The sequence below is a fragment of the Crocodylus siamensis genome, chromosome 6, assembly GCF_052110815.1.
Source record: "Crocodylus siamensis isolate JL-2025a chromosome 6, ASM5211081v1, whole genome shotgun sequence".
NCBI lineage: Eukaryota > Metazoa > Chordata > Crocodylia > Crocodylidae > Crocodylus > Crocodylus siamensis.
The window spans coordinates 48,402,623-48,473,584 of NC_143400.1; the positions used below are offsets into that span (position 1 = coordinate 48,402,623).

At 46.5% G+C, this 70,962-nt stretch overlaps 5 protein-coding genes across 5 annotated transcripts; 2 read left to right on the plus strand and 3 right to left on the minus strand.

Moving 5' to 3' along the window:
• Positions 1-5,717: 5,717 nt before the first annotated feature.
• LOC149862737 (olfactory receptor 6F1-like) lies at positions 5,718-6,686 on the minus strand. The gene has a single exon (XM_090054082.1). The coding sequence runs from the start codon at positions 6,684-6,686 to the stop codon at positions 5,718-5,720; it is 969 nt and encodes a 322-aa protein (XP_089910208.1).
• A 9,507-nt stretch (positions 6,687-16,193) lies between these two features.
• Positions 16,194-20,019, minus strand: LOC149862738 (olfactory receptor 6A2-like). Its single transcript, XM_090053242.1, has 2 exons — positions 19,108-20,019; positions 16,194-16,214 (listed from the first exon to the last, which is right to left on the minus strand). The coding sequence occupies exons 1-2, from the start codon at positions 20,017-20,019 to the stop codon at positions 16,194-16,196; spliced, it is 933 nt and encodes a 310-aa protein (XP_089909368.1).
• An 18,340-nt stretch (positions 20,020-38,359) lies between these two features.
• Positions 38,360-39,361, plus strand: LOC149862739 (olfactory receptor OR9H1-like). Its single transcript, XM_090055385.1, has one exon. The coding sequence runs from the start codon at positions 38,360-38,362 to the stop codon at positions 39,359-39,361; it is 1,002 nt and encodes a 333-aa protein (XP_089911511.1).
• Positions 39,362-49,372: 10,011 nt separating this feature from the next.
• LOC149862740 (olfactory receptor 5J3-like) lies at positions 49,373-50,308 on the plus strand. The gene has a single exon (XM_090054083.1). The coding sequence runs from the start codon at positions 49,373-49,375 to the stop codon at positions 50,306-50,308; it is 936 nt and encodes a 311-aa protein (XP_089910209.1).
• A 5,885-nt stretch (positions 50,309-56,193) lies between these two features.
• On the minus strand, positions 56,194-57,144 carry LOC149862741 (olfactory receptor OR9H1-like). Its single transcript, XM_090054379.1, has one exon. It carries the CDS (start codon positions 57,142-57,144, stop codon positions 56,194-56,196), a length of 951 nt encoding a protein of 316 aa, XP_089910505.1.
• Between the last annotated feature and the right edge of the window lie 13,818 nt (positions 57,145-70,962).

Here is a 70,962-nt window from a genome sequence, read left to right on the forward strand (position 1 = left end):
GTATTCCTTCTCTGCATGCCTTCATTAGTAGGCCTGTTAAATTGGGGGCTACTTGGTTTTACTGTTTGAGGGTAAAGAGTGCAAACTTAGATTATTTTAGCCACGCAGCCCTATGTGTCCACAGGTCCTCTGATGCTAACCTGTGGAGTTCATAGACGCATACAGGTTGCAAAAGGGGAAGTTGAGCAAAGATTACCAAGGGGTTAGCAATCTGCAGTTCCAGCATGGAAAGGGAATGTGTGAGGAACAGGAGAGACTCCAAACAGGCATTGCAGTTGGTCATCAAATCCTCAAAGTGCTTGTGTACCCAACACAGCTGGAAGCCTGTCACCCATGAGTTCTAGAAGAGCAGAAATTTGGGAGCCTGGTGTTTTAGTAGGTCAGGGTCTAAAAGGCCAAGGGGTTGCATAAGCAATCCAAAGAGGAGTGATGGACCTACGGTGGCAACCCCCAGTGGCACTGAGGAGCAGAGGATTCCCAGCAGCAGAGTGGGACTGACTTCTGGCAGCAGCAAGGAGCGGCGGAACGGCAGCAGCCCCTGGCAACAGCAGCGGCAATCCTCAATGGCAGCATGGCAGTGACACCCCGCAGCCCCCTTCCCATGCAGCGCAGGTGGAGGAGAAAGAGCTGCCAGAGCTGCAGTGAACTTTGCAGGCCTCCCTACCCAGCACTTGCTACCTTGGCTGGTGCAGGTGGTAGAGCCCCCAGAGCAGAACACGGTGGCAGTGAGGAGCAGCAGGGTCCTTGGGGTGGGCTGCTTGTGTCTGATCTGGGTGTGAGCACCCCTGGATGGCAGCCCTGGGCGAATTTCCTTTCTTCCCTAGGCTGATTTAGCAGTAATTGCGAGCAGCACCAGGTTAACAGATAGGCAAGCTAAGCACGTGCCTAGGGCCCTAAGTGAAGAAGGGGCCCAGTTGTACTTGTTTTACGTATTATAATTTATTGTGTGGAAAAAAAGTAGGGCCCCATGAGTGAGTTTGCCTGGAGCCCACTAAAGGGTTAATCTGGTCCCGATTGTGAGAGAGACTTTACTGCTTGGGGTTTCAGTTAATATTTAACTCAAGGTTTTCTTTAGAGTTGTGTATATCTCCTTTCCCCATTCATACACCCTGTTAAGGTTGCATGTTTGCGTGTGAGTGGAGAACACCCTGTTACAATTTATTTCTCAGGTGTCTAGGTGGGGGCTGGTGTCTGTAAAGAAAGTTTGTGTGAACCCCTCAATGTGAACCTGGTCTTTCCTACTGCCATCCAGTGCCTGGCAGAAGGGTTGCACATGCTTTATTTAAGGACATGTTTATTTAATATCATTGACCATATTTAATATGGTCAAAACTGCTTCAGATTTTAATTCAGCAACATTGTTGTTATTGCTGTTGCTATTGCTACCTGTTGCTGTGGTTCAGTAGTAGAGTTCATGTCTACCACATAGGAAATCTGAGTTCAATTTCCAGATGTGGATATAATTACACCCATTGAGGTACTGAATGTCTTGAGCTCAGTCTGGCCTATGGATTCTTTCTCAATGGTCTGAAGAGGGAATGAAAGGATTGGGCAGCCACCACTTTTCCATACTCCATACACGTCAAGGCCTGCGTGACTTCTCAGGTGTATACCATCATGCAGAAGGATCAATAGTTGCCTGCTCTTGTTGTCTTGATTGAAATCTTTTGTGCAGCTGGATGTTTAAGAACATATTTAAGGCAAGAGTCACTTTCACTACACATTCATGCACCCATACGGCATGTACATGGTGTTTACAGAGGCTAGTGGTAATGGACTTCACCTAGGAAGTGGCAGACCCAAGGTTATATTGTTGTAACTCCAGGCACCTACCTGGCTGCTGCTTCTCCCTTAGCTTCAGCTGCAGCAGTGGCTGGTGACTGGTCTCCCCACCTTCCTCCAGCTTCTCATTCCTGCCCTCTGCCCCAGGGGTGGTGTGGGACAGCATGGTGGGACACAGCCCATGGCATCACAGGAGCCTGCAACCAGGAGCACCTTTACAGCACAGTGCAGTGGAGGTGCTCCGAGCTGGGAAGGTGAATTTTGGGCCTGGATGCCCACATGCACGCAAGGTGGGAGGGGAATGAGGACATAAGTCCTGTGCACACATTGCCAGTGGTCCATGCAGCTGGTGGGAGGGAGTTGTGGCTTGCACTGGTGTGGCACACAACTGCTACATGCACAACTTGGACATGGGGCGTGGGGGCACAGTGCTAGAGCAGTTGCAAGCTGAGGGTCAAGGCAGAGGGAGCAGGCATGAACAAAACTGAGGATGCAGACTGGGAAAAGATCCAGGCACAAACAAGGCAGGGAAAACAGAGCCAAGGGATATCAGACTAGGAATCAGGAGCACAGGGTCTAATCAGAGGGGAACATGTCTTGATTCAAGTCCACAGAGCACTGCAAGGACTACTGCTTGCATACCCAGCTAAGGGTACTTGGGTAGTCGGTAGCTGGCAGCCAGTCCCATCCAGGCTATCGAGGCCAGCTGGGGCTCCTCTGGGCAGTAATGTGTTATGCAACCCCACTGGTATGGCCTATGCAGTGTGCAGGTTCTGGCCACTTAGAAGTTGGACAGCTCTGTACATAATAACACAGAAAACATGATAGTGCAAAAAGAAACATGAATGCTAGATCACCAAATGGCAAGTTGCCAGTAACCTACCACATACCCCTGGGTTGCATATGAGTGTTCAGACCCTTATGGCAACTCACTAAGAAACAACTGATAAGTTTAAAGGCACCACAGATTTCTTACCCTCTTAGATTAACGTGCTGAGGTTGCGGGACTGTCGTTCTGTACCACAAAAGCAGAGGGTGGCAGGGAATCAATCATGTTTGGTGACTCAGCCTCTTCCAGTAAACCCTCACAATCAAAATGTGGGACTGCAGGAGGCTCAGTGGGTAGGATAGGATATCCAGCCTGAGCTTCCTCAGACTCTTGAATATAGATGGGTTGTCACTGGTCCATATGTCATTTCCATAAGGTGCCATCAGAGGCTTGTGCCATAAATGAAATGGGCACCATGGATTCAGTGAGTTCTCCAGGCACCCATTTCACTCTATTAGTGTAATTATGAGACCAGACCAAGTTCCCTACTTGTGTGTTTGTGGGGTTGGCAAGTAAACAGTCCATATAGTTTAAATTAGAACCCTTTCTCTATTGTCTTTTCCTTTCAGTGGCCTCTTGGATAAAGGTGATGTGACAACTTGTCAACATTGTTGAGACCCCCCCCTATTCCATAGCATAGGCTCTTAGGATCATAGGAAAATTGATTTGTAATGGAAGGGAGGCATCAAAATATACAAGAACATCAGTTGATGCCAGCAATTTCTTTGCTTTCTTATATGCATGCTTACATGCTTTAGTTCAGTGCCATTTCTGTTTTGCTTACAATAGTTGCTTGCAGGTAACAAAACTGTTGTCAGAATAGGCAGGAATTTTACCATAATAATTAATAACCCCAAGAAGGAATGTAACTATAAAGCATTTTCTTGTAGTGCTTGAAGGTACTTTCTCTGGTCATTTCCTTAAATGTATGGTATCCATGACATGACCAAGGTATTCAGTGGAGGGTCTGAAAAACTCCCATTAGTCCTGCACACTTGTAGTTACGGTCTTTTAGATGTTGCAGGATAGTGTCCAACTTTCAAAAGTCATCCTCTCAATCTTTTCCTGTAACCAGGATCTCATCCAAATATGTTCTTTTTAGATCTTTTAAGACTTCAGCCATAGCTTTCTGAAAGAAGGCAGGAGAAGATATAATACCAAAGGATATTTGATTATAGCAGTATAATCCTTTTTGGGTGTTTATTGTCAGAGATTTGTGAGCTGTTGGATCCACTTTGCTTTGGAAGTATGCATTACCAAATTCAATATCCTGAAACACTGTTTTCTGTTAAGAGTGGTCAACAAATCTGAAGCACGGGATACTGGACAGCACAAAATTTGTTTCAGTGTTACTTTGAAGTTGTCATAAATTTGAACTGAGGCATCCTTCCTGAACCTATAGGCTATTGGGCTAAAACAGAGAAGGGCTGTCCTCCTCTATCTAGCACAGTGACTCCCAGCCTTTATTTGCTGCAACTCGAAATCCAGGTCGTGACCCCCACCCCTGCTGCTGACTCTCATGCCCGGTGGTGCCAGCAGAGCCTGGGCAGGGCTGGGATCGCGGGGGGCAATGGTGACAAGAGCTGTGCAGATTGTGCGCCAGGAGAACCCTGCAGGTGGGAGGGGTGGACCCCCCCATGACCCTGATATGGGTCATGCCCTAAGGTTGGGAACCACTGATTTAGCACCTACTAGTCGTGGCTTTTTTTGTCTTTTTCCATTTTTTTTGCCTGGCTACAATTTATGAACTTTCACAATTTTTGCACGTTTACCCTCACGTGGAATAGGATCACACTGTGATCACAATGGGGTTTGTGGCATTTGGACAGGGAAAGTGGAATAGGATCTAGCTCTCGTGGCATTTTTTTAAAGGCATCTCTGGTAGATGCTTGGTACAATTTTCAAAAGCATCTAAGCAAGTTTGGTACTTAACGCCCATTAAAAATCAATTGTTGCTTTTCTCTCTCTCTGATAATTTAGCCATAGTGCTTGTCACCACTGACAATAACACCTGGGCTCCTGGATTAATTTAAGCCCATTTGAAACTTTTTCCGTAAGACATCTGAAAGTCAGTGAGAGTTGTGCTTCGCTTCCACTTCCCGGTCACTTATGCACAGTGTTAAGTAGTCCCATTGAATTAAATGCAGGTACACACATACTTAAGTACACTTTTAGTGGTTTGCTGATCAGTGCCTTAATTGCAAATCTGATTTACAGAATTTAAGGCCAAAGGGACCTGTGATCATGAATTCTGATCTCCCGTATAACGCAAGTATGAACATTTCATCAACTCATTGTTCTGCTCGGGTCATTGTTACTGGTAAGGGAGACGGAGAATTTTTAAAATTTAATTTTAGAGATTTCTCTTGTGTTTTATTGGGATAGGACTTCTTGTTATTCTCTTTACATTGTTATCAACTAATGGGGATTATCATTTGTATTAAGTACTAGTGACCTTGCGTCTGTATTAGGACTATTTCTGCCATTGTTTTGAAATACCCTGTGGCCATGATATGAAGCAAGACCTATAAGCTCCTGAAATGGCCATGGATATATTGTAATGAGATGAAAACTTTGCCTTGAAAGTTTAATTACACAAATAAGTAGACTTTTTAAATGAAATACCATTTAACAAACATTATGGGATAGATTATATGACACTGAAGTGGAAAGACCATCAGGGTTATGCATTTAAATAAGAAAAAGATCTAAGGTAACTCATTGGGGAAAGATTCATAGTGCAGTGTAAAAATTGGGATGGCCGTTTGTATAGGTGGACCCCATTTGAATAGCTTAAATTACATAAGCTTCAGTTACTCATTTGGATTATGGTGTAGCCATATGAATAGACTGACAGACCTGAGCTGTGCTTGCAGTTTTCTTTTGAAGGTAACTGGTTACTCACCTAAATAAAATCAGACATATGTAAGTGCATACTGGATTTTGACCAAGATGTGGTTCTATTTCTTGGATAGGGTGACAGGAAGGAAAGGAAGGAAGAAAACTGGAGGAAGGAAGGACAATGATAGGTAAATAGACAGACAGACTGAGGTATCAACCACACCCTAGCTGATGAACCCACAGAACCCACTTCCTATCCCCATCCCTACCAACAAACCATAATGAAAGTGGTTATGCTCTTTAGAAACACTTTGCTGTTACTCACTGTCTGTCTTAGTGCCTCCTTCACCTCCTTGTTCCTTAGGCTGTAGATCAGGGGGTTGAGGAGTGGAGTGACCACAGCACAGAAGACTGACACCACTTTTTCCAGCTCTGTGGTGAAGGAAGACATGGGCCGGACATACATGATGATACCTGTCCCATAGTAAACCACCACTATGATAAGGTGAGAGGCGCAGGTGGAGAAGGCCTTGCGGCGCCCGGTTTCAGAGGGGATGCTCAGGATAGTAGTAATGATGTGGGCATAGGAGACCATGGTGAGGAGGCAGGTGCTGAGGATGACAAATGAAGCCAACACTGAGATGAGGGTGGCACTGAGGGAAGTATCACTACAAGACACCCGTAACAAGGGGCCTGCGTCACAGAAGAAATGATGGATCTTGGGGCCACAGAATGAGAGCTGGGCAATGAGCATGATGGGAAGCAAGGGGGCAAGGAAGCCACCCACCCAGGCTGCCCCCACCAGCTGAGTGCAGACCCGCACATTCATGAGGGCTGGGTAGCGCAGAGGATGACAGATGGCTAGATAGCGGTCGTAGGCCATGGTGGTCAGCAAGAAACACTCGGTGGAGCCCAGGGCAAAGAAAAGATACAGCTGGGCCACACAGCCGGCCACAGTGATGGTGCTTCTGCCACACAAGAAGTTCTCCAGCATTTTGGGCACGGTGGAAGAGGTGTACCATATCTCTAGAAAGGAAAAGCTGCCCAGGAAATAGTACATGGGTCGGTGCAGGTGATGGGAGGTCTTGACCACTGAGATGATGACCAGGTTGGCAACCAGTGTCAGGAGGTAGGTAGCCAGGATCAATGCAAACAATAAAGTCTGGAACTGTGGTGTGCCAGGGAAGCCCAGGATGACAAAATACTTCACTATGCTGTGATTGGTGTTTTCCATGCCCTCAGCCTCTTGGAGATCTGGAGGTGATGAGATACAAATGCAACAGAGAGAAGAAGAAATTCCTGAGGATAAAAGAAATGGGCAAGAGTAAGAGTGATGATGGGGGAGTGGGGGAAAGGATTGGAAAAAACAGGGAAGGAAATAGAGGAGGATGGTGATGGGGAAACAAAGAGGGGTAGTAAACAGCAACAGCAGAACTGAAATTAGGAAAAGGAGATAGAGAAGGAAAAAGAAATCAAATTACATTAAGTATTATGAAACTTAATAGTAAGGAAATTGATTCATTGGCATATGAAACTTGTCATCAATTATGAACAAGTCTACAATTTAGGTCTAGACAAGACTGTTGAATCCTGTAGCGTGACATTTTAAATGGCACCGGGCACAGAAGTTCACCCAGTTGTTCCTGTACCAAACTCAATAGCGTGCACTTAAAGTAGAACACAACAGGCCCGGATTTGAAGAAGGAAAGAGAAATAAAATGAAGAAATATAAGAGCACCTGAACTTCTTTTCCAGGATGAAATGTTGTGGTTTTGTTGCCATGTTTAGCAGCCCTAGTGAAGGACCAAAGCCCAGTGTTGCTGGATATCACACTAACACCAAACCAGCATGCCAGTCTCTGCCTACGGAGCTGACAGTCCAAGCCAGTGGTTTCCAAGGCGTGTACTACAGAACAGTGGGGTTCCACAAGAGGTCATAAGGGGTTTGGCAAAGAGATTGGGGTAAAGTTACAGTGGGCCAAGATGTGTTGCACCCCTACTGCCACGCTGGGTTGCCTGGCTCCATGTCAGTCATTAAGGTAGGGGAAAGGGTTTCATAGTGGAAGAAGTGGTATGAAAGGGTTCTGTGTCTTTATGAAGTTTGAAAACCATTGGTCTAAGACAGAGGCCAATAGATGGAGGGAATTAAAGAAAAGGATGGTACTTTGCAGTGCAATGGTACACACTGATCAGTATAAGCAGCAGTCTCATCACACCAGCGACCTGGCTAGTGTCAATTTTTTAAGGTATCGCAACAAAGAAGACTTGTAAAGAGTTATTGGCAGGAGGATAATGAGGTTTTCTTGGAGCTCCTCCCTAATGTGAGAGGCAGCATGAAAGAAAGCTCATTTGGAAAGGTTCTCATTGGAAAAAGAAGAAGAGAGACATTAATCAGAAAGAAAGCTGTTTTACAGTGCTAAAGACCATTAAATATTTACCTTCATGGAGTGTTGCTTATCCAGAGAACGGAGATGGCATATCAAATGTTCACTTGAAAAAAGTATTATTGAACCAAACTGATAGAGTGTTCCTGTTTAAATATATGCAAGTGGTATTATTCTGAAGATAATTATTACTTATAGCAGGAAATGCACCAACAGCTAGATAGCATAAATATGTTTTTCTTTCTTTCTTTGCTAGTTTTAAGATATTCATCACTCTGGTCACTACTATGACCTAAAACCTGCTATGTTTTCTCTGAGTATAACTGAGAGCTAGATATGTTGTAACTTCACACTGTAGAGATCCTGTGTTTGAGCCTACTGTTTCAACTGATGTTCAGAACACGTTAGGGATATAACTCCAAAGGCTCAGAAAGATCTCTGGGGAAACATTCACAACCCAATCAATTATATAAACATAGCGTTCTTTTTTTCTGCTCATATAATAGTTCTAGCTCTCTATCCATGGGGTGTTGTCACAATTAATTTGTTAAAGTTTATGCAAAAGTTTGAAACTGAAAAGTGCAGAGCTGCTATTGCTTGGCTGCTTGTGTTGTCAGTGGAGCATTCCAGATAAAACACAGGCCACAAGGTCTACCATAGTTTCTGTTATTAGCTTGAATGTCCTGGCTTCCTTGGTGACCACATGCCTGCTTCCCCATCTGTAAAATGGGAAAGATGATGCTTAGGGTGACACTTTTCCTTCCCTGGATATCTAAGTGGCCATTTACAGGGCATTTTTGGCACTTTCTTGCCTAAAGGAATTCTATTCCTGGGCGCATACCCTAGGTACATGGGTGACTGTACAACTACGTGGTTGCACACACTGAACATGTACAGAAGGGGTCACACCATGTATGTGGCCCTTATGGCCACATAGCAACCTTAGATGCCTTAATATAGAGTTAGTCAAAACTTTTGACTACCTGACTTGTACCAAGGAACAGGAAAAGGCTGTGCATGTGCACGTGTGTGTATTTCTCTTTCCTCCCCATAGCTTAATGACTAGTGCTGATACCAGGAGGCCCTCCAATTTAGACTCCCTTTGGCGGCATCCAGGCAAGCAGGGATGTTTGCTTCCCCAGGGACAAGTAGCAGTGGCATACCTTGTGCAGCTGCTCCTTGTCCCTGGGGAATGCCTGTGCCACACGTGGTCTGGCATGTAGCAGGTTACCTCGGGTGGGGTAGGGGAGGCTGGGGCCAGCAATTGTGCTGGCCCCAGCAGCCTGTCCTAGAGGCCTCCCCCAGCTGCAGCCATGGCAGGAAGCCTGGCCAGCAGCAAGACTCCAGTTTTGGGCGGTGTGGGGTTTTTGCCCCTGGGATCTCCTGGGGTCAGCCCCGCCCCCCTGCTGCACTGCAGGGAATGTCTGCATGTGCAGTGTGGTGCCACATGCCTGTGCTCATCTGGATGCAGCCAGTGGGTTTGAACACAGGTGCCCCAAACTTCACAGTGCCCAAACCAGCATCCCATATAGCAGCCATTGAGCACTTCCCTCTCCAGTGCTCCTTTTTGAAGTTGAGTCACTAATACAGCTATTGGAAAAAATTGATGGAGGATAGTGCAGGGAGGAAGTTTCTGCCACACTGAGAGGCAAGAGCCCAGGCTAGAACATAGGTCCCTCACTACCAACCACTTTGGTATGTAGACACAAACCACCTCACTGGAAAAAAAAAGCAACCTCCCCCCAGCTTCTCCCTCCCTGCCTGGTCTCACATACCTCCCATACACCCTCTTGTGGCTGCCAAGGGGCCAGTTTCAAAAGGAGCACCAGAAAAGATCCTAGGTAACATCTGACCTGTGGTGTGATGATTAGTGCTGTGCTAGGCTATGAGAGAAGCTGAGATTCAAGCTCCCCCTGGATAAAACGGGCAGTGCTCTGTCTTCCAAGGGGAGTGCCTTATCACTGAGCCAGTTAGGGGAAAAGAGGCGAGGTGTTCCTCTTTCACACTCACATTTTGTTGCCAGTCTGTGTGACTACATAGCCGTCCATGTGTGCAGGGCTATGCATCTTGGAACAGAATTTCTCTAGGCACGTAACTACCAAAAAATGCCCCACAGATGACCAAAGGCTGGATGCTGAGATTGCTAGGAAAGAAGAAAAATGTTAATTTTGCTTTCTTTGTAAAGCACTTGGAGAACTGATGAGGAAAAGTGCTAATACCAAGAAGGGTGGGTTTACCATATAACAATCACTTGGGAGCAGCAGAGGATTGGGGTAGCTGGGCTGGACAGTGGGCTCTAGGAAATAGTGGAAGTTGTTTGTTGTGGACCAAATGGAGCCTTTACTGTCGTTATGTGACACAGGCAACCCCTGTGGTCCTCTTAGCCTGTCTGCAGGGGCTGTTGAATGCCAACTAAACTTGCATCTTCATGAAGTATAATTCATGCAGACTTGCAGGGCAAGAGCGAATGTTTGCCCATTTGTATTGGGTCCACAGGACGTCTCTGAGCATACCGAGGCATCTCTTAAAGCCTGTCTTTCTGAGCACCCCTGATTCACTTGGGACTTCCCATGCTAAAACGCCAAGTTTGAGTAGGAACATTTTATTTAAACTGAGTTCAGAGAAAGGAGTGGTTTTCACAGTTTGATGCAATAGACATTTCCAAACTTGAATTTGCCAAATTTTTGGACTGTTTGCCAAAAAAACCAAAACCCCTCAGACCTGAATATTTGTTTTGGCTGCAAAAAGTGCTCAGAAATATGGTGGGAATTCAGAACATTTTTTTTTTGGTGGGGTGGGAGGGGCGTTATGTGTCCCTATGAAACGCCCCCCCCCTGAAATTAAAAAAAAAAAAAAGAACCCAATGAACTAAAAATCTAATTTTCAGTCAAAAAATGATACTAAATTTTCAACTGGTGCTGTCTGCTATATTGGCAGTTAGTAAAATGGACCGTGGCTAGGTCGAAGAGGAGAATTGTGGTGGCTCCAGGGCATCTTCTTCTGTGGAGGCTCAGTTCTTCTGGAAGGACTTAGTCCATATAGACGAGCAATAATCCTACTGCTCAGTGTTCAGTATCATTAGGTAGCCTTGAAGACCTCTATTAAGGGTACAATTATCCCTTAATTGCTAACGAGACTCTCATTGTGGGTGTTTGACTCTGTCTCCACAATGGCCATATATTGTTCTGGATGGACCACTGCTAGGAGTACATTTTCCCTATTGCATTCAACCACTGCCTGCCTTGTCACTGCCAGCATAATAAATCAACAGGCTGAATTTTGATCTCCATTGCACTGGTGTAAGTCAGGAACAAATCTCTTGCTTTTGTTCTTTTTTAACTTGGTAGATCTGCCAGCTCTGGGTTCCACTGTGCTGGCTCTGTGTAAATATATGGGAACCTGAATGTGTGAGTTACTCTGCACTGACACTGGTGTGAGGGCCAGCCAGGTACCATCTGGCAAATGGGGTTTGTATATTTATAGATTCATAGATGTTAGGGTCAGAAGGGACCTCAATAGATCATCGAATCTGACCCCCTGCATAGGCAGGAAAGTGCTGGGTTCAGATGACCTCAGCCATATGCCTATCTAACCTCCTCTTGAAAACCCCAGGGTAGGGGAGAGCACCACCTCCCTTGGTGGTCAATTCCAGACCTTGGCCAGTCTAACTGTGAAGAAGTTCCTCCTAATGCCCAGTCTAAATCTGCTCTCTGCTAGCTTATGGCCATTACTTCTTGTGACCCCCAGGGGCATCTTGGTGAGTAGAGCCTCACCAATTCCCTTCTGTGCCCCCATGATGAATTTATAGGCAGCCACAAGGTCACTTGCGGAGGCTGAAGAGGTCCAGGTGCCCTAGTCTCTCCTCATAGGGCTTGGCCTGCAAGCCCGTAACGATACGAGTGACCCTTCTCTGGACCAGGTTATCCACATCCCTCTTAAAGCGCGGTGCCCAAAACTGCATGCAGTACTCCAACTGTGGTCTGACCAGTGCCCAGTAGAGGGGAAGTATCACCTCCTTGGTTCTGTTTGTCATGCATCTGCTGATGCACGATAAAGTGCTGTTAGCTTTGCTGATGATTTTTTGTCACACTGATGACTCATGTTCATCTTGGAGTCCATTAGGACTCTGAGATCCCTTTCCACTTCCGTGCTACTGAGCAGGTCATTTCCTAGGCAGTAGGTGTGCTGGACATTTTTCCTCCTTAGGTGCAGCACTTTGCATTTCTCTTTGTTAAATTGCATCCTATTATTTTCTGCCTGTTTGTCCAACCTGTCCAGGTCTGCCTATAGTTGTTCCCTGCCCTCTGGTGCGTTCATTTCTCCCCACAGTTTTGTATCATCTGCAAACTCGGACAGAGTACACTTCACTCCCTCATCCAAGTCACTGCAGAAGAAGACGTTGAAAAATATTGGTCCAAGGACCAAGCCCTGCGGGACCCCACTGCCCACTCCCTTACAGATTGATACCGACCCATCCACCACCACTCTCTGGGTACGACCCTCTAGCCAATTTGCCACCCACCAGACTGTGTAATTATCCAAGTCACAGCCTCTTAATTTGGTCACCAGTATGGGGTGGGATACTGTATCGAAGGCCTACCTGGAGTCTAAGTAAACGATGTCTACCCCTATTCCTGTGTCCATGTGTTTTGTAACCTGGTCATTAAAAGAGACTAGATTAGTCAGGCATGATTTACCCACTATGAACCCATGCTGGTTTCCCCTCAGCATAATTTTTCCTGCTGGGCTCTCACATATATGAGCCTTAATAATCTTTTCAAAGACTTTACCAAGGATGGAGGTGAGTCTGACTGGCCTGTAGTTGCCTGGATCCTCCTTCCTTCTCTTCTTGAAAATAGGAACTACATTGGCCCTTTTCCAGTCCTCTGGGACCTGTCCCATGCAGCACAAGTGCTCAAATATTCTTGCCAGTGGCTGTGCAATGACATCAGCCAGTGCCTTCAGTACCCTTGGATGGATCTCATCTGGGCTTGCCGACTTAAATGCATCCACTCCTTCCAAGTGACTCTGCACCATCTTGGGGTCAATGCTTGGTGGTCTGGCACCCTGCTGTTGTCTCTCTACAATCCCATTGTGAGACTTGTCTTGCCTCTTGTTTAGGAAGACTGAGGCAAAGAACTCATTGATGAGTTCAGCCTTGTTCCCCCTCCCCACCCCCCATCTGTCACCAATTGCTTTTGCCCATTCAGTAGTGGTCCTATACCGCCCTGGGCCTTCCTTTTACTCCCTATATAGCTGAAATCCTGGGGAAGATCCTAGAAAAGTTTATTAAGGAGGCCATCCTTGAGGGACTGGCCCAGGCTAACTTTCTAAGGGACAGCCAGCACGGGTTTGTTGCGGGTAGGTCTTGTTTGACCAATCTCATTTCCTTCTATGACCAGGTGACCTATCACCTGGACAAGGGAGAAGAGATTGATGTCATATATCTTGACTTCAAAAAAGCTTTTGATCTGGTATCCCATGATCACCTCTTGGCCAAACTGCCCAGTTGTGGCCTTGGCTCCACCACGATCCGCTGGCTGGGAAATTGGCTTTGTGGTCGGACCCAGAGGATTGTGATTGATGGCAGTCACTCATCATGGTGCCCTGTGACCAGTGGGGTCCCTCAAGGCTCTGTCCTGGGACCCATACTGTTCAACATCTTCATTAACGATGTGGACATTGGAGTCAGGAGTGGACTGGCCAAGTTCGCTGATGACACCAAACTTTGAGGCAAAGCATCCACACCAGAAGATAGGCGGGTGATCCAGACTGACCTGGACAAGCTCAGCAAATGGGCGGACAAGAACCTGATGGTGTTTAACACCAAAAAATGCAAGGTTCTCCACCTTGGGAGGAAAAACCTGCAGCACCCGTATAGGCTCGGCAGTGCTACGTTGGTTAGCACTACAGAAGAAAGAGACTTGGGGGTCATCATTGACCACAAGATGAACACGAGCCTGCAATGCGATGCTGCGGCTAGTAAAGCGACCAAAATGCTGGCGTGCATCCATAGATGCTTCTCGAGCAAATCCCGGAACATCATTCTCCCCTTGTACTCGGCCTTGGTGAGGCCGCAGCTGGAGTACTGCGTCCAGTTTTGGGCTCCACAATTCAAAAAGGATGTGGAGAAGCTTGAGAGAATCCAGAGGAGAGCCACGCGCATGATCAGAGGTCAGGAAAACAGATCTTACGATGACAGGCTGAGAGCCATGGGACTCTTTAGCCTGGAAAAGCGCAGGCTCAGGGGTGATCTGATGGCCACCTATAAGTTTATCAGGGGTGACCACCAGGATCTGGGGGAACGTCTGTTCACCAGAGCGCCCCAAGGGATGACGAGGTCGAATGGTCACAAACTCTTGCAAGACCGTTTCAGGCTGGACATAAGGAAGAATTTCTTTACTGTCTGAGCCCCGAAGGTCTGGAACAGTCTGCCAGCGGAGGTGGTTCAAGCACCTACAATGAACACCTTCAAGAGTAAATTGGATGCTTATCTTGCTGGGATCCTATGACCCCAGCTGACTTCCTGCCCTTTGGGCAGGGGGCTGGACTCGATGATCTCCCGAGGTCCCTTCCAGCCCTAATGTCTATGAAATCTATGAAAACAATTTTTTGTTATCCTTAACTTGGGATGCCATCCTCAGCTCCATGGTAGCTTTGGCCTTTGTAACTGCCTCCCTACAACTGCAAGCTGAGGAGATATACTCCTCTTTAGTAATCTCTCCCTGTTTCCACTGCTTATATGCCCCCCTTTTTGCCCTTAGGCTTCTCTGGATTTCTCTGGTCAGCCAAGGAAGCCTCTTGGCCCCTTTCCCTCTTTTCTCCTACATTGGGATCATCTCTCTCTGTGCCCAAACAATCACTTCCTTAAGATCAAGTCCGACCCCCTGCCCTGGGCAGGAATGAATACTGGGCTAATATGACACCCACTCAGTTAAGCTCATATGACCCCAGCAAGGTAGTTATCAAGCCTCCTTTTGAAGACCCCCAGGGTAGGAGCCAGCACCACTTCCCTTGGAAGCAGGTTCCAGATCCTAGCCGCCCTGACCATGAAGTAGTGCCTCCTGATATCTAGTCTGAATCTACTCTGTCAACTTGTGGCCATTATTCCTTGTTACTCTGGGAGGTGCTCGGGGGAACAGGGTCTCACCTAATCCCCTCTGGTCCCTCCGGTAAGTTTGGGAGAAAAGTCAGTTGAATAATTACAGGCCATTTAGTGTGATCTCAATTTTATGCAAGGCTTTGCAACCTTTTTTTTTTAAGGAAAGGGTGATTAGATACATTGGAAGCAAGTGGAAAATGGGATGAAATACATTTTGGGATCACCAAAGACAGATCAGTCCACCTTGATGACAAAATAAGGGTGGTCTGGTTTCTTGACCAGATTACATTACAGTAGTTTAGTTAGGAGGCCAGTAGCAAATAAACGCAATAATATTGGATTGTGAGCTCTATTTTAATAAGAATAGTTAAACTTTGAATTAGTTAGTAACATGGCAATCGTGGGCATTTCTGGACCATTTTTCACCCAAGCCTCTCCAAGGACTTTGGAGATATTCCTGATGCTTGGTGGCAAGGATTATCTTCATGCTAGAGATGGGGAGCTTATGGCAAGAGCAAGGGAAAAGGGGAAGGACTCATGCCCCCCCCTTTTGATACAAACAAAAGGGGACAAATTCCACACAACATGGCCATCCCCCCACACAGTGCAGGTTTGCAGAGCTAGTGGGATAGCTGAGCTGTTAGATTTATCCCAGTCTTTCAATCTGAGTTTATTCTGGCTACAGAGAGATGTTGGCCAAAACATTCAGGAGATTTAAACAGAAGATGACCACAAGTTGTCGTGAAGGTAGAACTATTGGGCTATATGAAGGTTGCTAGTGAAGCTCCTCAAAGAATGGTCGGAAGCAATCTTATATTTTCATGAGTAACTTTGACAGAAAAAGGAGGAGTCGTATAAAGTTTGAAGATGACATAAAGTTATTAATACAGAGAAAGTTTTGAATGTTATACAGAAAGATATGGGTCATCCTGAGCACTCAAGTAGAGACCAACCACAAGAATTTCTGATGCAAGCTGTGACTCACCTTTTGGAAAAAAACAGAACAGTAACAAAGTAACCAGACCTGACTTAATTTGTTGATTAGCAATTGACTGTGAGCCATTAATAAGAGGCGGCCATGAAAAAGGCAAATGCAATCTTAGGGTGTATCAAGTAAGATTTTTCCAGTAGAGATTAGGAAGCATAAATGCCATTGGATGAAGCAGAGATGAGACTACATGTAAATTCTGATCATCTCGTATTTGGGAAAATAACAAGTCACATTGGAGAAGGTGCTCTAAGGGCTGCTAAGACAATTAGAAGCATGAAGACCCTATCTTATGATTTGTTCATTTCAGTGAAACAAATATTGAGAGAGGATAAGAACACTAATTTAGGAAAACAGTAGGTTGGTAAAGACCAGGGAGACAGAAGAGCTTTTTGAGGCATATCCTTATTTCAGCCCATCTCTAGACATGTCCCAGTGTTTAGAATTTCTTTTGGAGGCAGGCACCTATTTTCATAGCCACGGAAGAATCCTACGCACTGCTACAGGTTTGGGACCCACTGGCTAAGTAGCAGCTCTGCAGAAAAGGACCTTGGGTTACCATGGACAATAAGCTGAATATGAGCCAGCAGTGTGCCCCTGTTGCCAAGAAGGCTAACGGTATATTATACTGGGCTGCATTGGTAGGAGTGTTGCCAGCAGATCGAGGCAAGTGATTGTTCCGCTCCATTTGGCACTGGTGATGCCAGATCTGGAGTACTGTGTCCAGTTTTGGGTCCCCCACAATAGAAAGGATGTGGACAAGTTAGAGAGAGTCCAGTGGAGGGCAGTGAAAATGGTTAGAGGGTTGGGGCACAAGGATAGGCTGAGGTAACTGGGCTTGGTTAGTCTACAGAAGGGAAGGCTGAGAGGAGATTTAATAGCATCCTTCAACTCCCTGCAGGGGGGATCCAAAGAGGATGGAGCTGGACTGCTTTCAGCGGTGGCAAATGACAGAGCAAAGAGCAATAGTCTCAAGTTGCAACAAGGGAAGTTTAGGTTGGATATTAGGAAAAACTCTCATTAGGAGGGTGGTGAAGCACTGGAACAGGTTACCCAGAGATGTGGTGGGATCTCCACCTTTGGAGGTTTTAAAGACCCAGCTAGATAAAGCCTTGGAGTGGATGATCTAGTTGGGGCTGGTCCTGCTTTGAGCAGGGAGTTAGACTAGATGATCCCCTGAGGTCCCTTCCAACCCTCATTTTCTTTGATTCTGATTTTTGATTAACAGTCCTCAGTTGAGCTACTGGGACATTTCTGGCAGAATACCACCAGTTATGGTGCCCATTCATCAGGCCACTTTCTGAGGAATAATTTCACAGTTGTACTAAGACTGTGTATATCTGGGGGGATTCACTATGACTGAAAATATAGGTGAGCAACAAACAGATTTCTATCTGGCAGGAAATTCTGATACATATTTTAACATTTATTTATATCCTCAACTGGGGCAACAAGTAAATAGTATTTTTCTTTCTTGGCAGAAAGAATTCCAATAAATTTCACTGCCAAAATGGTGGGACATTATGGTTTGGATCAATCTGACACCAAGTTGTGCCTTTCCTTATCTGCCACAATGCATCCTGGGAATTGTACTTCGACTACCTTATTATCTCCCAAGTGGATTCAATGCAGTGATGTAAAAGCCAGGCTGCACCCCACATGTTGTCAGAAGGCACAGTTCAGCATGCCTGTGTGAAGCGGCTAGTATTGGATTTGGCCAGTTCAGGGGACAGTGATTCAAATCACTGTCACAAATTGATTCAGCTGAATCTGATTCAGAGATCTGGTCGCTGTCAAATTGGCTGAATCTTTGAACTGGCCCCATCCCCTGCCCACTGTCCCAACCCTGTCAATGGCTGCCTCACCTGGCCCCAGCTCTTTAATAAAAATAAAAAGCCCCCACTCACTGGCTGCTGCCAGGCAGCAGAACAATCCTGGCTTCCCCCCACTGGTCACTGCCCCACGCTGTGTAGGGGCTCTGTCATGAGCCCCCATCCTCCATCCGCTCTCCCAGCCTGAGCTTCCGGCTCTTTAAATAGTCCTGCGCTCACCAGCTGCTGGCAGGTGGGAGGGTGATCTGCGCTGCCTGGGGGCTCTGCCACAAGCCCCCTAAAAGCCCCAAGGCTGCTGCAGCAGCCAGTGAGTGGGGGCTTTTTTTTTAAAAAGAGCTGGGAGCTGAGGGGGGCTGGGAGAGCAGGCAGGGGACAGGGTCCGGCAGGGGTCCCCCCATGGTCCCTTCCCTCCTCCTCTAGCCTCCTCTCCCTTGCTCCCACATCCTATTTACCAGCATGAAGTCCGGGTTCAGCTCCCTGCGGCTGTGGGCAAGTGTACTGCCCAAATCTCCGAAGCTCTCCGAATTGATTTGGAGAGCTTTGAATTGATTCAGACGTTTTAATTGGTCTCCTGATTCAATTCGGATTTGGAGATTCAGCCGCCAAATCTCCTCTGAGTCGAACTGGCGTTCAAAGCTTCGCACAGCCCTACAGTTCAGCCAAGAACTTTCTAAAAAAGCCAGCCTGGAACTCCCAAGTATAAATATTGCCAGTGCATTACCTGGTTGGATTCACTTTGATCTGAAAGTACAAGTCAAGCCCTGGAAATTTATTGTGACTTTTGGAACTCATTGCTACAACATACGCCTGAATTTAAAATGGGAGTTGGGTGCCTAACTCCCTTAGGCCCTTTATGAAAATAACAGCCTGTGGTCCAAGGTGTTATAGCTTTAAGTAGAGTGGCTCACTTCTGTCTGAGGCCACCAAAATTTTTATTTTTATTTGTGGATTCATTACTACCTGAAACAGTAGCATAAGTAGGGCGGTGTCAGTAGGTCACTTGCCCCATGTACTGTGAGGGGTGCCAGAATCCCACCTGTGGGGAGTTTTTCTCATGGCAGGGGAAGCCTTGCTCTTTTCTTGCCTGTCCACAGAGTGCAAGTAGCATAGTGCCACACCAAACAGTGTATTTGGGGAGTGGGGCTGAAGTGGGTCAAGCAGAGTGGTGCCCATCACCCAAGCTGCCCCCTGCATCTACTGTGGTCAGCATACCCTCACACCCTCTCTCACCCCAGCCCCGAGCACTCAATGAGTTTGCAATGCCTCTGACCTGAGATATGGAGTTACATAATGGAAATAATTGAACAGTTCCAGCTGAAATATCTAGGAGAAGACCTTTTTCCAGTGTACTGATTTTCTCAGAGCATATTTGAACTCCTTGTTCCTCAGGCAATAGATGACTGGGTTGATGAGAGGAGTCAGAACTGTGTAGACAACAGACACCAGCTTGTTGGAGTCAAAAGAACTGATGGCCCGTGGCCTGGCATAGATGAATAGGGAGGCAGCATAGAACATGGTGACCACCAGTAGGTGAGAGGCACAGGTGGAGAAGGCCTTGTAACGCCCATTAGCTGAAGGGATGCGCAGTACAGTGGAGATGATGCAAACATAGGAAGCTACAGTGATAGAAAGTGGCACAAGGAGGATGAGCAAAGCCAGAAGGAAGTCCATGAGCTCTGCCAGTGACATGTCTGTGCAGGCCAGATTGAGCAGTGGTGAGACATCACAGAAGAAGTGGTTGATGATGTTGGGTCCACAGTAGGTTAGGCGTGAGATGAAGAACACTTTCCACATGGAGATGAAGAAGCCGCTCAGCCAGGACCCAGCTGCCAGGCGGACACAGGAACTGCACCTCATTATCACTGGATAGCGCAGTGGGTTGCAAATGGCCACATAGCGGTCATAGGCCATGGCAGCCAGGAGCACACATTCAGTGCAGGCCAGTGCCAGGAAGAAGTAGAGCTGGGCCATACATCCCATGAAGGAGATGATCCTTCTCCGTGTCACAAAGCTCAGAAGCATCTTGGGCACTGTGACTGAGACATACCAGATCTCCAGGAAGGAGAGGTTGCCCAAGAAGACGTACATGGGTTTCTGGAGCTGGTTGTTGGTCCAGATCAGCACAATGATTATGGCATTTTCTGTCACTGTCAGCATATAGACTAGCAGGAACATCAGGAAAAGAAGGACTTGCAATTCCAAGATGCCGGGGAAACCCACTAGAATGAATTCAGTCACATGTGTCTGGTTATCCCGGTGCATTCTGGCTATCTTGACACTGCTGTTATTCAATCTGAAGAAGAGGCAGCGGTATTGGTAGGCTGAGCACATGTCACCATAGCAGTCGCAGCCTGGGCATAAATCCTGGGATTTGCAAAGACACATATGTCACTAGAGCTGGTTGAAATGAAATAATAGATATTATTAAATGTTGATATTATTAATGATGGGCTAGATTTGCAGAGGTATTTAATTTTCTCCAGATATAGATGTATACTTAAGGTGGCATTTCTCTTCATTTTTGGATGCTTAGGTGACCAGATTGGGTCATCTACATGGTCCTCTAAGTCTCCAAAATATGTTATGCAGGCAGTCATTTCTGTGCACCTATGTAGCCATTTATGTGCATAAGGCTATGTGTGAAGGAATAAAATGCCAACTCATGTGGAGGTGGCTTTTTGGGGGTCTTAGGTAACCATGTAGATGGCCAATCTAGAAAAGTACAGAATGTCAGTAAGGGGGAAGGTACATAGTTGTCTAATCCTCATTGATTTCAGTAGTAATTTCAGATGGACGCCTCTATACTTTGGGTGCCAAATACATTTACAACGTTGAAAGCTTAAATGCATATATAAACAAAAACATTTTACATAAGGCTGAAAGCGTTCTTAAGAAAAAAGCCAATGTTATTGATATATTTTTTCTGTTTTTCATGATTTTTGAAATCAAGATGGTTTTCAAACTTTTTGCTTGCTAAGACCCAGAGTCTTGGAAAACAAACAAAGGCCAAAAAATCTAGAAGTGTGTTAAGAACTATTTTGATAAGTATTTTACTGAAAATATATTGTGAGTCATCTCACAGATGAATTAGAAAACTGTTTCAAGCTTTGAGAAATGAAAGTAAGGACGATCCCTTTAAGCATTTTTGCCAGTTTCCAAAACGGCTGTTGCTGGATATCTGAGCTCTTCAAAGCCAGTTAGGGGAGCTGGATAGCCATTTTCCAATAAATTGAGGCATTTGGAATTAGACCTACTTGAGAATCTTTAAGGGAGCCTGATCTACAGAAAGTGCTAAGAACTAACCTCTTGAAAAAGATGCTCCATAGAGGTGTCTCTAGGTCAAAAATCAGTCTTTGTTTTCCAAAAGAATCTGGCCACAGTGCTTGAAAGCCCATTGACATCATTTAGCTGCATTAATTCAAATGGGACCTAGCTATTCAAGAGGACCATATTCAAGGGCACAAAGCTGACAGGTGCCCAGTTGCTACTGAAAGAAAAGGAATTGGTGCCCAACATCCTAAAGCCCTTTTAGGGAATTCATCGGAAAGGCTGCTAGCCTCAGCATGGCTTTCTTGAGGGCTTCCACTAAATTGATGATTCCTAGTGTTAAAAAAGGATTGCAAGACCAGATCTATCTGTGTCTCCCTGAAGTCCAGTTTTCTGATTTTGCCAAGTGCTTTATAATGAAACTAAGAGACAGAAGGAGGGAGGGGGGCAGGCAATCTACTGAACAAAAGCCAGTCACCTGAATGAATTCTGTAGTATCAGATTAAAGTTCTTTTCATTTAATTTATTCTTTTCATTAACATCCTTTCCCTTTGAAGACAGGGATAAAAAAATGACATGGAGATATGTATGAGCAAGAATAGGAAGGAGTGGAATATTTATTTATGCAATGTAAATTGGCATAGCTCTATAATTCTTACGTATGTCAGTGGATACCAGTTGAGACTGCATGATTTGTATGATCAGTTGTCAGACAAATGAAAATGGATGATAACCAGCAATTACTCCTTTTCTCTTTGTTTATAAAAGAAAGAGAGAAATAAGCATATAAACAAAGGGAAGTGAGTAGCAAAAGAGAAAGGAAGGAAGTTAAATAGGTAGGTAGGTAAACAGGATGGATGGATGCATGGATGGATGAACAAAAACAAGCAAAAAAATCTATTGTAAATGTGTATTGTCATGAATATTAAAAGATGTATTGAAAATAATATTACATACCTGAGCGAGGCAGATGAAGATGAACAACATAGCTTTTTCCTGATGCAAACCATTGATCAGGAAAAAATATCAAGAAGAAAACCCTTTCCAAGGAAGTAAAAGCCAAAATGAAAGAAAGTTATACAATGAAAATGCTGTAGGATAAGAGTAAACACAATGATTCTGTAATTATCCCAGAGAACTGGGGTTGCGAAGGCTGGGAGAGCTGTGTCCCCACAGTACTGCATGTGAAGGACAAGGCTAGTTCTCCTTGCTGACTGATTAATACTGGGCACTTTCAGCTCCTCCTCATCTTCCTGTGGTCCTAGAGGGCGAAGTCCTAGTCCTATTCAAATCAATGACTGAATTCTCACTGAGTTCAACAGGGTCCAGATTTCATCACTCCAGAGTTTTTTACTTTAGTACTGACAAATTTCCAGTGTCATACTTCCCATAGGACCTGTGCCAGGAGCCAACACACTTCAAACACAGCAGGCAGTGACAGCAAAGTTGACAGCTCTGCTCCTTGGACTCCTGTGGCTCCCTAGTGCATCACCTGCCCGGCCACGGCTCTTAATGGAGGAAGAAGCAGGGAAAAGTGCAGCAGGAAGAAGTGTCACAAATCCATGCTCTGGTGGGTGGTAAATGGTCCTGTTGCTCTGACTTGGGAAAGCTCTGTCTGCTATAACGGCCTCTGTTCTGCTCGTAACCCATTATTCTGTGATGGAGAGGATATGGCTATGAAATGAAAACTTTTTTTCATGTTGCTGCATCTGGGACTTCCAAAGGAGTGTAGGCATCCACCTGTATCTTCAGGATCTGTGGGTGTCTGATGCCATTCAGCATCTTTGATTGCTCCCTCTCCCCTCCCCAGTCCTGTAACCGACACTCACCCGTTCAGATGTGCATTTTCGGTCTTTGACCTTATACTTAGATGACCTTATATTTTGCCTGCTCTTGGAAAAGTGGCTTCAGCTACACTTGCTCTCAGTCTGGTGGACTGCCTGCACAGAGCTGTGCTTTGTATCTGAAAGCAGTGCTGCCAGGCACAGCCAGCTTTCAGCCTCAGGGTGGCATAATCTGGAAAAGGAGGAGGATTTCAGACATGCACCCCTCTTGTCAGCATCTTGTATTGGCTGGCTTTGGCGGTCCCCTATCTAGTGTCCTAAGCATGTGAATCCTGATCCTAGGTGTCTAACTTTTCCCCTTTTATGTACTAGGAAGATAGGCACCTGAGCTGGGTTAGTGGTTTGGACTCCTAGAAACAGATGCTTGCAGTTCAGATGTGTGAATGCTCAGTGTCACCATGCCTAGGCCTATTTGTGGTCTGGTCTGAATGGATTCACTGCCCCAGAAACATTAGTGGTTTTGTTCTAACAGGTATCAAAATATTATTAGTCCTATTTTATAGATTTAGGTTTGGATTTTAAAGGGGAGACTGGGAGATACAGGCCCCAAATCCATTGAGACTGAGTGGGATATTGGAACCTAACACAATCAGACTTCTTTGAAAGTCCCAGTCTAGGTAACTTGATCCAATCACAAGGAATTTCTTTTAAAAAAATCAGGATCTGAAAGCAGTTCTCTAATCCAGAGCCTTAGGGAAATGGGCAGACAAATAGAAGAAGTGCTTCCAATCCCAACCCAGATTGAAGCACTTCAAATGCAAAACACCTCAGTAGTGCACCACCGTACAGGTCCAGCTATGGTACTTCAAAATATGCTGGAGCCAATGCTTCTGTGGTGCTAGATTGCCAGGAGCTGCTGAGTAATCGCCCCACTATCCTCTGTGGCCTTTGGACCATGGGGCTTTGAAGAGCAGGTGAGTGGCAACAGCAGAGCTTCGTCGGGAAGTTGACCCCCTGGACTCCCTGTCTTGAAAGGTCTGGTCAGTTTAATGTGCATCACTTCCACAGTGGCAGCAGAGAGTGGAACCATGCTATCTCTTTGCCCTCCTCACTCTTGTAGAGCAGCACCACAAGGTCCTGGCTCTTCTTGCTCACTTGCAGTGAAGAGTTTTGGAGAGTCAAGACTTTACATTGCATAGCTTCCTCTTCCAGCTCATCTGCAGGCTGGGGTGCTGCCGTGGCAGTTGTGTGTGAAGGTTGCCTCTTCAAGCTGTAGTCTGTGCTACATGCTCTATACATTTGAGAACTACTTACCAGAGGAGGGTAGAATAAAGGATACTATGAAAGGTGTCCCTCTTTGAGGCCACCTCCAGACTGTGTGTCATTGCTTCTGGGCCAGAGACAGAAGCAGTGACTGGTAGAAGTGGGTAGTCCTGTGGTCTTGGGACAATGAGCAACGCCAGCTGAAATTCAGGATGAGTAGGCCCATCTTTGGGGGCATGGGTTCTGCAATGGCCACATTGATTCATTGGGAGGTTATAGCTGTATTTGCTTGGATGGGGTTTATGAACTGCACTGGGGTTGTGTGCACAATACCATAGAGTACTTAAACATAAAAGGCTACTTCTATTGTGTTGCAGCATAGGCAATGTGTAGGAGGGGTACAGGCCTGAGATTGGCTGCCACCAGCTTCTGCAGGCGATTACAGCTCCCCCTCTGCTGTCAACATGGCCAGCAGTGGCTGCGGGTGATCTCCGCTCACCACGGCCATGCCCCACTGCTACCTGTGGGTGGTTGCCGTGCCCCTCCAGCCTCTGGAGGCATGTGTCATTTGTGGTGTTATGGACCACAGAAGATAGCTCCCCTACATGACCATGAGGTGGTTGGGAAGGTCCATGACACCAGGGTCCTTGGGAATTCCAACTTTGTACTTATGTTGATAGGGAGACTGCTTGTGTTGGGCACCCCTAGCATGGAGCTCCTCCTGTTTCTTGGTGACCCAGACTCCCCACTCCTCCCATTGCTCACAAGGGCTATACCAGACATGTGAATGCCAGGAAAGGGCTCTTCAGTTACTGGTTGGGCAGCTGCGGGATGGCTGTGGACTTCTTTGGGCTCCTCAAGTACAAAGAAAGGCATGTGGGGTATGCAGGGCCTGCCTTGGAGTCTCATTTTGACCTGTCTGCAAGTGTGACCTTCGTGGAGGCATTTCAAACATTAAAACCTATCTGAGGCTCTCTTAGACCAGAGTGCTATACAAATAGGGTGGCAGCATATGGGAATTTCAACCTGTGCCAGAGGAAGGGGTGGGGTTGGGGTAAAGAGGAGGAGTGTTCCTTGAAAGTGGCCCACAAGGGGCCTAGCCCTACTGTCATGGGCTCATTGAATCCCCTGGAAGATGTGCAAGTCCTTGGGTTTGAGTGACAGGGCAGCATGCTACCTCAGTGAGTGGTGGGCATAAGGGGATCTTGTCCCACTCAGCATTGCTTTCCCCAAGGTGAAGTGTCTGAGACCCTGAGTTAAAGGGCTATGTCACATAGTGCATGTATATCCAGCGATTAATTTAGGGGTTGGGGAACATTATTTTGTATATGCAGGTATTCCCCCAAATTGAATTTACTATTGTCACCTTTGGTCTCTATGAGCAGCTAGCAAAAAAAATGAGCATTACTTGTTATTTGTGTGTTTGTATGAAACATGGTTTTTGGTATGAATGTATCTTTGTATGTTTGTAGTCTCAAGAAACTGCAAGAGGGTTTATGGCCAAATCAGATGACAGAAATACTTCTTACTAGACAGTGGTTGTTTGCCTAACAGGAAAGCTTGGGCCAACATATCTGTCAGGCAGGAAAGAAGAGAATCCATTTGGAAAGGAAAATATATCCGTTCTGCCCAGACAATGATCATATGCACTTGTCATCCTTCACTACGAGGGTGGTGAAGCAGTGGAACAGGTTATCTAGAGAGGTAGTGGCATCTCCATTCTTGGAGTTTTTTAAGGCCTGGCTTGACAAAGCGATGGCTAGGATGATCTGGGTTGGGATGGTCCAGCTTTGAGCAGGGGTTGGACTAGATGTGACCTCTTGAAGTTCCTTCCAACTGTAATCTTGCATGATTCTATGAAAGGGAGAAGGCATCATATGCCTATCAAAGAGGTCACCTCTATTTGTTAAGCACTGTCTGGAGGAGGTAATCATTTACATGGATCACCTGGCAGAGGGATATCAAAGATGAGGCCCGTGGTCCAGATATGGCCCAGGGAGCCGTAACATTTAGCCTGCGGGGCTCCTGGAGGAGTGAGGAATCTGAGGGCAGGGTGAGTGGAGGTGGGACCTGTTGCTGAATTCCCGTGTTCAGAGCCCCATTGGGGACGCATGTTGTTGTCAAATGGGTGAGCAACCTGGTCCATTTGTCCCACCTCTGGTTGCCCAGCTATTGGAGGTTGAGGCCCTTGCTACCAGATTTACAGCAACAAGATGAATTTTAGTATTCTACCTTCTAGAAGATCAGTCTGAGTACCGGGCAGCAGAGTCAACTTTACTTTCCTGCCAAGCTCTTTCATTTTGTAAAAATAATTAGTCAATAATAGTTTCATAGTTGGTAGAGTCAGAAGGCACCTGAGAAGATCATCAAGTCCGACCCCCTGCGACGTGCAGGAAAGAACGCTGGGGTCAAACCACCCCGGCTAGGTGTTTATCCAGCCTCCTTTTGAAGACCCGCAGGGTAGGAGAGAGCACCACTACCCTTGGAAGTTGGTTCCAGATCCCAGCTGCCCTGACTGTGAAGTAGTGCTTCCTGATGTCTAGTCTGAAACTACTCTCAATCAGCTTGTGGCTGTTATTCCTAGTTACTCCTAGTAATGCCTGGGGGAACAGGGACTCTCCTGTTCCCTGGCAGTCTGCCCTGGTAAGTTTATAGATGGCCACCAGGTCCCCTCTCAGTCTTCTCTTGTGGAGGCTGAACAGGTTCAGGTCCCATAGCCTCTCCTCATAGGGTTTGCCTGCTCCCCCTGATCATGCGAGTGGCCCTCCTTTGGGCTCTCTCAATGCTGTCCACATCACTCCTGAAGTGCAGCACCCAAAACTGGATGCAGTACTCCAACTGCGGCCTGACCAGTGTTGCATAGAAGGGGAGAATCACTTCCCTGGACCTGCTCGTGATGCATCTGTGGATGCATGACAAGGTGCAGTTAGCCTTCCTGACCGTGTCCCCGCACTGGCAGCCAATGTTCATTTTGGAATCAATAACTACTCCAAGATCCCTTTCTGCCTCTGCATTGACGAGAAGGGAGTTCCCGAGCCTGCAGGTATGCTGCTGGTTCTTCCTCCCCAGATGCAACACCCTGTACTTGTCAGTATTGAATCCCATCCTATTCTCATCCACCCACCCCTGTAACCTGTCCAGATCTAGTTGTAGCCTGTCCCTCGCTTCTATCATGCCCACCTCTCCCCACATCTTAGTGTCATCTGTGAATTTGAACAAGGTGTTTTTCACCCCCTCATCTAAGTTGGTGATGAAGATGTTGAACAGTATGGGCCTGAGGACTGAGCCCTGGGGGACTCCACTGCCTACATCCCTCCAAGCCAAAAATGACCTGTCCACCACCACTCTCTGGGTGTGGCCCCTCAGGCAATTTGCGACCCAACTGGCCGTGTAGGCATCAACGCCACAGTTGCCTAATTTTTTAATGAGAATAGGGTGAGAGACAGTGTCAAAGGCCTTCCTAAAATCCAGAAAGACTATGTCCACCACAACACCTGAATCCAAGGATTTTGTGACCTGGTCGTAAAAGGCAACCAGGTTGGTCAGACAGGACCTGCCCCAATGAACCCATGCTGGTTGCCCCTGAGCATAATCTCCCCTGGTGGTCCCTCGCAGAAGTGCTCCTGGATAATTTTCTCAAAGAGCTTCCCCAGGACCAAGGTCAGACTAACGGACCTACTGTTACCTGGGTCCTTCTTGCTCCCTTTTTTGAAAAAGGGGACCATATTGGCCCTTTTTCAGTCCTCTGGTACCTGGCCAGAGCACCACAAGTGCTTGTAAAGCTGTGCCAGGGGTCCCATAATGACCCCTGCCAATTCCCTCAGCACCCTTGGGTGGAGATCATTTAGACTGCTAATTTTAATCACATCCAGCATCTCCAGAAGTTCCCTGACTAGGTCCTCCCTGACCCTATGCCTGGTGGTGCCTCTCCTGGGTCCGTCCACAATCCCGATGGAATGTCCTGGTCCTGGCTCAGAAATATGGAGGCAAAGAATTTGTTAAAGAGGTCAGCTTTATTGTCTGGTGCAACCACCAGATTGCCAAGCATGTCCTGCAGGGGCCCCACATTACCCAGTGCCTTCTTTTTACTCCTTATGTATTTAAAAAAGGACTTCTTGTATTTGAGCCTGGTCGCTAGTCCCAGTTCTGTCTCCACCTTGGCCTTCCTAACAGCCCCCTACAGTCTCGAGCAATGGAGGTATAATCTTCTTTGGTGATGGCCCCTCCCTTCCATTGGGTATACGCCTCCTTTTTAGCTTTCAGGCATTCCTGAATGCTTTTCGTGAGCCATGGGGACTTTTCAGCACCCTTGCTCGCTTTGATTCGCATTGGGACTGTCACCCTTTGGGCTTGGAGGATCGTCTCCTTAAGGAATGACCACTCGTCTTGGACTCCCAACTCCCCTACCCTCCGGGACATCAGTGGCTCTCTGACTAATCTCCTTAACTCATTGAAATCGGCCCTCCTGAAGTCAAGGGCTACTGCCTTGTTGCGGGCCTTTGACACCCTGTGCTGGATGGTGAATTCCAGTAGGTGATGATCGCTATCACCCACGTAGTCAAGAACCTGCAGTCCCCTCACCTGTGACCAGTACCAGGTCCAGAAAGCCATTTCCCCTGGTGGGACTGTGCACCTCCTTGGCTAGGAACCTACGTGAATAATCAAGTACTATATTTTCTGTCACCTAACATACATCTTTTCCCAAAAAAATCAGCCCCCACCCAATTGGGGTATGTGTATTAAGTGGGGTAACTGATTTTCTGTCTGGGGTAGAAGCTTTACTATTCTGGTGATTGAATGAGTTAATTGATTTAATGGCTCCTTCATTCTAGAGATGTCAGTGACCATCTTTCCTTTTTATTGATCTAGAGATGTTCCACTAATTAAGTTAACATTTCTTGTAGCAATTTTGCTGTCTGCTTGCTGTTCCTGGTCTTTGTCTTGCTATTTCACAACTTTTGAAGAGAGCTAAAGAGTCTCTAAATCATATTCACCCATGGAGACAAGACTTCAAGAGCAGCTAAGGTTTCAACTTTAGTTCAGCAGGAGGGGGAGTCAGCTGAAGATTAGGCTTCAACTCTGCTATATGCAGCCACAACTTTGCAAAAATCTATTTCCTTCATTTTGTGCTTCACAAACAAGGTGTGTATTATTTTCTGGGGGTTGTATGCAAGAAAATACAGTAACTAAAGTCATTCAAATTCAAGGGCCACATCTAATAAAAAATAAAGTCATTACACATTAGACCAGTGGTTCCCAACCTTTCTTTTCTGTACCCCACTACTGGGAGTGGAGTGTGGCAGCCCAGGGGCGGGGGGGTTCCTGGCACACAACGTGGCTCTTTTCTGTGCAGTGCTGCCGGCATTGCCTCTGTGACCCTTGTTTGAGTCTCTGCCTGGGGTTGGAAACTACTTCATTAGATACTACAGCACCTTTATTTTGGAAGCTTGCCATCATGACTAGCCTATGGTTAGGGCATTTGATGAGAGCAGGGGAGTCCTGGTCCTTGATTCAGAGACTTTTTATGCATTTCATATTAAGCAGTGACTGAACAAAAAATGGACTGGGATCAGGACTGCCTACCCAAGCTGAATACCTAAATCACTGGAAGGCTCCCCTTGGCCTGCTGTCCTGTCCCATGACTTGCACTTTTGGCTACACAGAAGCTAATCAGTAAGAGAGGATTTGTGAATGAAGGTTTCTGTGGCATGCTCTAGGGGTGTGGTAACTCTGCGTTCAGCCCACCTACCAGGCCAGGATGTTTGTGGGCACTAAGCCCAGTTTCTGGACCCCAGCAGAGCTTAGCCAGGAGATAGGTGCCAAGCTGCTCAGGCCAGAGCTGTCCTGTGCATGAAGAGAAGAATGAAGAGTAAAAAATACAGACTTTCATCATACATACACCTTGGAAAGAAGCAACTGGGGGAAGAGCAGGAGAGAGTTTTTCTTTATGTAAGCTAAGTAGTAAGAGGAGGCCTTTCTTCTTCTTTTAATATGGCCTAATTACAGATCATTTGACTTCATAATAAATTGAAGAATATAACAAGTTATTTCATTTAATACCCCTGTCCCTCACCTCTCATTCAGCATGTAGGGGAAGCACACCTAGCACAATGAGGTCCAATTATTTTGTGTAAGAGAGGACTAGATCCTATTTCACTGAGCATGCCTCAGTGACACTCACCCAGTCATGTAACCATGTAACTTGCCATTTTTGTCGCTTACAATCCCATTTCACACAGCTACCAAATGTGCAGTAGACTGTACATTGACCAAGCAGATATGTGGCTGCATAAACACGGACTTGAGCAATTGCTGACAGGCAAAAATTAAAGTGGGGGAGGGAATTTGAATAGGAGAGAGGGAGATATAAGGGACCACGTGGAAGAGAGCAAGCTGGAGGGTGTATGGTTCAGTCTGCAAGCTGCTGCTCTGAAAAGGTGGAGTCTCTGGGATCTAGCCTGGGCCCTTGCTCCCAATGAGCCAGAAACATCCTGATTATTTTCTCTCCTTTTTAGTCTATGAATATGAAATACGTAAGTGGGGGAGGTCCCCTGCTATTTAAGTCTAGTGGTTAGGGCACTTTACCAGGAAGCAGGAGATATGGATACTAAGACCCCCACCTTCCTGAGAGGGACAAAACCCTCATCTCTGATTTTTCATCTTCACAGTGCTTTAACTACCAGGGAACAGATAACATTTTCCCATGTCACAGAATCATAGAAAATGAGGGTTGGAAGGGACCTCAGGAGATCACATCTAGTCCAATCCCCTGCTCAAAGCAGGACCAGCCCCAACTAGATCAACACATCCCCTCTTTAGTCCTCCTCCTGAACCTAAGCCACAGCACTTTGCATACTTTCAGTTCATTTGGGTGAGTACATGGAAATAGGATTTTGCCACCAGTGTCCATAGATAATCTCCAAAATACCAAAGTTTTACTCATCCCAGGTCCATGAGCAATTGCTATCTTATGTCAGTTCCTGTGGGGAGATAGACCCTCATTTATTCACCCTTGTCTCCCAGTTACTGGTGTAGTCACTACAGAGAAGGGTGAATGAACCCTGTTTCTTCCTGCAGAATGTAGCCTTGCTGAATTTGGTATGTTTTGCTATTTTGTGTTTGAGAGGGCTTTTTGGTCCAAACCCCATCTTATGAGAGAGACCAGTGTTTTTATTCTTAACAGCTGTTTTTACATCCTGTTGTCATGAGTGTGATCAGTTCCCTGAATGGATGCTACTCTACTGCTGTTACTTGGATTCAAAGCTGGATTTAATGAATTTTGTTGTTTCATAATTGCAGTTTCTTTTGGTACACTTGTATGTATGTATGTATCTATTTTTCAGAAGGAAAATGAATGTGATGACAAGAACTGGAGCCTGCCAGACATCTCTGAGAAATTCAGACAAGCCCAAGGGAGTTAAATGCTCTTTTCCCAACAGAGCTGGGTGCATCATTCTCTCAGGTGCCTTTGAAAAGTTTCTTTACAAATACTTCTTGCTATAATATGAATTTTAATTTGGAAATTCCCTTGTGAGTTTCGAAAATAACTGTTTGCCAAGTGTGTATGTAAAGTATGAGGAAAACCCCGCCACAACAGCAAAGGACTAAACTTTTGTGAGGGAGATGAACCTTGGAAAACCTTGTTTGTGTCAGTGTTGTGGTTTCACACAGAACTGTACTGACTTCTGCCACTTTGTCAGGGGGTTTTTTGGGCAGTGTGGCTATAGAGGAAAGTATGCCTTGGTCTGTAGAGTTGTTGGTTGTAGCCGTGTTGGGTCTAAGGACTGACTTGGTTCATAGGACACCTTGTACAACAGTGATTGTGACTTTCCGAGAAGCTTGAGTTATGTGGTCAATTCCTTTGAAAAAATAAGTAGGTAAGTATATATTTTAATGAATGATTTCTGCTCTTGGAAAACTTTTAAAACTGACTCCATCTCACTAATAATAATCTATTCTATTATAAGCCCTTCACCTTCTCTCTCTCCCTCACTGTCCTTTGTTCTTATACATACTTGTCTGCCTGCCTGCCTAAGGAAAGAAAGAAGGAAAGAGTACAGAGTTAGTGACTAAGAGAGAAGGAAGTAAGGAAGGAAAAACTGAAAGAAATCAAGCAGGGAAGAAACCCTTCTGTCACTCTTCTATTAAAACTTTCAGTGGAAGCCATTCTTAGGCAAAAAACAAACCACCAAACAAAACTCACACCGAACAAATAAAGCACAGTATGATTTTGATCTGTACAATACAAAAGGTGCACTAATTAGTTACATTAGTCTAATTAAATTGGTACAAAGCTGCTAGTGTATACACAAACTACTTGAAAAAATATGCACGTATAGGTGTAATTTTACTGCTTTAATATTGGTATACATGTATCCAAGTTAGGGGAGGTTCTCGCAGAAATATATCAGGAAACGTTGCAGCTTTAACTGACATACTCCAGTTCCAAAATTTTTCATCGTTCAGATCTTGGATGGTATGAACAAAGGTTACATATCTGAGTAAAACTTTCGTCAGGCCCTATTTTATGGCAAAGCTCAGTTTTGCTAATTGGAGAGACATGGCAAATTTGTAGTATGAATAAGAATAGCAACAAATAGAAATGTTTGAGAGGAACCCTGGCTCTAACACGTTCTGTTTGTGAGTATTGCCATTGATTTCAGTGGAGTCAGGATTTCATCCACAAAGTTTTAATATTAATAGCACAGTAGACTTAAAATAGATGCACACAAGCACAGAGACTGACTCTGTCTGTCGCTCTGTTATCATCACTTACACCTCTGCTACTCACTATTCAGATCATTTGATTCATTATAAAATATTTCTTTGATGTCAATCAGACCAGGAATCACCTGCAAGTAATTCCAGCTTCCTTACAAAGAACTTTAGGTCAAAGGACGTGGTCATCATGGGTGACCTGAACTTTCCAGATATCTGCTGGGAAGAGCAGTCAGCCAGGTCTGACCACTCATGTAAGTTCCTAGCCCAAATGCAGGACCTCCATCTAACCCAGGAGGTGCACAGCCCCACCAGGGGAGATGCCTTGTTGGACCTGGTGCTGGCCATGGGTGACAACCTGGTGAGGGGGCTGCGGGTGCTCAACCACCTGGGCGACAGCGATCATCGCCTGCTGGAATTCACCATCTAGCGCAAGGTGGCAAAGGCCTGCAGTAAGGCAGCAGCCTTGGACTTCAGGAGGGTGGACTTTAGTGAGCTAAGGAGAATAGTCGGGGAAGCACTGAGGTCCCAGAGGGGAGGGGAGCCAGGTGTCCAAGAAGAGTGGTGGCTTTTAAGGAGGTGATTCTCCAAGCCCAAAGGGAGATAATACCAACACAGATCAAAGGAAGCAGGAGGGTGCAAAAGCCCCAATGGCTCACCAAAAGCATCGGGGAACGTCTCCTACCTAAAAGGGAGGCGTACACCCAATGGAAGTGAGGGGCTATCACCAGGGAGGACTATACTGTGGGTGCTCGGGGCTGCAGGGGGGCAGTCAGGAAGGCCAAGGCGGAGATGGAACTGGGACTAGCTTCCTGGATCAAGGAGAACAAGAAGTCCTTTTTTAAACACATAGTGGACAAAAAGAAGGTACCGGGTAAAGTGGGGCCCCTGCAAGATGCTAGGAAATTTGGTCGTCACAGCAGACGACAAAGCTAACCTATTTAACAACTTCTTTGCTTCCATTTTCCTGAACAGGGACCGGATCAGCCCCCCACACTGGGCCCCCATCAGGCCCCAGGGGAGGTGCACCTAGGCCAAGGGTCAGTGAGGATCCAGTCAGGGAATTTTTGGAGGGACTGGATATATTTAAATCAGCTGGTCCAGACAATCTCCACCCCAGAGTACTGAGGGAATTGGCTAAGGTCATTGTGGGACCACTGGCACGGCTGTATGAGCACTCGTGGTGCTCTGGTGTGGTGCCAGAGCACTGGGAGAGGGCCAACATGGTTCCCATCTTCAAAAAGGGGAGGAAGGAGAACCCGGGGAACTATAGGCCAGTTAGTCTTACCTCAATCCTGGGTAAGCGTTTTGAGAGAATTATCCTGGAACATGTCCACGAGGGGCCAGCGGGGGAGATTATGCTTAGGAGCAACCAACATGGGTTCATTAGAGGCAGGTCCTGTCAGATCAACTGGTGGCCTTCTATGACCAGGTCACAAAATCCTTAGATGCAGGGGTAGCAGTGGACATAGTCTTTCTGAACTTTAGGAAGGCCTTCGACACTGTCTCTCACCCTGTTCTCATTAAAAAACGGGGACTGTGGTGTCAACATCAACAGTCAAATGGGTCACTAACTGGCTGGAGGGCCGCACCCAGAGAGTGGTGGCGGACGGGTCATTTTTGACCTGGAGGGATGTGGGCAGTGGGGTTTCCCAGGGCTCGGTCCTCAGGCCCACATTGTTCAACATCTTCATCAGTGATTTGGACGAGGGGGTAAAAAGCACCCTGTTCAAATTTGCTGATGACACTAAGATGTTGGGGGGGATGTGGGCACGCTAGGAGGATGGAATAGGCTACAATCGGACCTAGACAGGTGTAGCAGGGCACTAGGGTGCCTGCTACTGATAATAGGAAATGGATTCAGCTGCCATTTATTAGGGCAGCAGGTGGCAGTTGACATGGGAACTAATTGGCTCAGCTGACCGCCTGGGGGCGAGGCTTGGCCTTCATAAGCAGGGAAGGCTGAGGCCAGAGACAGTTCCCCTCTGGCAGCCGCAGGAGCAGGAGCAGGAGCAGGAGCAGGAGCAGGAGCAGGAGCAGGAGCAGGAGCAGGAGCAGGAGCAGGAGCAGGAGCAGGAGCAGGAGCAGGAGCTCTGCGGGAGAGCTGAGCAGCTCAAGTCGATGGTTGCAGCCTGACCACTCTGACTGGCTGCAATGATGCAGGGGTAGAGAGAACCCTGACAGAGGTATGAGAGAGAGCCAGCATACAGCGGAGTTGGTATTATAAGCTCAGGGGCTTATGATGCGTTATAGCCGGCTGGCTTAGAGCTTTGTGGAGTTGTGATTATTACACCAGAGGACCGGGCGAGGCTGCAGGGGTGGAGGAGGCCTCAGCAGGAGCTCCCCAGTAAGGTGGGGGAGCTCCTGGCACCACGGAGGGTGCCGTGTTGTGGGGTTGTCCCGACCCCAGCCCATTGGGCCGACTTCGGGAAGAGTCTAGTAGAGGCGGAAGCCCAGTAGGGTGTGGGCCCAGGAAGGTGGGTCTAAGCAGTAGGGGGGTCCCGCCCCCAGCCCAGCGTGGGCATTACCGGGAAAGGCCCCAATTGGAAATACCAATTGGGAAGAGCCCCAGTGGGGCATAGGCCTGAAGAGGCTGGTCTGGGGGCCAGGTAAGGCTAAGGCTGCCTGAGCCCCAACCCTGGGAAGCCTGAGTCAGGCACAGAAGGCCTCAGTGTGGGTGGGCGCGAGGAGCGCGAGCAAAGGCCTCAGTGTGGGCAGGCGCGCGAGAAGCGTGAGCGTAGGCCCAAGTCGGGCATAGACAGGCCTAAGCGCAGGCGGGGAGCGCAAGGGGCACGACCACAGGCCCGAGTGCGGGCATAGAAGGCCCCAGTGCGGGTGACGAGCGCAAGGAGCGCGAGTAAGGGTCCCAGGGCGGGGCAGCGGAGTGCAAGAGGCGCGATTACAGGCCCCAGTGCGGGCAGGGAGTGCAAGGAGTGTGAGCAAGGGCCCCAGTGGGGGCATAGAAGGCCCCAGTGCAGGTGAGCGAGTGCAAGGAGCGCGAGCAAGGGCCCCAGCGGGGGGCATGGAAGGCCGCAGTGTGGGCAACAAGTGCAAGGCGTGTGAGTAAGGGCCTCAGGGCGGGGCAGCGGAGCGCAAGAGGCGCAATCACAGGTCCGAGTGCGGGTGTGGAGCTCGAGGAGCATGATTACAGGCCCGAGTGCGGGCATAGAGACCGTGGGGAGCATGGGGCACAGGCCAGTATGCGAGTGGTCGCGGAACAGAAGGGAGGCAGGCCCGCGTGGGGCACTGCCTGTGAGATATGAAGCCCCGAGAGGGGAATAAGCCCATTGGGAAGTTCGGGCTGGGCAAGAAGGGGCGCAGTCAGAGAGACGCCCCAGGAGGGAGCATGTATATTGAGTAGGCCCCGAGACAGGACCAGCACAGGGACGAGAACCAAAGTCCTGGTATAGTAAGACCGGCCCCGTGCCAAGAAGGACAGGAAGGCAGCCTCCTTAATTGAACCAATAAGATCAAAGATGTGGTGGGCGAGATGGAGGATGCATTAAAGACCCAGACTTAGCACGGTAGGCAGGGGCGCTAAGGGGAGGTCACGGCACCCCTAGGTCGTCCTGCCACAACAGGTTACAGGGGTGGGCAGAGGAGAATAGGATGGGATTCAACACTGGCAAGTGCAAGGTGATGGACCTGGGAAGGAAGAACCAGCACCATACCTACAGGCTGAAGAACTCCCTTCTCGTCAGTGGAGAGGCAGAAATGATCTTGGAGTCATCATTGAAGCCGAAATGAACATGGGCCAGCAATGTGGGGATGCAGTTAGGAAGGCCAGCCACACCTTGTCATGCATCCACAGATGCATTTCAAGCAGGTCCAAGCAGGTGATCCTCCTCCTGTGCGGCACTGGTCAGGCTGCAGTTGGAGTACTGCGTCCAGTTCTGGGCTCCGCACTTCAAGAGGGATGTGGACAACATGGAGAGGGTCCAGGGGAGGGCCACTCGTATGATCAGGGGACAGCAGGGCAGGCCCTATGAGGAAAGGCTGAGGGACCTGAACCTGTTCAGCCTCCACAAGAGAAGGCTGGGGGGGGGGGATCTAGTGGCCTGTTACAAACTAGTCAGAGGGGACCAGCAGGCATTGGGGGAATCCCTCTTCCCCTGAGCACTACCAGGAGTGACTAGAAATAGCAGTCACAAGCTGGCAGAGGGTAGGTTTAGGTTAGATATCAGGAGGCGCTACTTCACGGTTAGGGCAGCTAGGATCTGGAACCAGCTTCCAAGAGAAGTGGTGCTGGCTCCTAGCCTGGGGGGGTCTTTAAGACAAGGCTTGACAATCAACTTGCTGGGGTCGTTTGAACCCAGTACTCTTTCCTGCCATGGCAGGGAGTCGGACTTGGTGATCTGCTCAGGTCCCTTCCGACCCTAGAAACTATGAAACTATGAAACTTGGAGGGGACTCAGGTGTCAAAACAGAAATGGAGGTTGGTGCCCAATTTATTTTGCCTATACCAATTTTCAGTTTGGCACCCAACATGACTCAAATCCATAGCAGTTCTGAATTAATTTTACAGTTCCTGAGCTTTGAATCATTTAGTTAGAAGGCAGGAAGAAGTATAGTAATGACTACACCAGCAAGGGGAGGATTAGACAGACGTTGCAATAAGGTATTGGGAAAATGAAGGTAGCTCAATGTTAAAGAAACTGAGTGTAAAGGTGACTCTCAGTAACAAGCTGCTTTCTGTCCTGCCTGCTGTATCAGGCTAATTGCAAAAAGGGATATGTTTTCATGTAGTTAAAGGCCGAAGGCCAGATCCTTCTGGGAAGTAAATTAACATAGTCTATTAATGCTAATGGAGGTGTGCCAAGTTGCACTCACTGGGGGTCCCAAATCGCATGATAATGCACATGTCTGAATACATGAGTAACCTTCATTCTAGCATTTCAATCTAATCTGATTCTTTAGCTGTAGGTAAAGCTATAATTCTGTTCTTTCAGTTCTCCAAATCAGGAGTGGAGCCATTGAAGTTGCCTCAGATGGCAAAATAGACTTTTGCTTGATATTTTCAAAGCAGTGTAGGAGATGTAGGTGACCAGATCCATTAAAATGAATGAGAATTCTGTTTCCACAGTCCATGCTCAAGTTCAAAAATCTTGGCTTGTATACTTTCAGTGGAATCTTTCAAAGGAGCCTGAGTTTGACTTTTAACTTCTATTTCAGCAGGACTTGGGCTATTGATTTAGACTCCTTTGAAAAATGTAGCCTTCACCAACACGGCATGTGATCAAGATGCTTTTCAACAGTTAACTTGATTCATAAAGCAGTCCATAATTGAGAGAGGAAGAAGTAGCACTAGTATTCTCTGCCCTTTCTTTTAAATGATGGCTTTCTGCTAGTATCTGTCCTTCATGAATTGCTTCCATACTTCTGACCTGTCCACTACCCAGAAAAATAAATCACCTTTCCATAGCTATTCTGTTCCAGAGTAGGATTTCATGCCGGGGTCATTTGTAGGGAGACAAGATTGCTTTCCACCCAATATAGTGATTTCAGATTTAATTATCTGTGACAACATCTGGATTTAGTCTAGCTTGTGGATTTGGCATCCTTGTTGTTTAATGCTGATTCTTTTGTGCCCCTGCAGCTTCTCAGAGATGTACACAGTAACTGTGGAAAACCACACAAGAGTGACTGAGTTCATTCTCCTTGGATTCAGCAACCACCCACATCTTCAGGTTTTCCTCTTTGTGCTCATCTTCGTGGGCTACATCATAACTGTGGTGGGCAATGTAGGCTTGATCATCATCATAAGTATTGATCCACAGCTCTACACTACCCCCATGTACTTCTTCCTTAGGAACCTGTCCTTCATAGACCTCTGCTACTCCACGAGCGTTGCACCCAAAGCCCTGGTCAACTTCTTCTCTGAGAGCAAAACCATTTCCTACGATGGATGTGCCACCCAGTTTTTTTTTGGTGGTCTCTTTGTTTCCACTGAAGGATTCCTCCTTGTAGCAATGTCTTACGACCGCTTCACTGCCATCTGCAACCCTCTGCTCTATCAGGTGAACATGCCCAGGAGGATGTGTTACCTGCTGGTTCTGGGTTCCTACCTCTGTGGTGGCTTCAATACTGCTGTGCACACCAGTCTAATGTTCCAGCTTGACTTCTGTGGGGACAATGAGGTCGACCATTTCTTCTGTGACCTCCCACCACTGCTAAAACTCTCATGCAGTGATACGTACATCAATGAGATTGTATTGTTCTCCTTTTCTACTCTCTTCATAGTAACTGGGTCTGGTGCCATCCTAGTCTCCTACACCTACATTGCTTCCACCATCCTGGGGATTTATTCTCACTCAGGCAGGCTTAAAGCCTTCTCTACCTGTGCTTCCCATGTCACAGCTGTGGCGCTATTCTTTGGTGCAACCTTCTATATGTATGCAGTACCCTCCGAGCCATCGTCCCCAGACCACTTAAAGGTTGTCTCGATGTTCTATTGTCTCCTGATCCCCATGCTCAACCCCATAATCTACAGCCTTAGGAACAAGGATGTGAAAGATGCTCTGAAGAAGACAATAGACACCAAACTGCTATTAACAATGAACCATCTCAACTGACGCCAGAGACTATAACCAGTCTTTACAGTTTCCAGCTTGTTAAAAAATAATGTTTTAAAATATTATTTCCTTTTAATTTCAATCTTAATCAGTTTATCCTTAAAGATTATGAAAATTATTAATAAAAAATAATTTCTTGAAAGCACAAATGGAAAAAGAAAACTTGTTCTCATAGTATCTCACTGCTTGTATTTGAAAGGGTTTTCTAGGACCCTGCTGCTCTGATGTTTAGGAACCTGCTTGTAATTTGCAACCTAAACTTATTCATGGTCAGTTTGTATCCATCTTTTTATCAGTTTAAATCCATGTTTTTGTCCTTAATGTTGTCCTTATGCTTAAGAAATCTCCCTTGCCAGTGACATGCTACTGGACTGTAGGAAACACTGTTAACCACCCAAGTATTTACCAAGCATCTTGTTTGGCTTTACAGTCTGCGTAGCTTTGAGATCCAGGTTGCAGTTGCTAGACTGCTACCACCAGCTAGCTAGTACTTGAGCAGTAGCAGCTGTGTGCAGATTTATACTTAGTGTGACCATTCATATGTTCCTCTGCTCTTAACTAGTAAGCTTCCAATGGTCCTAGCAATCAATCTTTGATCAGGAATGCACTTCATCTCTGGGAAATACTGTCAAGCAGGCCATTGTATGACACTGCTGAGGTCATCTCAACAACTGTCACCAGATGATGCCTGGCCAGTCTCTGCAGGAGATGACTGGAAGAGGAGCCAAGGGGCAGAGCAGAGAGTGTCACCACCCTTTGAGGCACATGGAGAGAAGTCCTGCAGAGAAAGAAGACAAATCCAGTGCAGTCCACAGCAGCAGCCAAGTTTCTGTTCTTGGAGAATAAGAGTGTGCTTGGGCAGGGTGTGGAGGTAAAGCTCAGAGGAAAAATCTTTGGGGAACCTGACACCCACAGGAAGGGAGAAGTTTCTCTCTTGCTTCCAATCTTCAGAGGGTGCTTCCACTTGCATGGATGCTGGGGCTGGGGGATCTGAGATTGACTTTGCACTTATCTGGTGGTTGAGGAACACAACACAGTTAGATATGATAAAAGAAAAAGCCCAGTACTCTAGTTTGGTTCAGCTGGGTTGTTTCATGGTGGATAAGAAAGGGATGTGTGTGAGAGCATTGGGCATGGCCTCTGCAGCTCACCCCCGCACTTGACCCTTCTTCTTTGGCCTCTTGGAAGAAAAAACTTCCTACCTCAAGAGAGCTCTGCTTCTCCAGCTTCTCAGCACTGTCAGCTGCAGCCCTGGCGAGTTCAAGATATTGACAATTATGTCAAGGGCCACAGGAGAACAGGGTCCTAATCATTTTCCTGCAACTCCACAAGAAGAAAAGAGGACAGGAGCAAAGACCCAATTCCTACTACCTTCTTCTCGGCAGCAGCTACCCAGATACCCCTTGAATTCCCTCACTCTCCACGGCCCCTCCAAACACAGAAGCCTAGTGGGTAAGGGACCAGCTGATGGGGTCCAAAGCCCTGCACAGTGCAATTGCCAGGAACGCTGTCTGGCTTCTCACCGGGACATAGTGGCTGTGTTGTGTTGCTGTAGCAGGATTCACACTCTAGCAGCTGCCCAATATCTGACCTTGGGCCTATTCTTTTAAACAACTTCATTAGTGATGTTGACATTGGTGTCAGAAGTGGACTGGCCAAGTTCGTTGATGACACCTAAGTTTGGGGTGAAGGCTTCACACGAGAGGACAAGATGGTAATCCAGGCTGACCTTGGCCGGCTTGGAAAATGGGCAGACGGAAACCTGATGGCCTTCAACACCGAAAAATGCAAAGTACTCCACCTTGGGAAGAAAAACCCGCAGCACGTTTATAGGCTCAGCTGTGCTACGCTTGATAGCACCATGGCCTAAAGGGACTTGGGGGTCATGACTGACATGAACATGAGCCACCAATGTGATGTTGCAGCCAGCAAAGCGAGCAAAACTCTGGCTTGTATTGATAGTTGCTTATCTAGCAAATGCCAGGGTGTTTTCGTCCTGCTGTATTCAGCCTTGGTGAGGCCGCAGATGGAGTATTGTATCCAATTCCAGGCTCCGTAATTTAAAAAAGGATGTGGAGAAGCTTGAGACAGTTAAGAGGAGAGCCTTGTGCATGATCAGAGGGCATGAAAACAGACCTTATGATGAGAGGCTGAGAACTACAGGACTCTTCAACCCGGAAAAGTGCAGGCTAAGTGGGGACCTGGTGGCTGCCTATAAATATACAAGGGGTGTGCATCAGGATCAGGAGAGGAGGGTCATGGCATAGATCGGCCTGGAGGAAGCAAAGCTCTGGAAGAGATGGGCGTGGAGGAGACAGGCCTCGGAAAGGATAGGCTTGAGGGATGAGAGAGGATCCAGGTGGAAGCAGACTTTGGAAGCCATAAGTCTGGAGAAAGGGGTGAGAGTGTAGAAGAGGACGTCAATTAGTGATAACGTCTGCCAGGCTTGCAGCATGATGTAGGGGTGGAAAGGAACCACACCATGGGCCATTAAGGCAGCTACCGTGGGCATCTGGTTGTCATTAGAGGCCAATCAGCTTGGGAAGCCCTGCGGCAGCCTCCCCTGCACAGATAACAAAACATCATGGCATGGGGAGGAAGGCTAGGGATGATTGCCTGAGGAGAGAAAGGGATGAAGGGACTCTAGGGGTGTCACCACCCTGTGGATGTGGAAACTATTACCGTGTACCACAACTAACTTGGCCCAAAGCTCCAGTCTGCCCACAGTCCCCATGACCCCTGCTTCAGCTTGGCCAGAGGGATCACCCAGGGAGAGGGAAGGGATTGGGGCCTCTAAGACTGAGACTTCCATCCCCCTTGCTAAGAGTGAGCCTTCCCCTTGCTGCAGAGCACCAATGTTTGGGCAGGGTGAGTGTTATGGGTGGCACTGCCTGCCCCTTTGTCAAATCAGTGTGTGTTTGAGCTTGGGCTGTAGCTCCAGCTGGCAGCTAGCAGGGACTGCTGTGCCATGTGCAACTGCTGCCTGCTGCTGTGACTGCTCCCCGTCTCCTTGTTTATCCCAGCCCTGTGGAGGCCAGCAGAGACACCAAGGTGGTGGTGTTAATGGCCAAGCAGGGAAGGGAGAGGCCACTAGAGCAGGGAAAGAAAAGCAGGAGATTCTGGGGTGAGCTATGTCCGTTTGTAGAAATGTGAAACTTGCTACGTCTAAAGGAGCTGAGATTCCTGAGCCTGCAGTTAAGTAGGGGAGGGTCTGAAAGAGCAGGTGTAGCATAGACAATCTGCAGAGGACTGGCAGTGATCCACAGTGGTGATGGAGTGGGAACAAGCCTGGTGGTGAAGTAGTGATCTCCAGCAGCAGAGCAGCAGCAACTCTCGCTCAGGTCTCCCTAGTAAGCATATGCCACTTTGCCTGGCCGGCCTTTGCAGTAGATGACTGGAATGGGAGCAAAGGGCCAGAGAGCAGTTGTCACCACATGTGAGGAGCTGGGTTGGCTGCCGAGTGGCTGAGAGACTCTCAGCTTGTTGGGGTTTCAGTTAGTGTTTAATAGTTAAGGGTTTTTTTTCTTTTTGTTTCCTTTTCCCCTGTAAAAAAACCCCTGTTTCATCTTGAGGTAATTTTCTAGTGGGGAAGCTCATTTACTTTCACATTCCCAAGTAGATAATATTTTACCCAGGGTTGGGGCTAAGTAAGATTTGAAGTTTAACCCAGTGCTTGTTACTGTCATCCAGTGTCTGGCAGAAAGGTTGCACTCGCATAAAAGGCTGAAATGGGCATCGGGTATGCATATACTTTATGAATTCATTGACCAACTGACCTCAGTCTAGAATTAAGTAATTTAATTTAGTTAATTTTATTATGCCAACAAAGTACAGGTAAAACAACTGCAAGAGGAGCACTGTGTTTTGCAAGCTTATTTTTAAAGCTCTGCACCATATCATGCAATTAAGATTGTAAACATTATCACACGCAAATTCTACAAATTCAGGCAGTCATAAAACATGCATACTGTAGTAGGGCACTAAGGTGCCTGCTACTGAAAAGCAGCAGTATGGGCTCAGGTGCTGGTTGCTAGGGGCAACCAGGAGGAGCTAAGGGCCCACACCTGGTGAGTCAGCTGACCAGAAGGGGCCGGGCTGGTTACTAGAAGACCCAGATTGGAGGTAGTGAGCGCTCTCTCTGCTGGCAGCCAGGAAGAAGGAGTACTGCCTGACTAAGGGAAAGAGTTCAGCCCTGAATGTATAAGCTGCTAGTTAGACGGGTGAGAGATGTGGTGTGGTTTGGAGAACGTTTAGCCATGAGGTTTAGCTTTGTGTTATAGCCCAGGGGCTTGTGTTATTGTTTTTGTTGTTGTTACACTGGAGGACCGGGTGAGGCTAACAGGGATTGGAGGAGGCCTCATAGGGGCTCCATGGTAGTGTGGGGACCCTGGTGCCAGAGAGGGCACAACATTCAGGGGTGCACTGACCCCACCCCTGAGAAGGGGAGCAGAGGATTGGGGGGGGCCAGGTAAGGCTGAGGCCGCCTGAGCCCCACAAGAGGTTTAAGACCTGAGGAGGGGATTTGGGGGCCAGGTGTGGCTATGGCTACCTGAGCCCCAAGGCAAGAAGACCCAGAGCGGGCCAGAGAGCGCCCGTGGGGCACCGGCTGCAGGGCATGCCAGAGAGTGAAATCGACCAAACAACGTCCGATATATCTGCAAGGCTTGGGGTGTGGTACAGGGGTGGTTGGAGCCCATAAGGCTGGGGTGCACAGTCACCCAAAATAGAACGGAGACTGAGATCCATCAGAACACTGTGTCGGAGGGGACCAAAAGGCAGCCTCCCTTATGCATTGTTGACATCAGAGATGTGGCGGGCTAGGTGTGAGGGTGCTTTAACACTGACTTGGCATGGTAGGGGGTCCTAGGGAGAGATCATGGCCACCCCAGGACCCCGTGCTGTTACACATACAATAGATGACTGAAATCAGAAAGCACAAAAATATTTGCGTTGAATAGTCAAGCCATGAATTAATTTAAAATAATCTCAAGAGCAGATTCCAGCAGGATGCTGTAGATGACAAAATAATGAATTTTCCTATACTCTCTCCCTAATATTTCTTTTTCCGTGAAAAAGAGTTTTCTTTGACATGGGTTGGCCTCAGTTTTATTTTGTTTTCCATTACTTTGGTGTCTCATCTGGAGTTTTAAAGCGAGATGGAAGTCTATTTCAATCAAGTCTAAATAGAGCACTTAGGAATACATCTTCACAACTCTTAAGTCCAATCTTTATGCTTCATTAGTGTTCACAAAACCTTTGCTTGATTCTGTAGGCATCTAAGGTTTTGCTGGCCAATTCCCCAAAGAACCTAAGTTGCCATCAGTAGGCACTTCCAGAGCCACTGACATCCTGAGGCTGAAGAGCCACTTAGCTCCCCACCTTTAGTGGGATTCACAAACTAAGGGTTCATGCCAATTATGTCTTGTGCTGAACTTTATCTTAGTCATTCTCTGAGCATAACCAGTACCTACAAAGATAGCTGGTGGATAGACTGCATGGTACATGTTCATGAAGACATAATTTAAAGCCTACTGCCTTGCTTGGAGCTCCCTTTGGCAGCTCTGATGTTTAGAAACCTTGTGTTAATATAGATCCTATTGGTCTCACATCCATATATCACAAGAATAAAGGCAGATTTCTGCTTTACCTCCTGAGCAACCCAAGTGACCCAACCTGATTTACCTGAATAATGTTTAGGAATGATTCTGTTATTCCGTGTGAATGCAAGGCTGTGCAGATACTCCCATTATAGGCCTAGGAAGATGTGCCTGGAAGGCACTCCTACTCCTGCAATGATGGGAATCATTATTGCCCTGGACAGGTATGGAGGGCGAAGGAGGTGGGCGGGGAAAAGCAGAGCAAGAAAAATCACATCTAACCTTTAGTTGGGTAATTAAGCGTTGGTTGCACTCTGCACTTTGGGCATCCATTGGTGCAATGGAATCCAAAGGGTCACTGAAGAGGACTGTAGTGGAGTCCTGGGCGGGGAGGTAAAGTACTACCTACATTCCTTTGAATACAAGGCGCTTCTTAATTTACGATGCACCCAGATTTATTGATCCTCAGTTTAAGGGGGAATAAAATAAGCCATAAAATAAAAATACTTTTGTAGAGATGGTTGCCTGGAAATGCTTCAGGAAGTGTTTAAGAGTTAAGGTTTTTAGTTAATTCTCTAAGTTTAAACAAAAAGAAGTTTTAAGTTTAAAGCTTTGGATCAAAATTCTGCTCAGTTCATGAGAAAATACCTTTAAAGTTCTGCCCTCTGATTCCATAGATCCATTGAAACGTTGCAGCTTAAGTGATGGAGAATCTGCTTTTCTTGTGGAAAAACCTTCATCTCAGTTATGGCTGATATGAAAACTGCTGCTAGGAAATAGGATTTTGTTATAATAGAAATTTCCCTGGAAAATTTCTCACTTCTGTAGGAATTTCTTCAAAAGGCTTGAATCACTGTGTAGTGATTTAGGTTGGACTCACTAAACAGTTTCATGTTTAACTTCCAAAAGTTGAACTGCTTCTGTGTTTCTGAAAAGATGGAAATAAACATATGTTCAGTATGTGTATGTGCATGCATGTAAGTGAGTGAGACTTACGAAAGGGTCACATCTTAATTTTTTTCTTGTCAGGTACTGAGTAATGTCCATGGTCTGGGCAGCTGGCCAGAGGGTGACTGTGGACAGAGATTGAGGCCAACGTGGCTAGGACAATATTGAGTTTCTTTAGATACCAAGAGGGCAATATTTAGGGGCTAGGAAGCCACCAGACTTTTTTCTTTGCCACTGACAGAAACAGTACATGGCATCCACTGTGAGGCAGCAGTACTGTATGCAGGTGTGCGCACTTATCCCCTTAAAGACCTGCTAAAGCTAGTACTCATGGGCATGTGACTGGACTGATGCTGGGCCTGGCCTGGACCTGTTTGCGTGGCCATTGCTACATGACCTAGCATAGAGCGCTTGGTGCTGGGGTGATAAAGTCATCCCTCCTGGCTACGACCTGGACCCGACCTTGTTGCCTCCCCAACCCTGGCCTCTCAAGGTCCCACCTTATTATCTTTCCTGTCATGCCTTGATGGTATGATTTGACAAGGAGACTGTCCTTAGACATTTGGGTGGTAGGCCCTTGTCTGGGTGAGGGCCCTTGGCCTGGACCCATTTTAGTCTAGCTGGTGCCCTCCACCCATACCAAGACCTTAGGTGCCCAGGCCGCAGCCTCAGCCATCTTGGGACACTCCCTTTACTGTAGTCAATGGAGTCAGCCAACCAGTTGGTATAAATGAGCTGTAACTCCTTTAGAGACAGTGGGCCAACTGCTCAACTCATGTCAATCATTTCACTCCAGTGGAGCCAATGGAGTTATGCTAATTAACACCAACTGAGGTCCTTGGCCAGGTGTGTTAATGTCCATATTTACTTCCCTCTGACGTGATCATACACTAAGACAGCATTGTCTGCCTGTGCATACCTATTTTGATGATATAATTGATCTGTCAGTGAATGGCTCTCGTGGGCATCCTATATAATTAGGTCCCTCATGTTCCTGTAGTTGATTAAAATAGTGATGTTGATCCTAGAGAAAGCTCAGTGTAAACCTGCTCTTTTTTTTGTTCTCCAGTTACCTTGAAACATATATCAGTTTCTCTGCAACTGACCATTAGCTCCAGACAATGCGGTTTATACCAGAAGCAAAACTTCATTGCTCAAAATTCTGTTTTTTTTTTCCAGGGATGGGAGATCCAGTTCCCATATGAATGATATCTCAGTGAAGTGCTTGAGACTTAAAGAAAGGAAATAAGGTACTGATATTTATTTATCTATCAGTCCTTAGGACAAGATCATTAATTCTGGCTAAAATTAATTTCACGATGAATGACACCAATGCAGGGTAGGACTCACAATTTTTTCTTTGCTTCTTACATGCTCTGAGTTTTTACTGGTGGTGGAATAGATGCTAGGACAAAGGATTTCTAGTGCGAGTGGAATACAACAATTGGATTGCACTGAAGCCCCATTAGAGCTCTTTGACTGGCCTCGGTGGAACCAAGATCAGAAGTGCAGGAGAAAGGGAAAAGAGACGCATGAAGGGAGACAAGATTCAGATTTTCAAGGCAGTACTTTTCAAGGAGCACTTTTCCAGGGAAGTTAGGTGCCTCCTAGTTGTCCCATAGTTCTGGGTGCATCAGTAAATAGTTTTTAAATGAATCACAATGACCTATTTTTCTACAAGTAGAGAGTCTCTCCATGTGTAATTACACGTTTTTTATGCCTTTTGTATTTTTGATGCTGGTTTTGTTTAGTTTCTCTTGAAAACTCTGAACTAATTCCTTGACATATTGGTAGCCCATTTTCGGATCGTACCCTTTTTGAATGCAGTGTATTGCTACACCATGTAGTCACAACAGTAACACAGGAAGGGAACAGTGCAGGATTAGGGTGTGTTGAGAAGGGAGAGCTGAAGGAAAGCAGTGAGGCTCAGAGTGCCCAGTCAGTGGCACACGGAAATACTGTTATGCTTGAGTATGCATACAGGGTAGTAGCTTTGTGCTGTGGCAGAGTCAGGCAGCTTGTATGCTGATACCATTTCTGCCAGTGTCTGCCTATGCTAAACGGATCACTTCCATTCTTTACCTGTATGTTGTTTGCTGTGTGATCTCTTCAGAAAAAGCTCCTTTGTATGTACTGAGCTTTTTTGGACCAGCAGCCTGTAATTTAGGAGTACCTGCCGTAATAGTGTGGGCAATTCATATATGAACCAAGAAATATCTGATCTAGTGCAGTGGCTTTCAACCTTTTTAGACTCAAGGCACCTCTTGATGAGCCACAGGTAGCCCTCGATGAATGCCAGCTCGCAGTTTTCACTGGTGTTTTTGACTAGAGAAGACTACAGAACAATGTTGTTGCAAAGAGCTGAGAAACACTGCAACAGGGCACTATGGTTTGAAACATTATGGATTCCTATTTGAAATGTCCAGGTTTATCTCAAGGTGTGAATCATGTTTGTACACTTCATAGTGCTGACGTTACTTGGGAGCCCATAGCACCCTTGGAAATATCTCAAAGCAAGGCAGGGTAACATGGTAGCCTGGCTGAGAATCACTGTGCCAGTGCAAGCAACATCGCACAACTCATGGGACTCCATGCCCTTGCTTCTGACTGGAGTAACTTAGGAGTAAGCTGTATCAACCAGAAGGGAGCCAATATGGATTCACGACTTCCAGTGAGGGGGAATGCATCCCTCCCTTTGCTTGCAGCTTCTAGCGTTATTTCCACTCATTCTTAACAAAGTGTGTTTTACTTTTCATTTGAATTTATCAGGATTTAATTTGCTGCTAGTGGCTTTTGTTACATCTATGGTTTTCTTTCCTTGTGTCCAGGTATCTTGCATTGTACCAATGATAAAAGTTTCCTGTTGAATAACTTCTGTGTCTTCATATCAACAGCATAAGCAATCTTATTCAGGTTTCATGAGGCAGAAATAACGGTACTGTTCATATGTATTGCTGGGCCTTCAGATTTTCAGTTACTTGGGCCTGAGCTGTGTTGCATGCAGAACGTATGAAGTGCAGCGACCTGTGAGCACGGCTTTTGATGCTTGATCTGTCTGAAGACTGATCTGGTGTAATGTCTGTGTGTGTATTTGAAGTGCAACTTGTATCTGAGTCTGAAAGGAGAAAAAAATGAAAGAAATAGGGTTTGAGCTTCCTGTGATATTTCAATAGCTAGTTTTTCTATGTCTTATGGCTTCCTAAGATTCAAACATCCTGAATCTCTATCTTTCAGGGGACACCCTCGTTCCAGCATGAAAATTACTGGTTTGCTGTGGGATTTTTTTTTTCCTGAATAGTAGTGGCATCCAGTGACCATCTCAAGTGATCATCATCTGCCCTGTCCCACAGCACGACTCTTCAAAGAGCTTTCCTAGACTTTTATGGGCGTAAAAAACGAACCTGGATTCATTTGTTTACTCTTACAAAGGAACACACCAGATAGTTAAATCTTTGCAACACCTTTCATGGCAGCAGCAAATTGCACTCCAGTTACCAACTTCATCCTGGTTGGATTCAGCAAGCACTCAGAGCTGCAGCTCCCCCTCATCTTCCTCTTTTTGCTGATCTACACACTGATTCTGTTGGGGAACATCAGCATGATTGTCCTTATTTGTGTTGACCCCTGTCTGAACTCCCCCATGTACTTCTTCCTCATGAACCTCTCCATCTTGGACCTCTGTTATTCCTCTGTCATTGCCCCCAAAGTGCTAGCCAATTTACTGGTACAGAGCAGAACCATTTCCTACAGTGGATGTGCTGCCCAGATGTTCTTCTTCTCTGTCTTTGTAGCCACTGAAGGGGTCCTGTTGGCAGTCATGGCATATGATCGCTTCCATGCCATCTGCTACCCACTCCAGTACCAGGTGAACATGTCCAGAAATGTCTGCATGCAGCTGGTGCTTGGCTCTTATTTCTGTGGTTGTCTCAACTCCTCAATTCACACCAGCTTGGCTTTCAGGTTAGACTTCTGTGGTCCCAATGAGATTTATCACTTCTTTTGTGATCTGCCTGCCCTCCTCAAACTTTCTCAAAGTGACACCAGTCTTAACGAGATTGTGATGATTATTGTCTCGGCTTCCCTTATAGTCAGCACTATCTTGGTCATCCTCATCTCCTATGCATATATTGTGTCCACCATCCTAAGGATCCGTTCCAGTGAGGGCAGGTATAAGGCTTTCTCCACCTGTGCCTCCCATATGACAGCTGTTGCATTGTTTTACGCCACTGTTTTCTTCATGTATGCACTGCCCAGTGCAGTATCTTCCCCAGGTGAAAATCAGGTGGTTTCTGTGTTCTACACACTTGTCATCCCCATGCTGAACCCCATGATCTACAGCCTGAGGAATAAGGATGTGAAAGAGGCACTGAAAAGAAGAAGGGGATGGAAATGTCATTTGTAGGAACTTTCCTTAAGAGTCATTTGCACTTGATGATATCTGCAGAGCGCTGATGTCTTGGAGCGTCTTGAATGTTGACAGTATTGGTTGGAAAGAAAACAGCCAACAGGAAAGGGAGACAGTGGGGAACAGGGGAGGGAGGGAGATGGGAAGGTGAGGCGGAGTTGCTTGTGGCCGTGCCCCACCGCAGTGGGGGGCTACTGTTGTGGAGTAAGAAAGCAGCCCTGGGCCCAGAGCAGGGAGTGCAGTGGCAGCAGCTGGATGCTCTGGGTGCTGCATAGAGGTGTGACATCTTGCAGTTGAGCGTTTCACAGTGCAGGCCAGAGACGGTGTCTATACCCCTGCATGCCACCATGGACCGAAGGCCGCCATGGACTACATTCAGTTTGATGGGCCTGCTTAGACCTGTGGGCTCTAGGTTGATCACTAGTTTGAGTGAATCTGATGGTGCACACATACAGTGCACATGTTAAGCACAGATGCTTTGATGTTTGAATCTTAGGAAGTCACAAGACCTAGAAAAGTGCTAGCTATTGAAATATTATAGGAAGTTAGAACCCTATTTCTTTCACTTTTTTTTCTTGTTTTAGACTCAGATACAAGTTATACTTCAAATACACACACAGACATTACACCAGATCAATCAGTCTTCTCCACCACTGGATTTAGCATTGGAAATGGAAATATTTCAAGTTCTGCCTAGAGTAAAAAGAATGTACCAGAGAGCTCTTAGCACATTCTTCTACAGAACCTGTACCCCTAAGTATATTCTTGTTCAGGAAATCTTGTATTTGGTTGTTTTTCAACGTAACCCCCCCCCCCCGCCCAAACAAATGGAGGATTTATTATATTTAGACAAATAGTCCAATTCTCTAATTCTCCCCTTAATACATCAGTATTAGCCACTGCAATTATTCACATGCCTCAGAGTGTATGTCTACACCACATCCTTGGTGTTCTCCTGGTAAAGTGACTTCCCAATTCCCACTCACATGCACTAAACCCTATATGGCTTGATATAGGCCCTGGTTGGGATAGCACTGTGCATAGGATTGGGTCACCAAGGTCAAATTTTCAGTGACACTATATAAATCATATATGTATAAAGACCTTTTGGGGTTTAAGAATGAGGAGTGCTGCCATTTTAATCCATTTTAACCTTTTGAAGTCAGGACAGAATGGATTAAACATGACTGCAGTTCAAAGGACTTGTTTTGTTTGTTCTCTGCCAGGTGGTAACTTTTTTTAGGGGAACAATCCATAAAATCTTTCTGGCAGCAGAAAGTGACAAAATAAGGCATCACAATGTGGTGGTAACAAAGGTAGGAAGAAATTGTGCTACTTTATTAAGGTACGTGGGCGACTGCTGCCTCATGAGTTGGGTGGGGGGTATGTCAATGACCGGGGTGGGGGTGTCCCCTGGAGGCTGATCTCACTGACCCCGGGGGAGGCGTCCCCCCACGGGCAAACTCACTCACCAAAAAGTGACACAGCCACTTTTGCTGGTGGTCCTGCACCCTGACCGGCGCTCACGGGGGCGGGGGCACTGGTGCTCCTGCCTGCCCCCTGATTGTAGCTTAAGCAGAGAGTGCTGCCTGACAGGGGGTGCACATGCACCCCTGCGCACCCTCTACACATTGCCACTGTTAAGGTAGGGGGTGCTCCTGTGTTGAGCCACCCCAACCACCTTCCAGGCTCCCTGGGGGTGCCTTGCATCCAGCTGACCCCCTTTCTGGAGCACACCTGCTAGCCTGGGGGTAACATAAGCTGCCACCACCCCAAGAAGGGATTCTCTTGGCCCTGTGTCCTCGGGGAAACACAGGCCTAATAGTCCTATGGGTACTTGACCCAGTACAGGCACTTGGGGCACTTCCCCAAGTCGGGGGCCAAAAAGGAAAGTCTCCCTTAGTCCACAGACCTAAGGGGCCTCTTAGGCATAATTTAGACTCACCCCTCAACAAGTCTCCTACACCGGTCACAAAGGAGAACTTTATTGATTACAGGGGTAGGGTGAAAATAGTGTACAAGATAGAACGATAACATAGAAATCCCATAAAGCAAAACAGTCTGGCCGAGGTAGCATTTGATCATGCATCTGAGTTACTGCCAGCTATATATCTAACCAGATCTCGAGTAGCTTACTCACATGCATCATCCCGAGGCTGTTGGAGATCCCCTCTGGAGGCAGGCAGTTCCTCACTCATGAGCTATGGGGGAAGAGAGCCAGTATCAGATGGTAAAACTCCTCCCTAAGTCTGAGTCCCCCGTATGGCTGCCCCCCCTCCTCTGGGGCAGTCTTAACTTATATAGCCCCTGTGACCTCGTTCACCTGGTCCAATGGAGGCCAGCACCTGTTGGCGACAGTCGGCCAACCAATTTGAAATACATCACTAGTTGCTGGGGAGACTGTAGCCCACCAAGTAGAAGCCCCTCACCCAGGTAGCTGTTACCAGTCAAGTAGGCAGAGGGAGCAGGTTTCCCCCCTCCCTCAGGAATGCAGCCAGCTCAGGTTGCCTAAAGAAACAGGGTAAAGGTGCATCTCCTCTGCTGTATCCTAATAACTTGTCACAGCCCAGAGATTTTGGGGAGAAACAAAGGTGGCTTCCTGCCACACAGGCTATCAGGCAATGCAAGTAGTGGGGATGTTCACCTCTGATGCTTACATGTCTCTAAAGCGTCAGTACTTTTCCAGTGATCTTCCCAGTTAGTGTTGCCACCACTAACATCTGCAGCCTTGAGAGATGAAGAATGGCTTCTATGCTATCAAGTAGTTCTGCTGACCTATGGCAGCTATGCACATCCCTGATGTTTCCTTCTATGTGTGCAATTTAGCAGAGGTCAGAGCAGACTCGATTAATGTGTGCCAATTAGCATGCCCCGGCAGCCTCTACATCACAGGTACTTAGTGTCCCCATACTTCAAAATGGTGGCAGGGTGCTTGTTAGAGAAGCTTTAGTTAAAGCACCCCTGCTGTCATTCTGAAGCATGGGGATACTGAATACATGTTAATTTTCTGGGAGAGGTGGGGTAGGAGTGGGGTGGTGGAAATGTCTTGCTACAAAATCTAAAGCAGTGGTTCCCAAACTCTGACAGCTTGTGCACCACCAATTTAAAACAATACATCCTTAAGTACCACCAGCAAACTCTTCAGTTCAACCATAAGTACCACCTGCAAATTTTTGCCCTATAAGGAAATTATAATTAATCGGTTAATGTGTATCACTGATAGGTTGTCTGTGTACCACTCGTAGTATGTGTACCATAGATTGGGAACAGCTGATCTAAAGCAAAGACTGGAGTTTTCAGAGGGAAACCTGGGGTATTAATCACAACAAAACTCATTAAGGGCTGTCTGTTTAACTTCCTTGAGCTCTTTGAACCCAAAAACATTACTGGAAAAAAATTCTTTTTTCATAACACTATGGATAAATTCTTTCTGGAAATAAGATCCAGGATATATATACTGGGTGTCTATATCAATGGTAAAGAAATCATCTGTTCCTGAAAATGGGGCATACAACTTCTTGTGTGAGAGAGCATGTAACAAAAATGTAGTGACACACAGTGGGCATGTCTAGAGCTGCAATTCATGCACTTGAATGTTAGGGCCGTAAAATTCAGGTGCATTAAACTGCCCGAGCACATGTCTTCATAGGGACCTATACACATGCATTGAGGCTGCTCTGATGTGTTGTAATTACAGTGCGCCAGAGCAGACTTGACTAATCTAGTCAGCTAGAGTGTGGTAATTACTGTGCTCCAGCAGACACCAGCATCACGTGTATCAGCATCCCCACACTGAAAAATGGGTCTGTGGGTGCTCTAACCAAAGCATATTTGATGAGCTTTAGTTAAAGCTTCCTCACTGCCATTTTTCAGTGCAGGGATGCTGATACATATGGCACCCCGCGTGCTTTAATTAGAGCAGCTTGAAACTACTCTAATTAAAGCACACCCCAACCCGCTCCAGGAGCAAGTCTATAAATGTCCCATCTATGCCCACGTTGGCACCTAATTAGGTCCGACAGGAGTAGCCTAATCTAGGGCTGCTCCTGCACTGCTCTGCCCCACTGTAGCAGCCAGGGGGAGCTCCAGGCTCTGGCCTGGCTTTGCATTGCTCAGAGCTGCTCCTGGTGTTGGGGATGGCTCCTTCCCCACCCCTAAGCAGAGCTGCAGTTGTGGCCCCTGCTGCCTCAGCTAACCAGGATAAATTTTCTCCTGGGTCCGCATCTACATGTGCATTCAGAAACATTAATGTAAAGCACTGTTGCCTACTATTTTTACCTGTTGGTACTAGCCAACAGTGCTTTATATTAAGCTACTGTGCAGTAATTGCTGCACACAGTTAGACAGGGATGCTTTACTACACATTAGACAAGTCTACTCCACGGTAAAGTGCATGTGTAGGCGGGCCCAGTGAGTGTAAGAACAGATTGTATATGGCTTTATTTTTCTAATAAGGTTTTTGGAGGGATAGAAAAGAAATCCCAGTGCTATGTGAAATCTTTCTATTAACTATTTATCACCTGTTTTAGTTTGAGGATACCACCTGGATGCTGATTTGGGAACTATTGTATGAAAGGCAGGTAGTGTCTCTGTAGAAAACACTTGAAGCCATATTGTCTTCTGTCTATCAGGTGCCTTAGTGTCCATGCTACTCAAGTCTTTGAACCCCTTCAAACTCTCCTCTGCCCCAGGTTGAGGTGACAGGTGTGGCTTCTGATTTAGGTGAAAACATGTACGCTGACCATTTTTAGATTAAATCCCCAGGCCACAGGCTTCCTATCTGGCTCTTAATTGTGGCTCAGCTGGGTGTGATAGCTGCTAGCATCGACCTGCAGGAATTTGTGATAACCATAGCAGGAGCTTGCAGTGAAGTACAGAAATAAAGAGATTCTTATTCCACTGATTGTGCAGATACAGCTCCATCCTGTTCAAATCATTGGAAGACCATTGCAGGCTTAATGAACTGTAACACACACTCATCTTACCCTAAAGACAAAAATTTCAAAAAGGGGCAGAAAGGACCACCCTGCCTACAGCATTATTTTTTACAGGCTAAAGCTGGGTGGAATAGGATTGCACTTAGATACCCGTAAGAGTGAAATAGGATTTGGGCCAAAGTCTGAAATAAAGCATTTTTTATTCATACTTGAAAAGGTTCCAAGCATCGAAGTCTAACATACAAAGGGTAAGTTGCAGGAAGGCAAGTTGAGGTTAGATATCAAGATGAGTAGGAGAATAGAGGAACAGTGGAACAGATTAGCCAGAGAGGTTGTAGGATCTTTATGCATACACATTTTTAAGACCTGGATAGAAAAAGCCTTGGCTGGGATGGGATGGTTGGGGATGGTCCTGCTTTGAGCAAGAGGTTGGGAGAGATGACCTCCTGAGGTGCCTTCTAACCTTTTTCTATGATTCCATGATTTAGGAAAATGGGGTAACACAGTAGAAGGCAGATACACTCTCACTGCCACACACATACACATACAAATACACACAAACATGGAAAGGGACATGTAAATAAGCATTCTCTTGGGATGATTTCATAATACAGCAAATGTTCCTCAATACTCAAGGACGTTCGGGTCCAGTATGTGGGGTGAGATGCAATTTAAAAGTAAACAAAAGGATTAAAAATGTGAAAAAGTTTATAAATAGGTGGGGTGTCTTACTGTAAAAAAAAATCATTTGTGTAATGTCACAATGTGATAATGTTAGGAGAATCTTAAAAACACAGATAGATACGAACATGAATAATAGATGGAGAGATGGTTATGAATGAAAATGATGTTGAGAGAGACAGATGGACTGATGCATGCAAGCATTTGTTATCTCTCTGCTGTTTTATCAGAAATGTAAATTAGCTGCATATTTAGAAAAAAGTCTTATCTTAAAATCATTTTTCTACCTAGCATCCTCCTCAAAGCATCTTTCACATCCTTATTCCTGAGGCTGTAGATAAAGGGATTCAACATGGGGATGACAAGGGTATAAAACACAGACACCACCTTGCTCAGATGTGGGGAAGATAGAAAACCTGGCTGAGCATACATAAAGGAAACAGTTGCAAAAAATAAACCCACTGCCACCATGTGGGAGGAGCAGGTGGATAAGGTCCTGGACCTGCCCTTGGCCGAGTGAATTCTGAGAATAGCATAGATGATGTAGGCGTAGGAGATGAGGATGATTCCCGAGGTACTTGCTATGATGAAGCCACATATAACAAACAGCACCAGTTCATTGATGTGCATGTCAGGGGTGCAGGTCAAGGTTAGCAAGGGGGGGACATCACAGAAGAAATGGTTAATCTCTTTAGGCCCACAGTAGCTCAGTGCAAAGGTGAAGCTGGTTTGCACTACGGAATTGGTGCCGCCACAGATATAGGAGACCACGATGAGCTGAATGCAGACCTTTTTGGACATGGTGACAGGATAGAGGAGTGGGTTGCAGATGGCTATGTATCGATCATATGCCATTGCTGTCAGGATGAAAGCTTCTGTGGTGACAAAGAGAGCAAAAAAGAACAACTGAGCAGCACATCCATAGTAGGAAATGGTTTTGGTGCCTTGTAGGAAGGTGGCCATGGCTTTGGGGGCAATGGTTGAGGAGTAGCAGAGGTCTAGGAGCGACAGGTTCATGAGGAAGAAATACATGGGGGTGTGAAGACGAGGATCAATTCGAATGATAAGAACCATGATAGTGTTCCCTAGCATGGTGGCCATGTAAAACACAAGGAACACCACAAAGGGCAGCACCTGAGTCGCAGGACCGCTCCTGAATCCCAGCAGGATGAATTCTGTTACTATGGTGTGGTTCTTCTCCCCCGTAGACTCCATAGCTCATCTCTGCTGGGGTGGGGAAAATAGTGTAAAGATGAAGGAGACAGCAAAGTGACTAGACGGATTGCATAATGTTTAAATTTACTTTGGGTTTATTGTGACAGAGCCCTTCAAAATTACTTAAACCTTGACTTAATAAATCTACAGCAAATCTATTGAAATTCAGAGTTTTCTACAATGAAGCTATTACTACTTACAATTTCTCCTTATAACAACAATTGGAAAAAGTGGCCTTGGGTGAATGTTAGCAAAACTTTCTAGTGCCTCTTGTTGTTCACTGATCTCCTTTTGGAATGAAGTGTTTTTTCACGTTGCTGTGTTTGGTGGAAAGTGGCTGCCAGTCAGTACATGGAAGTTAAACTGGGAGGGTGCAGCAGGGGGATGCAATGTGACTATTATTGTGCTCCAGACCCAACAACTTTTCATTGAACTAGACTATATATCTGCCTATAAATGCCAGGATGAACAAACACTCAACAAATACTTAAAAGGATGAGTCCACAGTTCACCATATGGCATCTTGCCAAAAGTCCGAATGTTACAGAATTAGTTACATACGTAAATAAACGCATAAAACCCAAATGGAAAAAAAGCAAACTTCATTGAGAACATGGTACTTAGGAGAATCACAAGTTTTCTTTACAATATTAGAAAGCGTTTGGCTGAGATAATTTAGCTTTTCAATAAAAAGTAAGAATTTTCATTTTGAAAAATAGGACCAGCTGCATTGCCAGAATATGAAAATACAAAAATTAGCCAGGTTGAGTCAGCATACACCTACCACCCAAAAGCCTTTTTGTATGCAATGAAGAAGTTGAATGAACAATCTTCTGCATTTTGTCAACTCTTCCTCATCTACAACACTATCAGTAATACACAGAAAAGCTTCCCAATGCCTTCACTATCCTAGCCAATAGGTACCTGAAAGAAAGACTTACCTCTGCTTCTTTTAACTCAGTCTCTTTTGGAGCTTTCTGGGACCACCTCAAATGTGCTTGTATCCACAGGTTGGCATGTTTCATTGCCACCTAATTCTCGGATCCAGGTAGTAAAATTGTCTTTAACTTTGTTACATGATGTGGGAGCTTTACTGCCCTAGAAATCTTTTCTGTCGAGCTCAACTGTCGGGACTGTCCTAGGAGTTTTATTGAAGGGAATTGTTTTGAATCTTGGCAAAGGGCAGAAGTTGTGTAAAAGGAGGAGACTGGTGCTTCCCTTCATAGCAAAGGGCCTTGAGGTCTCTGGGGGAAAGGCGCTAGGAGATCACTCAGGACTGCAGTGAGCTTCTCCCTGGTGACAGAGATGTGTTTTCAGTTCCAGCCCTGTGGACCTGTCTTGGAGAGACCTGTAGAGGCACTAGATAGATGTCCCTGGATGAATACAATGAAAATATTTTCTCATGCAAATCGACCGCAGTCAGATGGACTTTGGCTCCATGTATGGGGAAAAGGGAGGAATTCCCATGGCTTAGAGTGGCCCTTAGTTGGGCTAGGATTTGTAGTAAGTTTCTCTGAACTTTAGAAAATCATTTGAAATCCTGGGTGTAAGTAATGACTGGTAGTCAAACCTGAAAGGAAGGTTAGAGAGGGACAGCATTGGCCAAAGTTGAGGAGAAGTTAGTTCAGGTACTAGACAATAGGGTTTGTAAGAAATAAGCTGAACAGCTCACCATCCTTAACAAAGGTGACATAATCAACAGTTATGGCTTTGGCAACACCTGACACAGAGTGAGTAGATGAAGTGTTGCCCATGTCTAATGTGTGAGCAGACATAGCTGGGCATCCAAGCAGATGAGCTTTAGCGCCATATATGGGAAAGGGGAGGAAATCCCACAACCTTGGCTGGCCCTGAATTGGGCTAGGAGTTGTAGAAAGTGTATATGAACTTTAGAAAATCATTTGAAAGCTTGATTGAGGGTAATGACTTGTAGTCTGAACCTGAAAGGAAGGTGGGTGAGAGACAGCGTGAACGAGCGAGCACTGGCAAGGGTTTAGGAGCAGCTAGTTGAGGCACTGGAGTCTGAAGTGCCATGGACTGAGAGATTATAAGGAATAAGTTAAACAGTGCAACTGCCCATGGAGCAAGATTGTAGAGTCAGCATTTCATTAGTAATGTTCAGGCTGGAATGCACCAAGTGACAGTATGAAGTGTGGCCAGAGGAGAGGTCTGCAATAAGGTAATGGCACCTCCTTGTTCCTTTAAGAAGGTAACAGCTCGAAAAGCTGCTTGCAGGTGGCCAAGGAGGTTGATGGAGGACTCAGCTGACCAGCAGCAGGCCAGGCTGGAGCTATATGAGCACTGAGCCTGAGCTGGTCAGACTGTCATGTCCTGAGAAGAGGAAAGAGGAAACCTTAGCAGCTAAATAGCTGGGCTCCTGAAAGTGATTGTGTGACTCAGCAAGCAATGTTGTAGCCCGGAGACTAAGAGAAAGGTACTGGGATAGAGAGAGGCTCATTTCTACAGCCAGGTGGACTTGATTTTATGTAAGGCCCAGGTAGTATTTGGGACCTGCCAGTGGGCCTTTCTGTATTATTAAGTTGTACTGGTGGCTTAGCCTTGATCCTTGCCTGGACAGGGTCAAATTCCCATGGACAGTCTACCTTACTCAAGTTTCAATAAGAACAAGGGATGGTGGATGAGCAAGAGGGAGGGGGATATTAGAGTTAGAGCCAGGCAGGAGTTGCACATGAGCCTGCTACAAGGCCTCTCCAGGGGAAAAAGTGAAAGCGCTGACCCATGAAGTGTAGGATCTGGTACACAATGTCTCATGGATATTAGTAAGCCCACAAGGCCATAGCTATTTGCTGCCAAAGAGGATTTGAAAATGAGAAAGGGGCCAGGAAGAGCCCATGCAGGGAACCCAGCTAGGTCTGTGTTCCCTGCCAGCTTGTGAATTTTGTACTCGGGTCCCTTGGGAAGTTAGAGACCAAGAGATCTATCCAGTTGCTCCTCTGTTGCATGGGAGCTTGTCTGGTCTGGATTACAGCTCGAGAGAACACAAATGGCTTCCTACATGACTATCTGCCAGCTTTGAACAGGATGCATCAGCAGGTGTGTGCTGTACTCAGAAATCATCTTGTAGTCACAATGAGTACTTTATGTAGAGAAAGATGGAATGTGTTTTCATTTGTTCAATCAACAAGGTGGTGAATATTTCACAGTGACAGAAAGCAAAGAGGCTGAGAAAGTACAAGCTGCTACCTGGTGCAGTAGTGCACCCACTGAAAGCCTCACAGTTGATGGGCAGGTCCACAAGGTTTCAGTCGTAGGAGTCATGGCCATTTCCATCAATTAGTCTACTAACTTAAAGCAAATCAAGTTAAGCATCATTCAAGATAGTTCAAATTTCCTTTAAGTTTACCGCTTTATGAAGGTTAATTGCATGCTGTGTAAATCAACAAAAAAATGTTGAGTTAATTGTTAATCATTTTAATAAAGAGATCAAGGAAATTTATGATGAAATTACAAATCAATGTTGAATGAAGGTATTGGGAGCCTGCGTTTGAATGCTCACTGTGGCGGGCCAGTAGGGGGCGATCCTGCGTTGAGCCGCCCACCTCCCTGCGCCTGACCACCTGCCAGGCTCCGAATACCTCCCTAAGGGTGCCTTATGTCCGGCCTGACCCCTTCCTGGAGCACATACGCTAGCCTGGGGGTAATGTCGCCGCCACCACCCTAAGCATGGACTCACTCCCGGCCCTGTGTCCTTGGGGTAACACAGGCCTAATGTCCTACGGGTACTTGACCCAGTACAGGCACTTGGGGCACTTCCCCAAGCCAGGGGGCATAAAGTAAGGTTCCCCTTAGTCTGCAGACCTGAGGGGTCTCTTAGGCATAATTTAGACCCACCCCTCAATAAGTCTCCCACACCAGTCACAAAGGAAGACTTTATTGGTTACAGGGGTAGGGCGAAAATAGGGTACAAGATTGAGCAATATCCTAGAAATCCTAAAGGGCAAACAGTCTGGCTGAGGTAGCCTTTTGATCATGCATCTGAGTTACTGCCAGCTAGATATCTAATCAGATCTTGAGTAGCTTACTCACAAGCATCTTCCAAAGGCCGGTGCCGTTTCCCTTTGGAGGCAGGCGGTTCCTAGCTCGTGAGTTTGAGGGGGAGAGCCAATTTTAGATGGTAAAGCTCCTCTGTGTCCCCCCCCGCATGGCTGCTGCTTCACCTCATGGCCAAAGAGACTGCCTCCTTCCCCGTCTTAACTTATATAGCCCCTGTGACCTCATTCACCTGGTCCAGTGGAGGCCAGCCCCAGTTGGCTGTCAGCCAACCAATTTGAAATGCATCACCGGTTACCGGGCAGATTCTAGTCCACCAGGTAGTGCCCCTCACCCAGGTGGCTGATGCCAGTCACATAGGCAGAGGGAGCAGGTTTCCCCCCTCCCTCAGGAATGCAGCCAGGTCAAGTTGCCTAAAGAGACAGGCTGAGGTGTGACTCCTCTGTGCTGGGCCTATTTTAATCTCATAGTCACCTTCTGCCCCTGGCATGTTTAATTTGAGGTTGTACTCATATCATTCTAAATTTTACAATCCAGACATTGTGTTGTACCCTCTGTTTGCAATGTAGTGTTGGATAGAAAGCTTGTATGACTGGTTTAAATGGCAAATGGAGACGTGCAGCTACTTCCGTTGTGTCTTGCTGTAGACCAGTGGGGGCAAGACTAGATCTGCCCTCTGCTCTGCCATCAAGAACTTTCTCGGTTGCTTGCTGAAACCTGATAGGCCTTGAGCATAGATGGAAGACATGGTGGTACCAGAGCAGTAACATGACTAGGGTGAGGCACTGGGTTACCTCTCCAGGTACTGATGGAGCTTAGGGGAGAAAAAATGGCATTTTTTTATTGCATTTCCATAATTGATGAGGGGGCAGCAGCTTCCCTGAACTTTCTCAGTCCTGATCCTCTCAGCTAGGACCCCTTAAGGTCAAAGAACTGACCTCCTACATCCCAGTGATGCCTCTGATACTCGGCCTTCTGAACACCACAGTCATCAGAGCTTCCTTGTAAGGAAAGTCTTGTTGAACTACTTCCAGCATGGGAACATAGGGTGGGAGTAGAGCACCAGTGTCTGAAAACCTAGTAATGTAAGGGACAATTTGTTAATTTGGTTGTAAACCAAAAAGCCCCCAACATTTTAAACATTGTAAACATCCAAATAGTGTGTGCTGTCCTCTTGTCAGATATGGACCTGGGTGTTATGAATGGACCTGATGCAGTTAGGAAAGCCACTAAGAGCAAATCCAGCTATAAGCAGCTCTGTGGTAGAGAAGTGGATGAATGATGGTGCCAGCATCTTCTAGATGGCAGAATGCATGCTTCAAACAGACAATAGAGCTGTGGCCTGAACCATGCTGAAAAGGTTAGCAAAACACTAAAGCTGAAGGCTGTCAAGCATTTTGAGATGTCAGATGACAATTTTTACCTAGTTCTCAATTGTGTCAGGCTGGTGACTTTCATCTCCTTTAATGGAGGCAGCTCACCACCAATCTCAAGTATCTGTCCATCCCAAAATTGTGCTGTTACATATTATTTCAGGTCCTCAGAATAATCTGTTTCCACCAAAAAATGCTAGTGTCCTGGGCACAGAAATTACAGTACATGGTCCGGAGATAATCTCTGAAAAGGCCCTTCTCCATGGCACGTCTCATTTCTTTCTCTTTGGACATGAGGCTCTTAGGCTTGCAAAGCACATAACGCAAGTCAAGGGGGTGCCTACCAAGTGAAAGGCTCGAGAAGTCTTGAGTGCCCGTGCCACGGAACAGCATTTGGCCATGAGAGTGGGAGTTATGTAGCTGAATGCTATTGCTAATCAAACGTTTTGGGCCAGTTTCCTTAGTATCTGTCAAAATACCTGTTTAGGAGCAGAGAAGAGTAGGAGAAGGCACATGCCCTGGACATTTGTTTGATTTAGTTGGGAATCCTGGTTTATGAACACTTATCTCTAGCTGAAAATCATTTGCACACCTAATAGTGTTAATGTTACAAGTGCTGTTGAACAAATCTCAGGGTAAGCCAGGTGCCATGCCACTGTAGTTTTCAAGTAACCTTGAGAGTTTGTGCGACTTCTTGAACCACTTTTCCCACAAAGTGTTGTCCTTGATCCGACTTGATGGACTTAGGCAGGGAATATTGGGGAATGATTTTTTGTAACAAATACTTCACTACTGTAGCTGCAGTGGCAGTCCTGGTGGGCCAGGCCTCGACCCAAACAGAGAGCTGGTCTACTATGACAAGTAAAAATCTGTGATGTTTGGACCGTGGGAGCTTGGCAAAATCAATTTGCCATGTCTGTTTAGGATACGCTGCCTAGGGTTTACTTTCCATTGGCACAGGGGGTTTCTTTTGAGGGTTTACTTTTTGGCATGTGATGCACTTGGTAGCAATGCGCTGAGCTTCTACATATAGCCTTGGGGCTACTGCTTGGCGGATCACTAGATCACTTATGGCCAAACTTTCCATATGGGTTCTTGCATGGAGCTGTTGCAGCACCTTTTGAAGCAATGGCCTGGGTATCATGACTTTCTTTTTTGATACTATTCACCACTTCTGGGAGTTCTTTTTTGCACAAGCTTTTTGTGCAAATTTATCTTCTTCAGGGGAATACTGTGGGACTAAATTTTGAACGTATGGCCATATGGCATGGGACATGGCCTGCTTGGATACCTTTTTTGCTTCTTCCCCAATAAATGTAGCTTTCTTTGCTGCTGTATTAGCCTTTGCATTTCCAAGCTTATGCTTTTTCTTAGCAGCCTTCCTATGGGTTTGCACATGAATGACTGCTACCTTTTTAGGCTGGTGGAGTGCCTCTAGTAGTTTGATAATCTGGGGGCTATTAACAATCTTATTCCTAGAGGCAGTAATGAAACTCCTTTCTTTTCACAATAGTCCGTGTGCATGGACTGTAGAAAAAGCATAGCGAGAGTCAGTGTATATATTAACTTGCTGGTCTGTCCTTAGCTGTAATGCTCGGGTGAGCGCAGTGAGTTTTGCGGCCTGTGCTGACCATGAGCTTGGCAATGACTCTCTCCATACTACCTTATCCAAGGTTACCATTGCACATTCTGTTTGTCTTTTCCTATTGATGACAGAGCTGGAACCATCCACAAAGTATTTAACATCTGGGTTTTCAATTGGGTTCTTAGCAAGATCAGGTTGCACCTGCATGGTCTGATTCAGGACTTTAAGGCAGTCATGTGTCGGTTGCCCTGGCTCTGGCAGCAAGGTTGCAGGGTTTAAGGCAGTAGTATGTCTGAAAGTAAGTCCTGGATTAGAGAGCAAAAATATTTTATACTGTGATTGTTTGGAGGGGTTAAGAAATTTCTCTTTCTTAGTTCCTAGGATCTGGGGAACTCCATGAGGAGTGAGTATTTCCATATCCGCACCCATGACTATTTTCTGGGCCCCTTCAACAACCACTGCTGTGGCTGCCACAGCCCGAAGACAGGCTGGCCACCCGAGTGCAACTGGATTTAGAACCTTTGAATAATATTTCACGGGTTTCCAGGTCGGGCCCGATGGCTGTGTCAGCACCCCTGATGCAACCCCTTGATTCTTATGAACATACAGTCGATATGGCTTTTTACTGTTTGGGATGGCTAAGGCAGGGGGCTGGGTTAATGCTGCCTTCAGCAGATCAAAAGCATGCTGCATTTCTTTATTCCATTTCCATTTAGTGAGACTTTCCTTAGTCAGGGATTCGTACAGTGGTCTAGCCTTCCCACCGTAATCTGGTATCCATAGTCGACAGAACCTAGTTAGCCCTAGGAATGCCCGCAGCTCCTTGGGTGACTTAGGTGGGGTTAGACCTTGAATCGCCTGTATGCGATCTGCACTCAGGGCTTTGACTCCTTTTGAGAGCTTATATCCCAAAAATGTGACTTTAGGCTGACATATTTGGGCTTTCTTTCTAGAGACTTTATATCCTTTTTTCCCCAGAGTGTTTAGGAGTGACCTGGTGGCTTCCTTGCAGAGCTGCAAGTTTGGGCTTGCAACTAGCAGGTCATCCACATACTGGAGGAGAGTCACTGCGGGGTGTGATCCCTTCCATTCCCCCAAGTCCTTCTGAAGGGCAAGTCCGAAAATATGGGGGGCTGCTATAAATCCTTGTGGAAGAACTGTCCACATGAGTTGGGCTTTATGGAAAGTATCTGGATCCTTCCATTCAAAAGCAAACAATTTTTGACTCTCTTGGTGAAGGGGAATAGAGAAGAAAGCATCTTTCAAATCTAGCACTGAAAATATTTTAGCTTCCTCCGGTACTTGTGTCAAGATCGTGTGAGGGTTCGGGACTACAGGATGATCTGAAAGGACCTTCTTATTTACAGCTCGTAGGTCTTGGACCAGTCTGTATGAGACCCCATTTGCCTTCGGCACTCCAAGGATGGGGGTGTTATAGGGTGAAGTCCCTTCCACTAGCCATCCGTACCTCTTGTATTTCTTTATTAACGGCTTGAGTCCAGCTCTGGCCGCTCGGCTGAGTGGGTACTGCTTTACCCGAACGGGCCCCTCCCCATCCTTGAGTACAATCCTTACCGGGGAGACGAACTTAGCTCGCGCAGGGGTTCCATCAGCCCATACCGAGGGGTCTACTCCAATTATGTGATCTTCTGGACTTACTGCAGGGCGTCGGTCCTCCAGGAGAGCCATCTCATAGTTCGAGCTCTGCTTGACAGGTAGCTGGACCACCATCTGATCGTCTCTGAAAAAGATCTTAGCTTGCAATTTTGTGAGTAAGTCCCGCCCAAGGAGTGCAACCGGGCAACTTGGAGAATACACAAAGGAGTGCTCGAGCAAATGGTCCCCCACCTTGGTGAGGAGTGGTTTACAAACAGGGAGTCGGGTTTGCATTCCCTCAATCCCTTCTACAAGTACATGCTGTTCACTAGTTCTTGCACAGGGGGTTTTTTTTGGAATCATTGAAAATGTAGCCCTAGTATCCACCAAGGCTTCAAAGTTTTTGCCACCAACCCTAATGGTTACCATGGGATCTTCTCGGGCTCCAACCCGAAGGGTAGTGGTCTTAGATCCTCGTCCCCTTCATTCTGTGTCCTCACCCTTTTCTTCTGCCCGCATGAGGTGACCTCTCGGTTCCCCCTCTCTCTTCTCCTTCAGCTTCGGGCATTCCCTCTTCCAGTGTCCTTTCTCTTTGCAATAAGCACAAGCATCTGCTCCCACTCTTTCTCCCTTCCTCTTCTGTATCCCAGCCTTTCCAGGGTTCCCTCCAGTTATAGCAGCCGCTAGTGCTGCCATCTGTCGCTGAGCCTTTTTATCCTCCTTGCGCTCCTGCACTTGCTCACGATTCCCATACACCTTATATGCAATTTCCACCAGCTCTGAAATCGGTTTCCTAGCACCTCCCTCAGTTTTCTGTAACTTTTTACGCATATCAGCAGCAGATTGACCAATAAACATAAGATTTACCATACGCTGGTTATCTGGGGCTTCTGGATCCAGATCCGAAAACCTGCGAAACGCCTCGTACAGCCTCCCAAGGAAAGCTGAGGGATCCTCCTCTCTTCCCTGTCTCACCTCATACAATTTAGACAGATTGGTAACCCGAGGCACTGCCTTTCCCATTGCTTCCACTATAATTCCCAGATACCGTGCAGTCAGCTCTCTGCCCTCTGCAGTATGATTATCCCATCTTGGCTCCTCTACAGGGCAGGTATCACGCAGAGTACGACTAGCAGCACCTTCTGACTCAACTCTAGCCACCGCAATACGTTCCGCTGTCCCCAACACTAATCTCCTCTCCTCCGGGGTTAGGAGGGTCTGGAGCATCATCTGGACATCAGCCCAAGTGGGTCGATGAGTCTGCCCAATAGATCGGAACAGGTCCCTCATCTTTTCAGGGTCGTCACGAAAAGAGGGGCTCTGATTCTTTCAGTTAAATAAATCTGAAGTACTAAATGGGGTGTAGACAAAAGTTGCATTGCCCCCCTCTCCGATTACCTCTCGCATCGGGCAGTTCAGCACCGGCTGTGACTCTACAGGCTTGCGCAAATAATAACCCTTATTCCCCGATTCAGATGGGGCACTTGGCTGAAGCTCACGCTCTAAATCATTAGGCATGCTTTGGTACGTCGGTGGTGGTCTCCCTAAGGGAGGGGGTGGTGGTGCAGAAGGACTGGGTCCCGAGGAGGCGTCTGACTCATCTTCGCTACCTGACAGGGCAACCGGAGCGCGGGTCCGGTAGTCAGCCAATTCAGAATCCCCCCCCTCATTAGACTCAGGGAGTACAGGCGGTCCTTCTCGAGTCTTAACAACCATCACATGAGACTTTGCTAAGTAATTCTTAATCCAAGGTGGCTGATTTTGAACCACCCACAACCAACAATCAATATAAGGAAACTGATTCCAATACCCATTCTGCATAACAATTTCATGGATAGCTATCACTTCTTTTAGCACAAAGGATCCTTTCGGGGTCCAGTGGACCCCAAATGTTGGCCACTCGAGTTGACAAAACTTAATTAAATCACCTTTTTTCATTTTTATTCCATAATCAGCCGGCTTTGCAAATTTATTAAAATGACGTAATAAGACTTTTAGAGGGGTATCAATATTGTTTTCTACACAGGAGCGACCCATACCCATTTTGCCCACAAGAGTGCGCCCAAGGCACACCAAATACCAAAAAGATCTCAACAACAGATGATTTACAATGAGAGCTGAGCCTAGAATTTCTCAGCAAACTTACACATCTTTTGTTTTAGATCCGTACACCACATTGGGCAAAGGGAATTCGTATACTCACTCAGATACCCCAGAGATCTCGATCCAAATCCCAAAGTGTGTCTGCCTCTCCAGAAACTCAGAATTTACATGGGATACTTCCTTTAACTTCCCGGATATTCGGACTTACACCTCAAATTCCAGGGGCGAGTCCAAAGTCGGCTCGGTGCGCACTTCCCCTGGTACCGGAGGCGCTCCGTCGGAGGGTAGTCCTCGAGAAGCCCCACGTTGGGCGCCAATTATTGATGTAAAAATTGCGGTTCGTTTCTTGGGAGGCGAAAAAAACTCTCAGTCACAGACACACTTTATTAGCAACACAAAAGGTATATATTTGCAAATAGGGTCAGAGAGAGAGACAAAAGATCAAACACTCTGCTGCCCTCGAGGGAAACTGCCCAGCTGGCTTTATCCCCTCTCTCCTGACCACATGTGCAGAAGGAGGAACTTTTACAACTCATTTCCGATTCATACAAACATGTATGTGAATACGTCAAATCATACGTTGCATGTGTATTATAATTAACTACTTAAGTATGCGGGGCGGATAGGCTTATATGTATTAGATTATTGCACATGGTCAGAAAGTATCTGAGGTTACAAGAGTTTAAATTTTCCTTGCTTCAAGGCTAGAATTGCAATTTACTTTTAATTGCATGAGAAAAGCTGAGGAGTATATGCTTTACTGTAACAAAGAGATAGTAACTTTGCAAAACAAAGAGAGAGTGATACCTTAATACAAAGAGCTCTTAGTAGCTCTCCCAGTTCTCTCATCAGGGAGGACTGACAGCTGCGCTGTTTTAACAAGACTTATTGATAATACATTTTTAATAATATTTCTAACACCACCCTAGCTGAGAATTGCTGTCCCAGTGTAAGCAACATAGCACAGATCCTCCATCTCCTTGTTTCTACTGATAACCCTAGCCATGGTGCTACCTGTGGCCAGGTCTGGATTCAGGGTCCTGGGGTGTCAAATAGCCTTGGTCAACCTCCCCGTCCCTAAGGCTGGGGCCACCTCTCCCTGGAGTGCTTTTCCCACACACTGGAGTATATACAGTCTGACTGTACAGAGTTTATTATTTACAACATGGTCAACATATGAATGAGTTTAATAGCAGAACAGGATATCAATAATCTAGTAGACAAAGGCAGGTATCGATGAACTGAAATGCCCTATATAAATTGAATCAAAGACACCCCCAGTACATCTCCCCAGCTTAAACCTTGAGACTCCAGTGAATTTCAGCAGGAGCACACAGGGTTAACCAGACGTCAGCTCTCCTTCACACTGGCAGCCCAAGACCCATGGCTGGTGCTGCTGCTTTGGGATGTCCTGCTCTCTGCCAGAGCCTCATGGGGAAGAGCAGCTGTCTGTGGTATCTGCAAAGAAATGCGAACTACCCCGCCCCCAAAGCACCTTTCTCCACTTCCCAAACACGGCCCCTTGCACTGATGACTGAAACAACCCTGGGCTATCACCTGCCCAGCCCCAGGCTGTTCTCAGTGAACTCTGCCCAGAGGCTTCCCAGACCAACACCCTGCCCTCCTAGGGAAGTGTAGTTACCACCCTTTTCCCTCCACATGGGTCCCTTGGCCTCTCAGGGGGAAAAAGGAGACCAGGTTGTCTTCTCGTCATCACTAAAGGCAGGTTCACTTCTCAGGCAGGGTGCAGGGTGGTTTCTCCCCGAGATCGGTGGCCCCAGGCTCCTTCCCATCTCTGATCCTGGCCAGGTTCCCTCCCCTCTCCTGCCTCAGGAGTCAATCAAAAAGCATGCAGAAGCTCTTGCAAGCACCAACTTTCTGCAAACTTTCCTGCTCTGCCTTCGCAGGGATCCTGAGCCCTGCTGCAAATCCAGCAGCAGCTGTTACATATTAAAGTAAGTTTTGAGTAAGCTGTATCCACCAGAAGGGCATCCATTATGTTTTTAAGTTTTAAATAGAGGGAGAAGCAACTCTCTTCATCTGCTAGATGCTTCTAATAATTATTTCCCCTCACTTTTAACCATGTGTGTCTTATTTTTAATTGGAATTGATTTGCAGTTAATTTACTGCTAGTGGCCTTTGTTACATCTGTGGTTTTCTTTCCTTGTATCAGGTTCTTGTATTGTACCAGGCAGAATTTTCCTGATGGATGATTTCTCTCTTCATAACAACAGTATAAATAGTTTTATGCAGGCTCCATGAGGCAGGAAGAACAGTACTGTTCATACATGTTACCAGGTCTAGAGATGTTAAAGGATTTGGGCCTGAGCTGTATTACATGGCAGATGTGTAAGTGCAGCAGCCCTGTGAGCACTACTCTCCATGCTTTATTACATTTAAGACAGATATGGTGTTGTGTGTGCATGTGTGTATTTTAATTGCAACTTGTGTTTGAGTCTCAAACCAGGAAAAAATGAAATAGAGGGTCCTAACTTCCTATGTATTTCAATAGCTAGCTTTTCTATCACTTGTGACTTGCTGAGAATCAAAGATCCTGAATCTCTGTCTTCCATGTGTCCGGGTAACCGAACACTGAGTGAATTGGGCCCCAAGGTCACGGTGGGCCGGGGTGGCAATTGGAATACGAACAGGTGGGATTAGCAGTGGTGGAGTGTGAGCTGTACGGGAAGTTTAAACAAAGATGATTTATTTACTCAGGCTTGGGAAGCGGAGGCTCAGATATTTCTTCAGTTACAGTATAGCGAACAACAAAAGGGTCTGTTGGCCCACGGGGTTCACTAGCGAGCCCTTGCTTTCTACCCCCTAAGGGATAGGTGCAGCTGTCCACTAGCTGGTCCCAGGGCTGGTCAATAGCTTATGAACGGGATAACAAAAACAAGAAGTGTAACATAGTGAATCGAGGAAACGGGGTCGTGACACCAGTCCAAAAGACAGTCCGTAAACCGAGGTCCAAGATGAGAAGCCAGAAGGAAGTAAGCCGAAGTCAAAATTGAAGCCAAACAGTCCCGTAACCGAGATGAAAAAAATGAGTCGCTCCACCTGCTGTTCGCAGCCTCTGCTTGCGCCTCACAGTCCCTGCCATCCGCAGCCTCTGCTTACAGGATCGTTCTCTCCCTGTGAGACAGTACC

Excerpts from the sequence above, each read along its gene's own strand:
- LOC149862737 (XM_090054082.1), bottom strand. The coding sequence starts at position 6,686 with ATGGAAAACACCAATCACAGCATAGTGAAGTATTTTGTCATCCTGGGC.
- LOC149862738 (XM_090053242.1), bottom strand. The coding sequence starts at position 20,019 with ATGCACCGGGATAACCAGACACATGTGACTGAATTCATTCTAGTGGGT. Across the intron at positions 16,215-19,107 it reads AATATGCTCTGAGAAAATCA|ATAGGGTCTTCATGCTTCTA; the intron begins GTACACTGGAAA and ends ACAAATCATAAG.
- LOC149862739 (XM_090055385.1), top strand. The coding sequence starts at position 38,360 with ATGCTGATTCTTTTGTGCCCCTGCAGCTTCTCAGAGATGTACACAGTA.
- LOC149862740 (XM_090054083.1), top strand. The coding sequence starts at position 49,373 with ATGGCAGCAGCAAATTGCACTCCAGTTACCAACTTCATCCTGGTTGGA.
- LOC149862741 (XM_090054379.1), bottom strand. The coding sequence starts at position 57,144 with ATGGAGTCTACGGGGGAGAAGAACCACACCATAGTAACAGAATTCATC.